Source organism: Podarcis erhardii (assembly GCF_964252035.2).
Source record: "Podarcis erhardii genome assembly, chromosome: 4".
Classification (NCBI taxonomy): domain Eukaryota; kingdom Metazoa; phylum Chordata; class Lepidosauria; order Squamata; family Lacertidae; genus Podarcis; species Podarcis erhardii.
The window spans coordinates 99,850,405-99,915,406 of NC_138508.1; the positions used below are offsets into that span (position 1 = coordinate 99,850,405).

The following is a 65,002-nucleotide window of genomic DNA, read 5'->3' on the forward strand; positions in this document are numbered from 1 at the left end:
GGAACTCAATTCTTCTCACTGCTTTTTGTCATTGCACAGGGACCATGGGACATAACCATCTTTACATTCAAGGGTTAGAGTCAAGCAACAGCAAATTTTACTGACAGATTGCAAACAATGTATTTTTTTTTTACACCCCCCCCTCCATGTCTTCAGTTTCTGGATTTCAAGTAAGAGTGTGCCCATAATAAACAATTAAATAAAACAAGTTCGGAACACACTGGTACTTTGGATAAGGACCTCTTCAGTTTAGAGCTGTGTGTAGGTAGACATGGTGCTTTGATTTGGATCCAACATAAAGCCTCCTATCAATTCATTTCCCAAAACGTCTAACTAATGCTCAAGACAGTGACAAACAACAACAAGACACACACACACACACACACACACACACACACACACAGAGGACATGTGGAATTGGGTTTCAGGAAATGGTTGAGACAATACTAAAATCTTACACAAATTAGGAGCATTAACAAAATCAGAATGAGAGCAGACGAATTAAGCAGCTGTGATGTAACTACAGGTGTAATAGTCATTAAAATTAATGGGAGTTTTGCTTTGGACTTAGACAGGGACTGTACCCAAAGCATCCTGGTAAACTAGCACATTATGTCCTTGCTTGGGAAAAAGTGCTTAGAAATAATTGAATGATTGATTTCTCATTTAATAGGCAAGTTATTTCCACTTTCCATCTCCCTGAACTCTCTTCATTTCCAAACCTGATTTGCTTGAATTGTTCTGAGTTGCCTCTCTCTTTCATAGTTTCTTTGCCGCTTCCTCCACTTATTTAAACAGCTCCTTTGGCTTTGCAACAAACCAAAGCAAATGCTTAAAGTAGATGCTGCACACGCCCTCAGAGGGAAATAACACGGGGAAGAACGACAATAACGGCAGCACAAAGGAGAGAAAAACATTTTATGAATACATGTAAGAGGTTTCCTCTTGCTAAGTAAATTTCACAATATTTAAATGTGCCTTTCAGCATCAGCAGTAGACTAATTCCATTATCATAATTTATTAACCACCTCTTTTGTTCTATGTAGTAATACATTGTGTTTCCATGCTGTGTATTTTTTTCCCTGTGACCTAATTTGCTTAAAAGGAAACTCTTATAACTCCCTTGTTGTAATGAATGAAATGTTAATGAAGAACTACAGAGAAATCCCCTTTGCATTAGTTCCTTATTCCCAGGAACATCATCATAAATTTGTTTGCCTGGTTCTGACAATAGTAGCGATGTTCAAACAGTGGCGAAGCCTCGTAACACTAAGTGGTTCTGATGGGAAAGTTAAAGATATTCAAGGCACTGTCATCAGGGATGGACTATGGGAAGTTATCATTTCGAAGAAGAACTTGATGTGCTTGGCGTCTTTCCAATTTTTTGTATCATCTGCATTGATAACAACAGCGTAGGATGCCTTTTCAGAAAATGTAAATTATAGGAGAAGCATACAGGAAGGTTGTTCTCTCCCCACCAACCCCACAGTCACCATAGCAGCAAATGGCAGTTCAATGACTAGTCCACACACCCTCCAAATATTTGTGGTACAATGTCACTGATTTGGGAGCAAGATGTACAGGGAGGAGTATGAAATTTAATGAAACTGAATGTTTCCGTGGGCTGTATAACTGGTGGAGAACTGGGGCACTTGAAGACTCCTTTGTGATATGAGTAATTGCTGACACCTGTGAACTGAGGCTGTTTGCTACACAAACATCCATCTATTAAATGATGGTGTACTGTTTAAATAATGCAGCATTCCCCAAGAAACAAATCATGCTTCAATTACAGGGCACATTCCAACTATGCTACGAATGTTTACGCAGAACTTGGAAAAAGTAAATGGACGTCAATTCCCCAAGGGTAGCTCTGTCTCTTGCAGTAAAACAAGCAAGCCTAGATGGAATTAATAACACCTAAATTCATTGCTTTCAGTGGGCTTAGTTGTGCCTCATTCATCATAGGATTGCATGGAGAGTTTTGGTGGCCTCTTAAAGGATAACAAATTTATTGTGGTCTAACCCTTTGTAGGCAAGACCCTCCCTGCTCCCCTCTCCACCTCACCCTAGATGTCTGTCTCAAAATAGTTCCTTTTGCAGTTGCACCCTCATGTCACACTTTATACCATTTTAACAAATGGGCAATTTTTATGTGAATATCAACAGTTGCTAAGCACTGGGCATACCTGTACATTTCATAGTTGTGAAGTTGTGCCTCATTCAGCTAATACAGCATCTTTTGTGATAACTTGCTTATTGTTTCCGTCTCCCACTTGTTTTCTGGCTGTTTTTGTAGTTGCTGATTTATTTCTTCATACGTTTATCAGTTAACAAGAAGATGAATGATGCACATTCTGCAGGTTGGAAATCTTAAATGAATTGTTAAAGATGATCTACTCTTTAAAAAGTGATAACTTTTCACAGGCTTTCTCCAGATATTAGTTTAACCTTGATGCATATGCTGAGCTGGAGGCGAAAGGAAGAAAGCGCCCCTATTAAATGGCTCTTATTAATCAGCTTTAAATCTAATGAATAATATTTTACAACCTCTCTGACATATGGTAAAGGCTACAGCAAGTGTGGCATAATGGTTTTACTTAATAAACACCTGATTAGCATTGTTTAACAGGTTGGGATTGCATGAAAACAGTAAAATGCCCCCTTTCTGTCTAGTTAATTCCTCATTAGCAGACTTAGATGCGGTGTGTTTGACAGACTGGGTACCAGCCTTGACACAAGGTGACCTCTTGCCTAGGCCTGTTCATCACCTTCACTATGTCATAAAACGAATCAGTATAAATGTCAATATAAATATGCCATCCCAGGTCTAAAAAAAAGAGGAAGAAGAATTAGAATGCTTCACATATCAGAAAGGTTAATCTTTTCATCATTATCCACACGGAGAAATTATATTGCAAATTGGCAAAAATCTAAGAGGACTAATATCATGAATTGTTAGGGAGGATAACTGGGATGGAACTAGAGTTGTGCCAAATTTTTATCTACAAACATTTTCAAAGTTGAAGCGTGGCTGTCATGGCTATGGAATACGCTCCCACCTGAACAGTAATTTATTTTTTGGCTGTTATTTGAATCTCTTTTGTCAACCCCCACTGTTTCTGCTTTGTAGATATTTCGCTGCCACTCTGTTAGTATTCCCACCCCCCAGGTGATCACAACCAATCAGAGATTGTGCAGGACAACATGATAGCACCATACTGCCACAAAGTCAGCCATATCTCTGTTTCTCTATACACCTGCAGGTGTGGCAGCAGATGTGCTGGACCATTGTCTTGCCTCAGCAATGGAGTGGAGAAGAACCAATAGACTGAAGCTTATTCTAGATAAGACAGAGGCACTGTTAGTGGGTTGTTCCCTAGACCAGATGGATGAGAGACTGCCTGCTCTTGAGAGGGTTACACTCCCACTAAAGGAGCAGGTTCATCTGGACCCATTGTTGTTGCTTGAGGCCAGGTGGCCATGGTGGCCATGGGTGCCTTCTGTTAGCTTTGGCTGGTGGTCGGGTTATGCCCCTGTCTGGACTGGGATAGCCTAACTTTTGTGGCCCATGATCTGGTAACCTCTAGCTTAGATTACTAAAAAGAGACTAAAAGCTAACGAACGACATATTGCAGACTGCAGAGCTCAAAGGAGACACAGTCTCTCATCGCCATCTCCTGGGTTAGATTACTGCAAAGCATCATACACGGGGCTGCCTCTGAAGAAGAATCGTGAACTTCAACTGGTGCAAAATTTGACTGCCAGGTTGCTCACCAAGGCAAGGCGAGTTGAGCATATAGCACCAATCCTGGCCTGACTGCACTGGCTACCAATTAGTTTCTGGGCCCATTTCAAAGCGCTGGTCCTGACCTACAAAACCTTACACTGCTCAGGATGCCGATACCTTCAAGACCACCTCTTCCCACTTGAACTGAGCTAGAACTTGCACTTGTCATCCTTCCTACCTGGGAAGTTCAGAGGGTGGCAAAATGGGAATGGGCCTTTTCTGTTGTGGCTCCCTGTTTGTAGAATGTTTTCTCCAGAGAGGCTCACTTGGCACCATCATTAGTTGTCCTTAGGCGCCAAGTGAAAATATTCCTCTTTACCCAGGCCTTTTAAAACTGGGGGGACTGTTATGATTTTTTTCTGTGATTGATTTATTATGTATATTATGTATATTGTGTTTTTTATGTTTACACCACCCTGGGATCTTTAGTTAAAGGCTGGATACAAATTGAATTAATAAAAAAATTAAAAATTAAAATAAAATCTTATTTTGTGAAAGTATCAGTGTTTTGCCCTCCCTCTGAATGAATTGGGGGGATGATCTCTGCCTTACCATACTATGCTTTCAAGGTCCCTTGAAGAATTCCCCACTTTTTTTTTGAGGATTCCAACATTTGGAACCAACCCTAGTCGCTTAAGAAGAGAATGACCTAAACCAGGGGTGGTGATTTTGTACTCAATCTCCCATGAGCCCCAACCAGCATGGCCAACATCAAGGATGACAGGACAGCATTGAAGGCCTGACAGGTTTCCTATCCCTGATCTAAGCGGAAGCATCTCTTTCCATTTTGCTCCATGCATTACTCCAAGCATGGAAATTTTCATTGGAGACTTTGCTTGATCCATTTGGAGTTGAAGGGTGCCATTTGCAATTTACTATTTACAAATGTACAGATGGAAAGCAGGCATGTATGCTGGCAGAACTAGTTCTAAAGCAGCATCACTTTCCAAAAGTAACAGCCGCTCCCTACAGATCTGCTTCTTACCAGCCAAATGCCAAAAAACAAACCTCTTATCTCCTCTTTCTTTGATGAGGCTTCATTTGGAATATTATGGACAGTTCTGGTCACCCTATCTCAAAACTAGCGTGCAGAAAAGGACAATCAAAGGGATCCAGGAGTTGGAGCACTTTCTATATGATGAAAGGCTGAAGAATTTGGGATTTCCCCCCCAATTTATTTTAGAAAAAGAAAAGTTAACTAAGAGAAATGCGATAGAAGTTTCTAAAGTTATGTATGGCTTTGGGAAAGTGGATACAGTCGTGCTTATTTCCTATCATGACATCAGGACTGGATATAGATTCTCAAAAGGCAAGAGAAAACATATGATTGATTTATACAAATTTGCTGGTACAAGATGTGGTGTTTGTCGCTGCTTTAGATGGCTTTCAAAGGAGATTCATGGAGGGTGCAATGAAGAAAAAGCAACAGGCAAACTAACCCCATCATAATTTGCTTGCCAAGTTCTGAATCCAACATTATAAACTCCAGTGAAAATTCTGTTGTGGTGAGATTTTGATACATCTTCTATTTTAAGCTTACGGTAATATGGTCGAAAGAGCTTTCTAACCATTCCCCCCTGCCACTTTCATCTAACTTCCTTAAAGGTAAAACAAAAGCTGGGAAACTAGGAAATGCAGCTTCTGCCACGAACTTTTAAAATAGTGTGGAAGTAGTGTTATGTGATCATGTTTCTAAGGGGTGTATGAGGTAAAAATGGTGGTTCTCATGGGCCCAGTGAGATTGGCTACTGCCTTAATGCCCTTTCAAAGGGCTTCATGGAAGCAACTTGCTGACCCCTGTAGGAATAATAATAATAATAATAATAATAATAATAATAATAATAATAATAATATTTTTATTTATACCCCACCCTTCCTGGTTTAAAAACTGGGCTGAGGGCAGTTAACAGCAAATATAAAACACTGATTAAAATGTGACTTAAAAACAGCATAAAATACAATGTAAAATGCAGCATCAATAAAATTCTAAAATTCAGGGGTCATTTTTTTGGGGGAGGGACCCCAGTCAGTAGGCATCAAATGATCACCAGGGCTAACTGGCCAAGTTGGTCCTATTAGGGCCAGCAAGGAGACCAGGGAAGAATTTAAATGTGGGGTCCCAGAAAGGGTTTCTTCATAGAAGAGGAAAGGGAAAAGGGAATAGAGGATCAGGCTAATTCAAATTGAAGGCCAGGTGGAATAGCTCTGTCTTACAGGCCCTGTGGAAGGAGATCAAAATCAAGATCAAGAATAGGATGCTGAATATTCTTATGCCGTACTTGTTGATCTCTATAGCTTGTGAGTTCATTCCTTTTTTTCTCCTTCTGAGTGATTTTTTTAAAATAAAAAAAAAAAACATATATGGTTCCTTTTTATGGGCATTTTGTATTTTAAACAAATAAAGAACATTATTTTTATTTCAAATTATTTCAATTTAGTGGACTATAGATTATACCAGGGTTTTCCAACTGCTAGGAATTGGGTTGGTTCCAACCCCTGAAGCTGTTTATCAGATGCCTGGCAAGCTTACCGGATTTCTAATTGAGGTGTGCTAAAATGTTTGCTCAAAGTTTCACTCAAAAACAGGTGTTAGATTTCTCTTTTGGATTTTGTATGTACAACCATAAGCATGTGAAAGACATATTGCTCCATTACTCTGAAGTATTTGGCAATGAGGATTCTGTTAGTGTAGAAAAGTGTATTTTCGGCCTCAGGTCCAAGGGCAGTGAGTTCAAGCATCTGCCTTCACCCCAGCGCTGGGAAAAGGTTGACTCTGCATCCAACAGTCCCATCATTCTAATTCTGCACAGAAAACAGTAGCAACATGGAAAAATTATTGGTTTGCATGTTGTGTCTCTTATAGGTGAAAGAGGTATGTTGTAGGTAGTTAGCCCAAAGGTGCCAAAATCCTAGAGTTGGCACTTCCCAAATCACTGTGCTCCCCAAAAATATAAGATTAGGTCATTTCTTTATTACAGAATGACCACTCCCCACATCAAATGGGGGTGCCTTTTGCGTGGTTGCGCGCAGCCCCCTGAATCCCAGTGTGACTCCTCGTAGTTCAGGCTGGCTTCATCCTCCCCAGGCTGGATACCTGGAGGTCTCCGCCTACCTCAGCCAATCGCCCAATCCCGCCTGGGGAGGCGTTGCCAGGGGATTGGCCAGGTAAGGGGAGGGACCGCCCTGCCCACACAACAGAAGGTGAATCTTACCTGCGAAGCGGCAGTCAGCTCCAGAGCTTCTCCCACCCTCCCCTCCCTCAGTTCAGTTTTCTTTTGCAGGTTAACCTCTTCTCCACAGGTACGCGGGCGCTGCTACGTCAGGGTTGCTGTTGAAGGGTCGGAAAGGAATTTTCCTGCATTGGCAGGTTTTGCCTTCCCCATAGCAAAATGTCACAACTTTGGCGGTTTCGGGCCTTGGGTGGAATCCTTTAGTCTATCTTCCTAAATGGGGGGGAGGGCATGAGCCATGACCCACGTCCCCTTTGTGGCGGTGATACCAGAGTTCCCCGTTTAAGGAGTCTTGAGGGGAGGCATTGGCCATACACCGAGAGATTGTCATGCTCTCCCCTCCAACGGTGGCAAAACCGGGGGCGGGCTCTCTGCTTGAACATATGTTCTCCAGAGCAAGCCCAACCCCCCCCCCCATTCTGGATAACCCTGAAGTCTCCCAGATCCCCAGCTGGGGGCTGAGAAGGATAAACACCCAATGCCTGAGCCAAGGTTTTCCATAAATGTGAAACTTAATAAAGTTGTGGCCAATTTTAATCCCATAGCATGTTGCCTTGAGTCATTATTCCGCTTGGGGGTCGCCTGGGGTTGGGGGGACTCTGCCTGTCCATGCAATGGATTTTTTGGGGGGGAGGGGGAAGCTTATTCCTTTGTATCCAATAAATTCATCCTTCTGCATGGACTTCTGCTTGCTCAGTGGCACGTCTTTTCCCTTCCCTCTCCTCTCCCTGTAACTCCCTGGTACCCCCCAAACCTGTTCTGGAGGACAGAATTTGGCGGCATACAAAGGAGAAGAGGGAGGTAAGTTCTCTTGCACAAATGGAAGTCCTTGTGCTAAAGGGATGACTTTGTTTGATACAACACTAAGGAATTATATAGATCAGTCATCTAGTCAGAGAAACGGTGACAGCTCTATTCAGTCATTATGTATTTTCAAACTTTCTCTTTTTTTTTGGCAGGCAACTGCATTCACTTGAGCAAAACTTATCAACTGAGTATGTAAAACTGTATTTATATCAAAATATACACTTTGAGGCCCAGCTGGGATTAACATGGTATTTTCCCTATTGTAAATTCAGTTGTAATTTACAACAGAATGCGTTACCACTTTCAGCACTTCATTAAAACAGAATTCAAATATTCAATGATACTTTTTCCCTCCATGCAGTTTGTGGTCATCCATCTTGAACCCAAAGCATGTAGGAAGACATAGGTAGAAGTATATTAAATCTGACAAATGACCTCCCATGTGCAAAGGAGGAAATAAAGATTCATTCTCCGTGTTTGTGAGATCATTTTGATGAAGGGAAGGCTAATTGGGGATGACATATATTCTAAATCTAATTCAAATCAGCATTTTTACATGAAGACTCATCACATTTCCAATGGTAGGCTCTACCATAAAACAGCTTAGTAAAGACATCCTAAATTTGATTCTGGGAATTTTTTTAAATGCTTCATCAGAAGTGACATTTTTAGTGGTAATGAGTTTCCAATCTTGGTATTAACACAAACTGGATACCTGTAGTGTGAGGTTTTTTCTTCTTCAAAAAAAGAGATCTGTTATATGAAGAAGCATGCCTCCTTTGCATAATTAAGTCTCCTGTTTCAAAGAAAATTGCAACTAATATGTGATTATGCTTAGGAAACATAAGGGAAAAGTGCGAACACAGGGATTTCCACAGCATAAGAGCAAATCACCTTGAAATCTTTATAATGTTACATTATAATTTCCTGGTTGATATCTAAGTATATTTAATGTCTTGGGAACAAATACCCTTATTTTTTTTCTTTAAAAGTATGTAAAACCTTTTCCTTCTTAAATGCATATCATTCCTGTCTTCATGCATATCGATGCATAAGACACGTTGCCCAAATCGTAAATAAACTTATTCGAGTATGAATTATCATGGCTTTCTGCAACTGTAGGAATACCAACCAGAGCCTGGAAAAATGATCAGTCAAATTTCATGATTTTTTTTAAACATTCATTCCCTTCACACATTTTCCACGTGAAGGTGTATTCCATATGTAGAAAGGAGGGCCACCCCCAACTTTTGCACATGAGGGTTCTGAGGATGAAGCTGGGGAAGTATAAGTTTTTTAAACAAACCAACAAACAAACAAATTGGAAATAGAACTGTTAGATCCCAAAACTAAGAACTTGTCAAGAATGTATAACTTAATGCTCCATTTCAACAGCAAGTTGGCTGAATGGCCAACTGTGCTTGCCCTTCAATGGGTTCAGCCTATAAGCATGTACTGGCTTCCACTGCAGTCTATGAGGAGATGTCCGCGGCAGGGGACGCAATATGTCTTGGTGTTCAGAGCATAGAAAGATGTATTGTAGATCCCTGCTCCCACAATGAAAGAAACTCTGCTAGGTTTCCTGTATGTAGTAAATGCTCAGTCTGTATGTAGGAAATGTTCAGCCTTTTATTCTGTCTTTAATATGTAGCCACAACTGTCTTCCATGCAGTGAGCATCTCCTTGAAATTGAAATCGAAACCACATAATTATTTTTAATGTGATGAATGCAACGTAATAAAGGTTATAACTGGGTCCTCCCATGCAGAGGGAAATTATATGGAGGAAATGGATTGCAGCAGCATGTAAGTGTTATTACAGTTCAAATGCATGCATTTTGAGCCATAAGACTTTGGAACTCCCTGTGGTGGTTACACAACGTCAAGCAGTTTAATTTGCCTCATGGTTTTCTTATCACTTGCACCTACGTTACCCTCTCCCCTTATTTTGTTTGGTCATTTCCTCATTAAATAGTGCAGTTTATACTTTAGCCTTTGTTCATTTCTCTTGAGATCTTATTTTTTTAATATATATATATATATATATATATTTCTTGATTTTTAAATAACTTAATACAGTAAAATGAAAACTGAAGCAACTATGGCGGGAGGCCACATGCTAATCTGTCAGTGTGAATTTTAAAGCTGCGTCATTATGATGCCATGCCAAGGCAGAAACACTGGAGCAGAGTCAGAGAAGAAGGTTCTCTGCAGAGAGGGGAGTGGCTTCAAGAGAGGAGTGTGGCTTGAAAAAGGAGGTGTGGCCTAGGGAGAGTCCTAAGAGCCACACAGAGACTTCAAAAAGGTGTGTCTTACCTGCAGGCCTGTGGTTGTCCTCACCACACTTTAAAGGATAAAACCAGCAGCCATGTGCATTCCCACTGAATAAATATTACAAAGACTGGGCTTAAAAAGTTAAATGGTAAGAACAGGTTGCTGGGCCTATTAAATGCACTCCTATCTAATAATTGAGGACACAATACCAACACTGACGTAAAAGGTTTGGGCCAAGAGGCCATCACAGGCCATCACAAAGTCAACAATTGCAAAGGGAGATGCATTTAACAGGCTGGAGGGACATGGCTTGTGGGAGACAGCAGACTGAGGAAAGGAGGGAGATGAGAAGGCAGGCAGGCAAGGGGAGAAAATATTGAGGAGGCTGTGCCCCAAGAAGAAAATTATGGGGGAGGCAAGGGAACCCGCCCCCTAGAGTTGGCGCCTATGCTTTGACATGTCCTCTTAACACTGCTGCAAATGACCTTCTGCTAACTAGGTCATGACATGATATACATTAGGGACAGCTGATCACTTAGGCTTGTCTCAGTATTCTGAGCATCTATCAATTGTAGATGACCCAAGGTGCTTCCTGGTCAGCCAGAGGGCAGAGAGCTGCCAGCATGTTGGCTTTAGGTATATGTCGGCCATTTTACCATGTGTGCTTACAGCTGTATGTAGGTTCTGGCTATCTGTCACTGGATTTTGTGTACTTGTCCAAAGACAGTACTAAAATAGAGAAAATGCTCTGTGGCTAAGTGATGGTGTGCTTGAGAAGGCTGGTGAGCAGCTAACTGGCAGTGCTCTCTATGAGACGTCTTGGGGGATTGGATACTTAAATCTTAATTACAAAAAACAATCATAATCAGGTATTAAAACTCTATAGGGAAATTGAAAGACTCAGAGAAGAGAGTCCCAACTGTGGAGGTTTGCTCTGTGCAAATTTAATTGACTCATATTATACAAATAAACCAGATAAATTGGAAAACCTGTATCTGTGTTCAGTATTCGTGGTAGCTTCATTTGTAGAACAGATGCTGTTTTAGTAGGTAGTGAGAATAATACTGACCCAGTGAAAAACATGATGGAATGTTGAAGAGTCCTGCAAAACAGCTCTTAAAAAAGGAGGTGATTTCAATTTCTCACTCTTTATACTGAAAGCATGCAGAAATGTGTGTCTGTGGAGCCTCCTAGACAAATCAGCACCTCAGCTACTGAAAATAAAGTACTTTGACAGTTGCAGAGGAAGGTGGGCCCAGGGCTTGTAAGATGGGGGAGATAGCATAGAGAAAAAAGAGGCTGTAGTGGTGAACCGGTCAAAAAGTGAAGCTGAGCTGTCAGAGATTAACTTTTGTGGCAGCCGTACAGGCAAAGTCAATTTGGAGGAAATCATTTCCTCATTAAATGGAGAGCAATTTTAGTCTTTTCAGCAACAATAAAATAGTTCTGTCACAGAGGATCAGTAATATAAGTAACACTGACAGTTTTGCCTTTGATAATGGCTAACCATTTCCGTTGCATCATACGTGAGTGATCGAGTGCTAAAAATAGCTTGCAGATCCCACTGGACTGAATGCGCTGATTCTCAGAGCACAGTATAACTGAAATCAGAACACGTGGAAAATTATTGCTATTTAGCACTGAGCTGAAAACACTGCCCCCTCCTTTTGTCAGGCCATTTGTCTCCCTTGAAAGTGAAGAGGGGCATTTTGGGGGGCTTTTACAAGGAAGGTGTTGAGTTCCAACCATTTTCAGATGGGGCAGAAGATAAAACTCCCCCCCCCCTCTCTCTCTCTCTCTCTTTACAGAAGAAGTTTTCTGTTGCCTCAAGCTGCTATGTAGCTCCAAGAAACAGTCCAGTCTTCAGTTTTTCAGTCTTCTGAAATGTGCTGGTATTGGACCACATCACCCACTAGATGACCTTCAGGTTGAGGTCTCATGCTACCTTGATCACCAATCTCCATTGTCATTATATGGGCAGTGACATGTTGATGCAACTATTGAGTCACATATCCAGTGTTGCCTCAAGGTCTCAGAGGACAACCTTCCCCATCCCTTCTTCTTGTTTACTGAAGGTGTGAGAAACTGAACCTGGCACTTCCTATATGCAAACAATGTTATCTATATTTTTATAATGCTCTGCCACACATTTGATGGGACACACATCATTTCAACATGGGTATGCGGGTGGTGCTGTGGTCTAAACCACAGAACCTAGGGCTTGCCGGTTGGAAGGTCGGCTGTTCGAATCCCCGCGACGGGGTGAGCTCCCGTTGCTCAGTCCCAGCTCCTGCCCACCTAGCAGTTCGAAAGCACGTCAAAGTGCAAGTAGATAAATAGGTACTGCTCCGGTGGGAAGGTAAACGGCGTTTCTGTGCGCTGCTCTGGTTCACCAGAAGTGGCTTAGTCATGCTGGCCACATGACCCGGAAGCTGTCTGCGGACAAATGCCGGCTCCCTCGGCCTATAGAGCGAGATGAGCGCGCAACCCCAGAGTCGTTTGCAACTGGACCTAACGGTCAGGGGTCCCTTTACCTTTACCTTTACATGCACTCCTGATTACAAAAAAAAGGGGAAGCCGGAGAACCTGCCTTTGATTAATTAGCTACATAGAGACACAGAAATGTGTAATGTCCTTCGTTTTTTCATTTGGGAAGTCTATATGTGAATTACTTAGTTTAAGGATTTACCTATTTGCATGGAAAATGTTGTAACTATTTCGCATTCTCCTGCTGGGTCTTATGTTAAATATTATTTCACTGCCCCCCCCCCCGCTGTTATTTCCTTTTGTTTGTATGTAATTTTTTTTTGTCACAATTTACAAATTTTAATAATGTTTTTAAAAAGAAATAAATATGCAGCGTTATGATCGCCCATGGCAAACTTAAGTATCTCTCTCACTGAACATTTAAAAAGAAATCTACATACACAGATCTGAAACTATGCCCAATACCACAGAGGCTTGGCACAGACGATGAAAAAAGGTCAAACCAATTTGCACCGGAAACATACTATACTGAGCAAACATGAAATGCTATTTTTTGGGAGTGGGGGGAGAACTAAATGTTCTCGAAGTTTAGAACATCACAGAGTCATTAAAAAGCCCACCTGCTGATGTAAATCCTAAATAAAATTAAGAATTCAATTATTCTTTAAAAAAAGAAACCTCCAAGAACATATTGCAGATATGTTCTGCAGCACACAAACAAATCACAATACCTCTGAAGAAATAGACTAAGCCAGACATATCGGTAGGAAACTACATTTTTGAAGGTTTAAGGCCCTACTGGATAGGAATTCAAAGACTCTACTGGATAGGAATTGTTTTGTTTGTCTGAAATTCAAAGGCATCCTTGTTTTGCCTTAATTGGCTTGCACCAGTTTTATATATCTGTTGAATGTTTTCTAAAGTATATTTTTAAAGTGTCTCATTTTAGGCCATGCTGCAATCACAAGAGTAAATTCACATTTTAGTCTGAAGCTGCAGACCTCTATAAATTAAGACTCAGAATTTACTGATTTCCTAAAAAGAAGCAACTAAACATAATTGATATTTCCCTCATCAAGTATTTCTGTTATTTGCTTCCCCCCTAACTTATTTGTTCAAACCTTTTGGTAACTCACTGTTGCTTTTTAAAAAACAACCCCTTTCCAATGAAAAACTCAGAAGTTGCAGGGTAAACAAGTAATTAATAGAGTAACCAGTTAACTAGGCAAGTAACTCATTTCCTTCTGCTTCCTTGCTTTTTCCTCCTTCTGTTTTTTTAAAAAATGATATTTATTAAGGGTTTGAAAGTTACAAAAAGAAAAAAAGACAAGAATCAAACACAACAAAACAATACAATACAGCACAAAAACAAAAACACTACATAAATATAACAAATCAAAAAGAAAAACAATTAAAAACACATTCAATACTTTCAATGTTATTATCTTTCTTTAACTTGTTTCAGCGACTTCCTCGCACCTCTCTTTTTTTGTATCCCACTTCAATTAGTTGTTTCAGCAAATCCTTTCCATCTTCCTCAATTCTTTGTCCTATAGTTTATCTTAACAGGTTCTAACCTTGATTTCCCTTTAATCTCTTTACAATTTATTGTACTTAATTCTTTATAGCATTTCTGCTAAAACCATGTAACTTCAACCTTTTCCTCCTTCCGAAAGGATAACTGACACACTGTTCCAAATGGGCATTTAGACATCTTAGTCTCTTGGTCCAATTAAGAGTGTGAGAATGCTGTTCCAAGTTTGAATGGCAATTCTTGTGAACTGCCCTACAACTGACCCTTCTTGTGGAACAGAGAAGGGTCCTCACCCCCCCACCCCCCCCCACACCTTCTTCTTCTTTGTCGATCACTCGTAGCTGAGTAAGACTGTCTTCCATAAACTTGGTTTTAACAATGAGTCTGTAAGTGACTGTGGAGGCCAATTCTCGATCCACAAATCTTTCCACAGTGGGGACATTGGTTTTCGGGCGGGAGTTGATCACGGTGTGGATTTGCCAAGCGTGCCTTTATCTTAGCATGCTTCTCCCTTGCATCCTGAGTTTGAGTGTCTTCAAAGCCCACGACTCCTTTGGTAAAGGCTGTTCTCCAATTGGAGTGCTCACGGGCAAGTGTTTCCCAATTGTTGGTGTTTATACTACTTTTTTTTTAGATTTGCCTTGAGACAGTCTTTAAACCTTTTTTGTTGACCACCAGCATTACGCTTTCCATTTTTAAGTTCGGAATAGAGTAGTTGCTTTGGAAGACGATAATCAGGCATCTGCACAACATGACCAGTCCAACGAAGTTGATGTTGATGAATAATTGCTTCAACACTGGTGATCTTTGCTTCTTCCAGTACAGTGGTATTAGTTTGCTTGTCTTCCCACGCGATGTGTAAAATTTTTCACAGACACTGTTGATGGAATCTTTTGAGGAGTTGGAGATAGCTTTTATAGGTGGTCCATGTTTCACAAGCATACAGTAAGGTTGGTAGTACAATGGCTTTGTAAACAAGCATTTTGGTTTCTCTGCGAATGTCCCGGTCCTCAAACACTCTGCACTTCAATCGGGAGAAAGCTGCACTTGCAGAGCTCAGGCGATGCTGTGAGGAGAATCAGAACTTACAGGGTTAAACAGTTCTGAGTGACGTCTCACATTCTGAGGCGGGAATGTTTCTCTGTGTGTGAAGCTCTTTCGCTTTTGACGGAGAAGCGGAAGGATGCCAGCCAATTCGCCAGGCTGATTTATGATGTTTTTCTACTCATTAAAGACTGTTGGAGATCTGAAAGAATTCCTGCATTCAGTCTGAATTATTACCCACACAAGGCAGCAGTTTTTCCCTGCAGCGTGAACTCTGCTAAAGCCTTAAGTAAGAGAGCCAAGGGAGCTGAAGGTGTTTTCGATCGGCACGGACGTCCACTGGTGCAGTGGAAACGTGCCGGACGCCATCTTGTCTTCACAGATGCTGGATTTTGGCATCAATGTGGAACATGTACAGTTTTTTTTTATATACATACATAACTACTTCTTGACTTCCCACCCTTCCTTTCCTGATGTTTATTTTTATTATTTATTTTTATTAGCTGTTTTAAAACACATATGTTTTTATTATCTAAGCCTCAATGTAGTTGATTCTTTCAATAATCAGCTGCTTATATTTCATATCCTGCCTGTGACTTCATGTATGGGACAAGAAAGGATATTCCAGCTAAACACCAGGAAGAACTTTCTGATAGTAAGAACTGTTCAACAGCAGAACAGACTCCATAGGAAGATGAATATAAATAAATAAATAACTTTTTATTTATACCCTGCCCTTCCCAGTTCAAAAACCAGGCTCAAGGCAGCTAACAACAAATTTAAAACACTTAATTATAAAAGCAGCATAAAATGCAGTATAAAAACATGAATAACAATAAAATTCAAAAATCAAAAATCAATTTAGGGGAAATAAACATTAGATAATCCCCAGAGCTAGCTGGCTGAGTTGGTCCTACTTGGGCCAGGGAGGAGGCCAGGGGAGAATTAGCTGTGGGGTCTCAGAGCAGGTGATCTTCATAAAAGGGGATGGAGAAGGAAGAGAAGGGAAATAAAAGATCAGGCTGAATTCAAATTAAAGGCCAGGCAGAATAGCTCTGTCTTACAGGCCCAACAGGTTAAATCCTGAAGGGCCCTAGTCTCATGGGACAGAGCATTCCACCAGGTTGGAGCCATCACTGAAACAGCCCTGGCCATGGTGGAGGATAGTCTGACTTCCTTAGGGCCTGGGACCTCTAACCTATGGTTATTCATGGACCTTAGGGTCCTCCGTGGGACATACCAGGAGAGGCGGTCCCGTAGATACGAGGGCCCTAATACGAGGGCCCTGGGGTTTGTGGGACAGTTTCAAGGGCAGCCCCCACACAGAGCGAATTACAGTAGTAGATGGTGGACGGTCATTCCTGGGAGGTTTTTAAGCAGAGCTTGGATGGGCATCTGTCATGGATGCTTTAGCTAAGAAGCCTGCATTGCAGGGTGTTGGACTAGATGACCCTCAGAGACCCTTCCAACTCTAAGTTTCTATGATAAAGTAACAAATAGGTTCACTTAATTCCTCACACTTTGCCACAGTATGTAGCAGCATCTTAGCTGGGGGGAGGTCAGGTGAGCGGCACAGCCCTCCCACAGCATCTGCTATTGCTTATTTCACACTAAGATCAATGTATTTTAAATTTTGCAAACCCTCTGATGGATTGTGGCCAGTGAAAAAAGCCCAGCGACTTTAGTGAATAGGACTTGTATCATTTAATAAAACACGCGCACACATTTCTACCAAAGCTTTTTCCTTCTCATTTTTAAATAGCTCCTCATTCTAAATAGTTTTTAAATATATAGTGCTTTAAAAAAAATTGAAGTAATTTTTCTCAATTTCAACAGGAGATAATCATACTTGTGGTTTTATAGGGGGGGGGGGAATTCTATCAATTAACATGCCAGTTTTAATAATAATAAAATAAAATGATGGACAGAATGGAAGACCTTTGACTACAGGTGAACAATTTATTATTAAAATAAATGGCAGATAAAACATCAAGCAGAAACATTGCACAGGAAAGCTGCAGAGGGTTAAAATTAAAAACGCACACTAGCTCGTGCTAATGTTTTAAATAGCGGCCTAAGATTTATTAAGCCTTTTAACATTAGTGCAAACTAGCAGCAGAAATAGTTTTAAACCATCAGGGGAAATATGACTTAATGAGTTCACCTCCTGTAGTATTCTGAGCCAAATGTAATGGTGATGTAATTGGTGGCAGATGACATATTGGATGACAGAGGAGTGAAAACTGACAAAATAGCATAACTCACCCTAAGCAGACATTTGCTAGGTATGGTCAGGTTAACAAAAGATGTAACCCAAATTGTTTCTCACCTTCATTTCATTCAGTTCATCCACATATCCCTTTAATGTCTTCTCACTGCATTCGTATGTCATGAGCGTATACGTTCCTAAAATTATTCATCAGAACCTTATCAGATCCTTCATTGCCATATTTGGCATTAGCCTAATTGCAACCACAATCTCTCGGCATAAGTGATATAGTTTTTGCTGTACTGTTAAACAGCAAACTTTTGAGAGACTGACAGTTGCATTCTTACACATAGCTACTCGTTTGGTTCAGCTGGGCTTAGGAGAGCAGGGTCTGTTTTGTAGGAATTTACAGACAACACCCAGTGGGTTGAGGAAGGAGATACCAGCCAACATTTCCTCCAAGGAAAACAGAGTGATCACACCTGCTCACCCAATCCACCAGGCACATTTGTCCTGTCTGTAGGCCTGTCAGTAAGCTGTGCATGCATATTGCATTTTACATAGGCTTCACATCTCAAAACCTGAATCAAGAGGGCTATTGGGCTTGTGTCTTGCTTCCCATAGGCATCTAGACTAGCTGGGGTTGATGTGCCTTTGGTCTAACCCAGCTGGACTCTTGCGTTCTTATGGATGCTGAATCAAACCATTATGCTTCACAGCAACTTGATTTAAGTCAACACAAATTGGACCCTCCCCCATCCCTGTGCATAGACTTTGTGTATCTATGTGCACATGTGAGCAACTGCACCCAGACTTAGTTGATGGCATAGCTATACAGTGGCACCTCAGGTTACATACGCTTCAGGTTACAGACTCCGCTAACCCAGAAATAGTACCTTGGGTTAAGAACTTTGCTTCAGGATGAGAACAAAAATCGCGCAGCAGCGGGAGGCCCCATTAGCTAAAGTGGTGCTTCAGGTAAAGAACCGTTTCAGGTTAAGAATGGACCTCTGGAGCGAATTAAGTTCTTAACCTGAGGTACCACTGTATATGATCGGTCTCCTCCATCAGCCTATGTTTATTCGAACCAGCCCACAGAAAACCTGTGGAGGAACAATAACTATGCATCCCTCCCTAACTGTTGCACAGAAGAAGAAGAAAATAAAATTAGAAGCGTTATAGAAAAGGGGTACTGCTAGGCCAAATGGATTGGTTTAAATATTTTTTGACACATGGCACAAAGTTCATATACATTGCTTCAGGCAGTAGGAAACTTAAAAGCTAGTCTGATGGTAAAGTTTCTGAGGGTGTTTTTTTATATAAAAAAACAAATATTCTTTGAATTTTATGGCTTGTCTCCCACATGAGGCGTAATAGTTTCAATGTTCTAATTAGTACTTGTGTATATTGCCATTACTTTGTCTCTTTAATCACATTATTAAGTCTGTTATGGAGATTCCTTATAGAATCACACTTTATAATAGTGGTTCTAATTTGAATATGTCCTTTTTATGTTGTCTGAATCTGAAACATCATAAACTCTTTTTATGGGCCCTTTGATAGTAGACACTTTCCTGCTTTATGCTTGATTAGAACATACAGTACTAAGTAATAAAGAAACTTCCTGAAGCTTTGGAATTTTACTGCTAGAAAATATCTCCACTTCCTCAGGCTTCGGTTTCCCCTCTGACACTATGACATTCAGTCAGGGAAAGATAACCCCCAGTTCTTCAGAGACTGTTCCGCAGGAAATTTAAAACGAGGGGAAAAAACATATTTCTTCTTCTCTCTTCTAAAGAGAGTTGGCCAGCACTGCTTGTGACCCATGAAATCCAAGGCTCTCTCCACCAGCAATGCAGGGTCCCTCAAAGACTCAATCAACCTCCTGGTTTCTTTGAGACAACAAAAAGTGGGTGGGTTTCACCCTGCTCCTGACGGGCCACCATTACATAGTTCAGTAGTGTTGGTGTGACATAAGGTAAAGGTAAAGGTACCCCTGCCCGTACGGGCCAGTCTTGACAGACTCTGGGGTTGTGCGCCCATCTCACTCAAGAGGCCGGGGGCCAGCGCTGTCCGGAGACACTTCCGGGTCACGTGGCCAGCGTGACAAAGCTGCATCTGGCGAGCCAGCGCAGCACACGGAAACGCCATTTACCTTCCCACTAGTAAGCGGTCCCTATTTATCTACTTGCACCCGGGGGTGCTTTCGAACTGCTAGGTTGGCAGGCGCTGGGACCGAGCAGCGGGAGCGCACCCCGCCGCGGGGATTCGAACCGCCGACCTTTCGATCGGCTATCCATAGCTATATCTATATCTAGAAAGGATAATTCCTGGAAGCCATGATCCAGGTTGAAGGAATGGGTTTCCAAAACCCAAAACTGACTGTGCAGGCAGTTTGAAATTGCACCAAAATCCCTATTTTTCCTTAGCTAAAATCCATTAACTTGAGCTCTGATCTCAATGTATAAACAAAAGCCCGGTTGTATAAACAAGTGCTCAGAGCCCTCTCCTTTATCAGTTGTGGCGGCAACTATGGCCTTCACTGTACCAGTAGTAGAACAGAACAGAGAGAAGACACGTCTGCATTTTATCTTACGTCCTGGACACATTTTGACGCACAGACCCAATCTGGGAAGAGCGCCAAAGTGTGTTTTCGGAAATGGTGACCTCTGGCTCCAAGATAAGAGTAGGAACAGGAATATCCTTTTATGGTCAGGAGTGCAGGAAGGAAGATCCTTTTATGGTTGAGAGTACCAGAGCAGGAACATATGTGATGTCAACCTGCGTACGTAGGCCAACGTGGTTGGGCTCCTGGGGAAGGAGGGAGAGGGTGCCTGGAGGATATATAAACTGCATGAAACCTGTCATTTCTTTGGACTTGCTGTGGACTTGATCACGCAAGTGCCTTCTGCTATCCGGAGAGCAGAATAAACTCTTTCTTTGAACCAACTCGGTGTCATTTGACTTCCTTCCTCCTGTCCCGGAGCAAGGCAGACCCAATCAGTGAACTCCAATAAGGCTACAAGGTTTGGGGCAAGTACTCTTGAAAACCTCAGCAGAGATTTAAAATCACAAAAATATACATAAATATGGGCCGTTAGACCTTCCAAATATGCCCTTCCAAAGTTTCCCACTTCCCCTACATATAAAGACCACGTGTTTGGTAAGTTAAAAATGGTTTACTTACAAACTCTCCAAATGTCTGGTTCATGTGCTTTCCCTAGTGTATCCATCACTAGGAAAGGTTGTACGGGCAATAAAACTTAGCTTAGTTACAAAGTGGTAAAAGTTCCTAGATTATTGGAATAGGAATTTAATGATGACAGCCAGCTCAAATCTCTTCATGCCTTCTCAGACTGAACACAATAAACTTGAATACCTATTTCCTCCCAAGGTGAGGGGAAGTGACACAGCTAAGCCTGGCAGGGCAGCTTACTCTATGGTATTAACCCCTTCATGTGTTAATTGGACTTAAGCATGTTGGTTGGATGATGCTGGTTATCCCACAAGTAGCAGAGCATCTATTTTGCATTCAGAATGTCCTAGATTAAATTCCTGGGCATCTCCAACTAGGGCTGGGAGAGAACCCTATCTGAAATCTTGGAGAGCTGTAGTCAGTCTGTGTAGATAATACTAATACTTCCTAGCTTCCTGGGTTGCTGCTAGTGATGCTTCTGAATTTTGGGGCAGGGCAGTTTGGAACAGCATTTGAATCATGATCCTCAGTTATATACTGAACCAAAGGCCATACCTGTCCCTCAAGTTTTCCTCTTGCTCAGATCACAGTATGCAGGGGTGGTGTCAAAGGAGACTTGCTGAGGTTCAAATCGTGACTGGAAATTACAGAAGTGAGCTGGGTCCAAATTAAGTTAGCTGCACAGCTTGCAGTGAAGTCAAGGGGATTTAAATTGTGACTAATGTGTACCATTGGTTTCAAAGGGACATTCTATACATGTCTACACCGAAGTAAGCCCTACTGAGTTCAGTGCAACACCTCCAAGTTGCAATATTTTTTTCAATATTTTATTTTCACAATATTGTTATTAAATATTGTGAAATTTTAGAACAAGATGGTGAAAAGGTTAAACTTCAGAGTTATGAGAAATTAAAGTCCAAAGTTCGAGATTGGTTGCATTACCATCAGATAAATGAGACATTTAAGCAGGACAGGAAAATAGGATTTCAGAAGGAGAGGTCAAAATTAGAAACAGAATTGTTAGAACACAATACAAAAAATTTGTCAAGAATGTATAACTTGCTGTTGAAATGGAATACACAGGATGAAATGGTGAAATCAGCTATGATTAAATGGGCACAAGACATCGGTCATGACATTATGTTCGCTGACTGGGAACAGTTATGGACCACCGGTGTTAAATTTACGGCGTGTAATGCCTTAAAAGAAAACATAATGAAAATGATCTATAGGTGGTACATGACCCCAGTCAAGCTTGCAAAAATTTATCATTTGCCCAATAACAAATGTTGGAAATGCAGTGAGACTGAAGGTACTTTTTATCACCTTTGGTGGACCTGCCCGAGGGTTAAAGCCTTTTGGGAAATGATCTATAATGAAATTAAGAAAGTCCTTAAGTGGACCTTTTTTAAGAAACCTGAGGCTTTTCTCCTGGGCATGGTTGGCCAATTGGTGCCAAAGAAGGATAGGATCTTTTTTATGTACGCTACCACAGCAGCAAGAATTCTTCTGGCAAAGTATTGGAAGATGCAAGAACTACCTACTCTGGAAGAATGGCAGACAAAGGTCATGGACTTTATGGGACTGGCGGAGATGACCGGCAGAATCCGCGACCAGGGGAAGGAGACAGTGGAAGAGGACTGGAAGAAATTCAAAATATATCTTAAAAATTGTTGTAAAATTGAGGAATGTTAAGATGTCAAGGGGTAAGAAGTAGAGAATTACAGCTGTAACTAATAAGCTTATGGAAACGTAATGAAAGGGAACTAATAGACAAACTGACTAAAGGGTTGCTAAAGAATTTCAAAATAAGGATGCAGCGAAAGGGAGGTATGGGGAAGTCGGAGGAAAGAAGGTGTATGAAAATAAGATTATGAAATTATACATGTTTAAATGTTTTGTATGTTTTTGTCTTGTGTTTTGTTTGTTTTTATTATGTGTTTGAAAAATGAATAAAAATTATTTAAAAAAAAAAAAACCAAACACCTCCAAGTTGCAGCCAGCATTCATCCTTAAAGGGCTTTGTCAGACCCCAAATGCAGCTTATGACATTGATCTATTCTCTTGGTTATTCCCTGCAGAGAATAAGTATACTCCCTGCCTTTTACAGTGGCATCATTCCTAGGCAAGCATTGCAGCCTTATCAGGGGAAACATGTAAGCTTCTGATAGGATGAGAAACGTATCCCTGTCATTTTTATAAGCCTGTTCCAAGAGTCCTGTTTTTTGTTAGTTCAATGTGCCAAAATGCAGATCAGTTCCAGCCCAGGTTTTCACAATTGCACAGTCTCCACAAGCTAGACCTGGCAAGGCAATAATGAAATATCCTTCTAGACTTACGGTAATTCCTACCTTTCCAGTTTGTGGATTGGTTTGTAACATAAATTTGAAATAAACAAGTGTCTATCTGTCTATCTATCTATCTATCTATCTATCTATCTATCTATCTATCTATCTATCTATCATCTATCTATCATCTATCTATCTATCTATCTATCTATCTATCATCTATCTATCTATCATCTATCTATCTATCTATCTATCTATCTATCTATCTATCTATCTATCTATCTATCATCTATCATCTATATCATCATCATCCATCTATCATCTATCTATCTATCATCTATCTATCTATCTATCTATCTATCATCTATCATCTATCTATCATCTATCTATTTTCAACATTTTAAATACCTTTGAACTCTGAAGCTTACTCAGTACAGTCAACACGTTGGCTTCCTTTTTGTGATGGAAATATGGTAGAAATGGATGAAAAACCCCCAATAGAAACGATATTTAAATATTTAAACAGCTCAAAGTTTCTTAGATGGTTGTATCTTTCATAATCTAAACTTGGCACAAACTATAGTATCTCCCACTTCATAGCACTGTCCAGTTTCTGTGCTGGTGGGCACAGGGATAAAATTAATAAAACTGTTCTGGAAAGCCTTCTTTGCAGAATTTCTCATCTTTTCTAAAGTTCTGTTCCAAAAGGTCTCCTGACTCTATTCTTTGCTTTTTTTAATGGTTTCTGGGGAAGAGATGCATCCAAATGACAGCATTGTTTTCGGACTTTCCTTCCTGATTTGGTTCTTGGAAACAAAACATTTCCAGGATTAGCCTTTGGTATGAAATCCAGTTTCTCTTTTATAAATGGATGAGCTTGATCTGCCAGGAAGTTCTCTGGTGCAAGCACAAATGAGGCCAGATCTTAACACGATGCTCTATTCCATTCAACACACTTTTTTTCATTCACTGCCCTGCCCTGCACCCTTTCTATACAGAACAGCCTTTTTGAAAGAAAGAAAGAAAGAAAGAAAGAAAGAAAGAAAGAAAGAAAGAAAGAAAGAGAGAGAAAAATATATGCACCTGACCAGGCTCTGCTTTTGGCTCCTGGCAGCCAGCATGGAACCCACTGCTCTGCTTATTTCCCTCTGCTGCATACCTTGTGCCTTCTCCAGTAATTAGGTATCAGCTGATTTTCCTAGTTCTGCACTATTGCTACTCTGCTCTCATTCTCTGGAGGCAAATGTGTGGGGCATTGTGCCCTGCAAAGTCCTCAGTCACCTTGGTTGAGCTCCATATGTGCATACATGCTGTATGGAGCCGTTCTTACCTGAGCTTTTACATGAGTGCTATTGTTCATGAAATTTTGCCCTTCGGTGGGAACTGGCTATACATTGTTTTTCTATATTGTACTCATGGAGGGAAGAACTATTGTCTTCTTTTTTTAAAGATTGTAGATCGTTTTGCTAGTAGTAGATTTATTATTATCAGGATATTAAATTCTGCTTCCCTCCCTGGTTGGGCCATAATGAATACTCCCCTCCCCCCATTTTTTTGCTATGTTAACCAGTCTTTGGCTGGATCTATACACATCAAAAAAGTGTTTCAGGAAAACACATTGTAAACTTTATAATGGGAAATCATGTTGGCGAAAGACAGGACTCCACAGCGTCATTTGGTGTCACAGTGTTATAACACATATTAAACATTTTTTATTTACTAATGTAGCTGAGTTCCCTGACTAAGAAGTGGGTTGGATGCATATGGAGCATGCAGTAGCAGCTCAGGATCTTCAACATGTCATTTTTTATTTATTTATTTCACACAGCTCTTGAGTAACCGGTCAACTCAATCTGTGACTGCAGGCACAAATAACAGCTCTGGATCTCTGTTCATGAATTTGATGAAGTGAGTAATTTGAATTCAGGTGTGTCATTTATGTTCACAACAACTGAAATAAGGAAACATTGTCGGATCTTCACCCAGGGTGGCAATTTGATTCTGTTATTTTAGCCACAGCTCATTTTGGTTCACACTTAAGGCCCTCCATTGTTCTTACAGCAAAAACAACAATCCCCCACCATGTTCTGGTGGGCTAACCAGAGCCCACCTGCCCCTTGCAAACTCAGCACATGGGCTTCAGAGAACATTCCAGCTGTCCCTTTCCTACATCTTTTCTGGAAGCAAAGTATGTCATTGGCATCTTTACTGGGGCAGCCATAATTTGACCTAAAGGACTTATTTATTATAGATCTTGCTTGTGTATACACTTTATTGAACGTGTAAAACACCAGATTAGTCCATAAAAGGGCTAAATTATTAGAGCAGGAACTAGCCACTGAGGTTAATGAAAATATAATTAGTGCTGCTTGAGCTACATGCTGTTGAAAGAAGGGTCATAAATCCTATTAATCTCTTTTTCACTCAAAAATTATTGACCTGACAGGCCACAACGGTGTGGTCTATGTGTCCATATAGAGTTGAAGGCTCTTTCTTTCTTTCTTTCTTTCTTTCTTTCTCTCTCTCTCTCTCTCTCTCTCTCTCTCTCTCTCTCTCTCTCCCTCCCTCCCTCCCTCCCTCCCTCCCTCCCTTCCTTTCTTTCCCTCCCTCCCTCCCTCCCTCCCTCCCTCCCTCCCTCCCTCCCTTTTGAATCACATTTTCAGTTTGTGTCAAAACCACAGGAGGATCTGTTCTTGAGACATATACTGTGTCATATAACTGTAATGCCACAGGCTGGATGTGATGCAGGTTGAAAATATATGTTTGTCTGAGAACAACCAAGAAGAGGCATCCACACTCTTCAATGGCCTCTGACCAGGCAAAAGCACCCCCCCCCCCGAAAGCAATGTGCAGGCCAGGGACCTGATGGCTGAGATGTTCCTGGAGAAGAATGTCCTGGGAGCTCCTAGGATTTAGGACAATCTCTCCCAGAGTCATCATGCCTGATAGTTCCTTATGTTGACTGAAGGAAAGTGATCTAGGCTTTCCAACCGACCAATCCCTAAATTTAAAGCTTTTGCCCATTCATTGCTGCCAGGGAATTTCCTGGGACTTAGCCACATTAGGATGCCTTAGGCATGTTGCCCCATACACTTAAGCATGCATTTGGGTATGTTACTGATCATTAAATTGCAACTTAATTTTCTTTGTGAACCAGTAGTGTTTTTTTATTGTAGTATATTAATTAGTACTCATTAATGATCTTTTAATCGAAATCAGGAAATGTGATGCTAAAATCATTCAACAGCCAATTTTCAAATCAAATTGGGCTGTTAATGGTGGGGGTGGAAGGAACTGTGGCTTGAGGAAACTTCTAAAATTTCAAAGAACTCCATCAAACGACATACCCCGTCTACAAAAATGAACTCTTACCATTGAATAGGTTTCAAATGAGTTCTAAATACTTTGTGTTATCAGAGGGCAATTTACAGAATTAAATGTAGTTAATATTCAGAGCCAAGGCAGGTTGTTTCTTTGTTTACAACAAGATTGGGATTAAGAATAAAGTAAAATGAAATGCAATTTAAAATCAGTGACACAGGCACTAAGGGATGAGATTCCAGGGAGCAGATAGTGGATCAAGGGAGAAACCTTCATTTCTGCTCTGGGGTTACTAGTTGGAAACTATGGTGGCAACTTTGTATATGCATGAAGAGAGAAACATGCTTCACGTTGCACTTCTCTCCCATTAACTCTGGTCAGTATGGCCAATGGTCAGGGATAAAGAGAGTTTGGATCAAAAAATAGGGGGGGGGGCAGGTTGGGGAATTTTACTCTGTGCCTTTCATGGCAAAGATAACTTCTGTCCTAGAAGAAAGAGACCAAGAAACTCATAGTCAGGCCATAGAACATCCAATTACTATTACTTAGCATGCCTGGCACATCAATTTCAGCATCACCTTGTCAGTGATAGCTCCTGATATTATTTGGGGTTCATAGCGCCACCCTTTCTTTAAAGTTCATTACAACTGATAGGTCTCTGCTTTCTCTTTCCCATGTGCAGGAAATTTCACTCTATTTCACTCTATTCTTCAGCATACCTGAAGGAGTGTCTCCACCCCCACCGTTCAACCCAGACACTGAGATCCAGGACTGAGGGCCTTCTGGCAGTTCACTCACTGCAGGGAACCAGGCAGAGGGCCTTCTCGGTAGTGGCACCTGCCCTGTGGAATGCCCTCATATCAGATGTCAAGGGGATAAACTATCTGACTTTTAGAAGACATCTGAAGGCAGCCCTCTTTAGGGAAGTTTTTAATGACTGATATTTTATTATAATTTTAATCTTTTGTTGGAAGCCGCCCAGAGTGGCTGGGGAAACCCAGCCAGATGGGTGGGGTATAAATAAATAAATAAATTATTATTATTATTATTATTATTATTATTATTATTATTATTATTATTATTATTACCCTAGGGTTTTCGAAGCAATCCTATGCATGTTTAGATGGAATCAAATCCCCTTACATTCACTGGGGCTTATTCCCAGGTAAGAGTGCATAGGATTGAGTAGCACTGCAATCTGCAGTGCATTCTGACAATTAGTGAAGAAGAAGAAGAAGAGTTTGGATTTGATATCCCGCTTTATCACTACCCAAAGGAGTCTCAAAGCGGCTAACATTCTCCTTTCCCTTCCTCCCCCACAACAGACACTCTGTGAGGTCAGTGAGGCTGAGAGACTTCAGAGAAGTGTGACTGGCCCAAGGTCACCCAGCAGCTGCATGTGGAGGAGCGGAGACGCAAACCCGGTTCACCAGAATACAAGTCTACCACTCTTAACCACTACACCACACTGGCTCTCTTAACAGTCAGAAAAATGGTACATGAATACTTTTCTGAAGGAGGGATAGCGTTCAGAGATAGATTTTTCTCCAATTTCAGCTTGGTAGAAATTGGCCACGTACCTGCTCTCCAGTATTTTACTCTATAGGAATAACTGTTTTGTGCTCCTGGCTGAATTTCCCACTGCACCTGGCACACACAAGCCTTAGAGAAACCAATACTGCATTTATGTGTGGGTGATGCGGAGCTACAGTCCAGAGCTGTTGCAAGGTCATTAGGCTATTCGTCAATCTGCCTAATGAGCTACTCAGCTTTCCAGTATTCAGGTATACAGTTGCTGACAAAGGTCTCTTGCATCATGGTTAGTCACAATTGCTATTCTCACCTGACTTGAAGTGTTCCAGCCATCTGTACTCTTTTATCAGTTTAGTGCCTTCCTCAATTTACAGTTTCCCTGTACTATTAATGTTTTCACGGCCTAGTAAAGCTATCATGACAATGGTTGAATGTACTGTTTCACTGCATGATGATGATGATGATGATAGAAGAAGTTGATATGGTTTCTTGGCATCATTTAATATTCTTGCACCGAGTTAGTAGCTTCGTTGTGCATTGCGCAAACAAAGTTCAAGCAAAACAGCAGGTATGCATCCCTTCTTTGGGCCTTTGGCATTCCCAACTGTGCAGCAGGCTTGGCACACACAGTTCTGTGTGCATGAAGGTCTCCCTGCTACAGATGTTTGTGCTGTACACATGGAAGCCAGGTGCTGGAACTGGTCCATGCAGCTCGGCTCCCTGCTCATTCTCTGACTGAGCATGTGGGCAGAATTTGCAAAGAGAGCTTAGTCCATAGGCAGATGTCTAGATTTTATGCCGCTGTCAGAACCACTTCACCCAGTTGTGGATTTATTTATTTTCCAGAAAACCAGGCAGCCATCTGAGCTCCACAGCACTGGAGACGATACTTTGAGGCAACTGTGTCAAAGCCTCTTTCCTGTTTCACAGAGAGGCAAAGGCTGTTTCCATGCCTCCTGGAAAACCCACCAGAGAGTTCATAAGACACCTGCCCTGTGAGGCAAGCTAAGCTGAGAGCTGGTAGTTCAGAGACCAAAACTGTGAAACTGCACATATTTTGAATATTTGCTGCTTGTTACTTATTAGGGTTGGCAATTTTTTTTTGGTCTCCTTATTTGGAAGTTTTGCTGTAAATATCAGAACTGTAGCTTCTTCCCTGTGAATGACATTGCATAAGGACATAAGAAGAGCTCTGCTTGACCAGGCTAAGGGCCCATCTAGTCCAGCAACCTGTTCTCACAGCAGCCACCCAGATGTCTGTGAGAAGCCAGTAAACAGGACCTGAGCGCACCAGCACTCTGCCCCCCTGTGCTTTCCAGGAACTGGTATTCAGAGACATACCATTGCGTGTCGAGGTCCCCAAGCCACCCCCCAAATAATTCACAACGCACACTTAATTTTTGTTTAAGGTTTTTGGCATAGTTTTGGCCACAACTTTATTTAAATACAAAACCGTGAGTGGTTGTTTAGGCATTGGTTAAGACTATCTGTCCCCCCGCCTGGGGACAGAACTGACTTCCGGGCACCACCGAAAGACAGTGCAGGGGAAAGCAAGTCAGAGAGAAATGGAGCTGAGTCACAGACCCTCAATTCTCATCCGCATGCTCCCCGAAGGCTTGCCGGCCCTAGTCCCATTCCAGGGATTGGACAAAAAGATGGCAAGCCCCAGGATTCCTTTAACGGAATTCCCTTTCCGCAGCAACCATGGAGGGGCAGGCCCAGCCTATCCTAACCCCTCCTCCACCAATTTATAACCAATGCCTAACCGCAACCTTACAAGTTGTGACGATTTGCTACGCAGTAGGCAAAAACCAAATGGCCCAGCCAATCAGCCAGATGGACAAAATTCCTACCAGGCCCCCGCTCCAAAGCAGACGACCCCATGACAGGCATAGCAAGGTCAATGCAACAACCCCTTGCTCAAGGGCGGGTGGGCGGGTGATCCGTTGCACACAGCAAAGAGAAAGCTCCAGGCTGCATGCAGAGTATTTAAACATTTTACCCCTCCCACCAAAATTGCAACATAACTTTTGCCCCAGCAACCCAGTGAACCAATCACTGCCCCAGGCCATCTTTAGAGACCCTGCCTGGTAACAGAGGGGTGGCTCAGCAGACCCCACCACAACACGTGCTCTCCATGAAGGAGAACACGCTTTGGCAGATTTAGGTCAGGATGACTGGCTCCTCTGCACTGGGCCCAGGAAATGTAAAAAAATCACCTCAGAAATCTGTAAAGGAACATGTTAAATAGCTGTCCCCCAAAGCCACCTCCACTCTGGGCAGGCTGCTGAGTTTTCCCTAAGGCAACTGGGCTCCAAGAGCTGCAACCATGTCAGCCTTCAGACCCAAATTACACCCCCACTGACCTCTGCCTTCGATTCAGGAACGGATCCGCAGCACCTCCGTCATCCTCCACCATCACCCCATGCTGCTCTGCAGATGCCGGCCTGGTCCTGGCGGCACCAGTGGATGCTTCAACTGCTCTGACTCCTCCTTCTCCACACCAACCACTGGGCCCCACACCTGCAGGTGTGCAGCACCACTTGGCTCTATCCAAAGGAGGGAACTGAAGAAAGACCAGCTGCCCTTCTTTAACTGAGCATTGCTAGTTACTTTAGGGACTTGGGGCACAGGCACGTGACACAGTTTTGCATATGCTAATCTATATGCCTAGATAAAGGTAAAGGTAAAGGGACCCCTGACCATTAGGTCCAGTTGTGACCGACTCTGGGGTTGCGGCACTCATCTTGCTTTATTGGCCGAGGGAGCCGGCGTACAGCTTCCGGGTCATGTGTCCAGCATGACTAAGCCACTTCTGGTGAACCAGAGCAGCACACGGAAACACCGTTTACCTTCCCGCTGGAGCAGTACCTATTTATCTAACTTGCACTTTGACGTGCTTTCAAACTGCTAGGTTGGCAGAAGCTGGGACCGAGCAACGGGAGCTCACCCTGGTGCGGGGATTCGAACCACTGACCTTCTGATCGGCAAGTCCTAGGCTCTGTGGTTTAACCCACAGCGCCACCCACGTCCCATATGCCTAGATACTTCTGGTCATATTATAGTGGTGGCTAGATGTCACCAGCCTTGCATTTTGTAGTGTGTCCAGCCACCTGTCAGAGACTGGCTGGATGACGAGGAGTGGTGGGAAGTGCCAGCCGGGGAACCCCCAAGGGAGATCCCAGAGGAGGAAGGCTGAGAAATCTGGGATTGGTAGTGGGACACAGAGGAGAGGTCAGAGAGGGAAGATTGGGAGGAGGTGGTAGATACTGAAGGGACAAGAGGATTTAGTGAACAGGAGGAACCTGTGGCAGGGAGCAGTTCAGACTCCAAGGCTGAAGCAGAGGACGGAGGTCAAGAGATTCTGAAGCATCCCGGGAATCGTCTTCTCCTGCTGCAACAATTTTCCCTAGCCCCCGATCTCCAAGAAAGTGCAAGATAACAAGGAGGGAGGAACAGAGGTCAGAGATGGGCAGAAATAGTTTGAGACTGCTTGGGAAACATCTGGGAGAGGAGGGAAGGGAAGCAGGGACCTTCAGTCCTGGCAACTGCTCTGTGGGGGCAAGACCTGCTGGGAAGTGTTGCTGAGTCGTTTGCCGTTTCCTTGAATAAAGAGGTAACTTCACTGACAACTGACTCTGCCTCTTCATTCTGAGCTGCATCTGACTCCAGCCCTGAAAGCACCTTATTAGCAAAAGTGATTTACAGTGGTACCTCGGGTTACATACGCTTCAGGTTACAGACGCTTCAGGTTACAGACGCTTCAGGTTACACACTCCGCTAACCCAGAAATAGTGCTTCAGGTTAAGAACTTTGCTTCAGGATAAGAACAGAAATCGTGTTTCGGCGGCATGTTGGCAGCAGGAGGCCCCATTAGCTAAAGTGGTGCTTGAGGTTAAGAACAGTTTCAGGATATGTACGGACCCCCGGAACAAATTAAGTACTTAACCTGAGGTACCACTGTAGAAACAAACAAACAAAAACTTTTCAAACTTTTTGAAAAGGTAGAAGATCCAAGGCTTGGTACAAAAGACCAGTGGCCTCCTGGACCACCCCCGAAAGCATCCCTGCATCTTCATAGAAATTAGCCAGATCATGTTTTTTGCAGCCAGTAAGAGCGTCTGGGTCACTCAGAGGCCTGTTCTTTCTGACTAGTATCTGCCCTTACTTTCTTTGGAGCCAGGTCTACTTGTTTATACCCACAGAAGAGAAAGAAATCCACACATCAATTTTCTTTCTTCCACTAGGCTCTGGATCTAAGGGTGTTGTCCTTCATGTTTCAGCATGTTCTTAGAGAGAGGTGTAACACTCTAAGTAGTTCAAGTCCCTACAAATAATTTTTTTAGCATATTTTCAACAAAAACACAGCATAGGGGTCTGTCATAACTTACTCTTTCAAGCATCCACAGCAGTCTGTTTTCAATACAGGGGCAAAGGGCAACATAACCTTGAGGCATGCTTATTCAGAAATCAATCTCATTTTCTAGTAGCACAGTCATTTAAATTTGTGCATGCCATTCAGCTACAGTGTGAGAACAGAAAAAAGGGAGAAAGATATTCTGCTTACAAATAGGTAATCTCAAGTGAGATGGGGTGGGGTGGGGGACACCATTTGATTTGGGGGCAAAAGGCTCATATGAGCTCTCTATATGATGAATGTCAAGCTTTCAATGGCCAACAAAACTTGTATAATTTCAACAACTCCACTTCTGTCTGGCAGAAGTGATCCTTCCTAGGGTGTTGTTTTTCCTTCCTATTCTAGCAGAAGACAGGGATGACTAGCTTGCAGCCAGGGTATTCTGAATCAAGGAATGGATCCATCATAAACATTATATTGAAGGAGGAGGAGGAGGAGGAGGAGGAAGCCTTCAGAACTAGCTTAGCAGATGCACACCAACAGCTGGGAGTATGCACTGATGGCCAAGCAGAAGACAACCTGCAACATTAATTTGAGTTGTGAAAATAAAGCCGATTTCACTTTCCTCCAGAGACAGGCATGACTGATAAAAATTATATATCTTTAGAATCTCTGTTCCCTGTAGTCAACGCCACCTGTGACATGGGAACCACAAGGATATGATTGGTGGATGCTGTTCCTGCAGATTATTCTAATGGTTCAAATCAAATGTATTTGAATTCGTAACTTTTTATTGCACATCTTGGAATGCATTTTTCAACCACATGTTGGAACATTTGTGCTCCAAAAAAAGGGAGAAAGAAATGAAATTCCATCTTTATGTTTGAAATTTATGGGAACACAATTAAAATGAGAGGGGTCCAAAGGTATCAAGATAATTACATTTTTCTAATCTTACTAAACAAGATAAATTACCTGCAGGCCCTCTTATAAAAGATGAAATCTTCATAATAAGTGAATTAATCAAGCAGCAGCTTGCTACTGCACATGCATTTATAACGGGAATGATTCAAAGAGTTATTTTATGGGGAAATTAATGGAAGCCGGCTTTTCATTCTTCTGCACCAATTGAAAACCTCAGCAGCCAGCTGCCCACTTGTCAAGAAAACAGAAAGAAGCTGGGAACAAAGATAAATAAAAACACCTTTTCCCTGGCACTTTTGAAGAGAAAAAACAGCTCTCATTTACAGCAGCCATCTGTTTGTTATTTAATATGGGTGAATTACATGCTGTAATGAGTTTGTTTCTGCATCACTCAGTGCAATGGAACACAAGTTCACTCTCATAATGTGCCGCAGTTTTTAAAAGCTAATCATTTAATTGGACACAATAGTCAATGACAAATGGAGATGTAAAAACTCAGCCAGCTGTAGAGTGAATATGTAATCATTGTGAAATCATATTATTTTACACGCATGAAAAGTCCTTAATAGTAGCTGATGTTGGCCTGCACAACGGGAACTAGGAAGGCTACAGTGGCATGATGGAAAACAGCAGTTTGGAAATGGGGGGCGGGGGGAGCCAGCCTTTAATATAATTGGGCCATATTGGGACCCAGACTTGAGCTTCCATTAGGCGAAGGCGACTTAAATAATATCTAAATCGTTTTCATCGCCTCCCTCAATTTCTGTTTACATTTGTTTTTAACGTTCATGGTTCAGTAGGTGCGATCCACTGTTTGCTGAGCTTGAAATCATCTGCTCTGTTTTTATACGATGTACTGGGCAATTTCCACTGAGCTGCTGATTTTGAACAGAACATTGTGCCCAGATGAGAGGCCAGGCATTCCCAAAGCAATATATCAGTCAGGTATCTTAGGCCTAAAGAGCTTGAGAACCTGCATCACACAGTATGCACGACTTTTTAGGAGGTTAGATTTTGAAATTTGTGCTGCATCAAACTTAAGCATTTTATGGAAGGCCTAAAGATGATGGGAGACTTTCCCCCCTCGTCCTGTCCAGTGAAACTCACTTACTGAGTCTCCACTTTGTATCATCAACATCCAACCACATGGAGCAACTACAGGGAAACTCAGAGTGTGATGAGCTCAGAACACATGTCAATTGTTCTCAGGCTTTATTGGGGGGGACAGTGTGGGGTTTCAGCTGGCCATTCCATTTTGTAGGATGTTCTATCCTCCCCTTCAAGTGAAATCTAGCATTCTGTGACAAATGAGAATGCTCAGTCCTCATCAGGCTGTTTTGGGGTCCTCCCTTAAGATTCTTTGTGCCCCCTCCCCAAATCCTGTCCTAAACTCTTTAAAACCCTCCCAACAGTAGCAGGTGGAGTGGTGGGAGAGACTTTCACCTAAGTAATTACCATTTGCCATTCTCCCCTTCTTGGGTAAGGCTCTTGAGTGGCTGGTTGCAGACCAGTTCCAGGGTCCCTTGGAGGAAAATGATTTTCTAGATGAACTTCAATCAGGGTTTGGACCCAGTTTTGGCACAGAAACTGCTTTGGTCACTCTGTATGATGACCTCTGTCAGGAGAAAGACAGGGGAAATATTTCCTTCTTAATTCTCCTTGAGCTCTTAGTGGGTTTCAATACCATAAACCATGGTAGCCTTCTAGAGCAGCTGTCCAAATTAGGGGTGACACCACTTTGCAGTGGTTCAAGTCCTGCTTGGATGGTCGTTTCTAGAGGGTGATTCCTGAGGCGTACTTTTTGGCCTTGTGGAGCCTTCCATGTAGGGTTCCTCAGGGTTCAGTTTTATCCCCTATGCTGTTTAACTTCTGCATGAAACCGCTGAGTGGGATCATCTGGAGTTTTGGAGTGTGCTGTCAACAATATGCTGACCACACAGCCCTCTGCCTCTCCTTTACATCTGCAGGTGAGGCAGTGGATGTGCTGGACCATTTTCTTGCCTCGGTAGTGGACTGGATGAGAGCCAATAAACTGAAGCTCAATTCAGATAAGACTGTTAGTGGGTGGATCCCTAGACCGGTGGCCCATCAGACCTTTGTCTGGACAGGGATAGCCGAAATTTTGTCATCTGTGGCCTAATTTTTTTGTCTTCTAACCTCTGGTAACCTCCCAGGTTCAATCCCTTATATCTCCAAGTGAAGCTGGGAATGTCCATTGCCTGAAATCCTGAGAGCTGATGCCAGGTAGTGTAGAAAAAAGTAGGCTAAATGGACCAATGGCAGCTTCCTATGTTTCTAAGAGAGCCTCTCCTCCTTCCGGAGGGGAGGGGTTGTGACCGGGAGACGATTCCCGCATCACGCGGGGGGCGTTTGGCCCGCTGCCCTCTCACCATTGCTGGCGTACCACGCCCCCCCCCCCCAGTTGAGCACCCAACCGAGTGGTATTTGGCGGTTAGGCATTGGAATGTGTTGTTGGTGTATGGAAGGGCAAGGTGTGGCCATTGCCTACCCTTCATTTTTGGGTATTCCATTAAAGGAATCCGGCGGTCGTGGATCCTGTCCGATGCCCTGCGTGGCGGGGGGCCATGGCACGACCCCCCGGTGACATCAGGGGAGAGCTTATAGTTGTATTTGCATCAATAGGCTCCCCCTACTTTTGGTTAACCCCTCATTCAGACTCACCCCTCTCTGAGTGGGTGGAGTAAAATTGTCAGTGGTCCAATGCCTAAGCCAATACCTTCTCACATGCTGTAATCAATAAAGTTGTGGCCTTTTATTTTGCCCATTAACCTAATATACTGTGTCCTTGTGTCTTCATTCCCCAAGCGGGGATCCTCAGGTCCTCAAATCACAAATCACAATCACAGCTTCCATTTCAGTTTCATGCATTGCATCATTCCAAAGAATACATCTTTTGACTGGCCATTACAGGTATATGCACTTCCCAACTGGCATTACCCTTTTGAACACATTCTGCAACATTTTTGGGAGACTATGGTTTAGATTTAGGGTTTCTTAAACTCAAGTGAAGCCTGTTACGAATTGTATGGCTCATAATTTTTTAATGAAGTCTGACTACTACATCAGAGGAAGAAGAAGAAAACCAACCTGTGTTGATTAAACGTTTCAGAGGCAGCAAACAGAGTGGAATGATTTGGTATTACCTAGAATTAAAATACATCCAGGAGTTTTCCTGTAAAGCGACATACCAAAAGCAATATATATTAGAAAAAAGGCATTTGAGAGAGGATTTATATGTGCAGAGAGAACAACTTGAACGTGCCAGACCGCCACCCAGGAAAGAAGATAAAGAAAAAATATGCTGTAAATTAAGAAAACATTCCAAACATACTTCACAAGTACAATCTGGTGGAAACAAATTGTGCTGTGTGTTTCCAGCAGTTGATTAACTGCGAAGTAAGCAAAGTAAATCATATGATGTTCACCTCTAGAAAAGCGAGAAATTAACAAGAGGACAGAAAAACAAACAGGGAGGTTGAAAATACACATAAAGCACAAAATTAGTAAAATATAATGTAATAAATGTAGTTAAAAGACAACATGAACTGAGCAATATGAAAGTCACACAATCATGTATGCTCATGGAGATCAATAAAATATTTGGGTGTTTCATAAACAAATATGTTTTCCCCATCAATTCATTCTTGATGTGTGGGGCTCATGAGAAAGAGAATTAGCCCACTGCAAATGAGCTTGGATAGGTAATATCACAATGGTAAAATTTATCAATTGTGATTTTATTAGTTGTATTTCCCCCCCGCCTTTTCTCCAAGGAGATCTGGGAGGGTTGTGAGGGTCACTCTCATTATTTTATCCTAACAACCACCCTGTGAGTAGGTTATGCTGAGAGAGAGAGATTGGCACCCAGTGAGCTTCATGGATAAGTGGAGATTTGAATTTGAGTCTCCAAATCCTACAGGTTTGTTCACACATTATGCTGACCACAGGTACAAGCTGTCTCTGTGCATGTGCAGAGGGTGTACTTGTTTGCATGTACCATTTATTTCTATCGGGTACACAGACTGTACATGCAAACATAACATGTATGTTATTTGTGCACCCAGGTACACATTTTTTATTATTCTGTTGCTTTCCTCACAAAAGTGATTCAAAGAAGCTTGCAAAAACACCAAAACACTAAAACCAAGTATAACAAACAACCAAACACGCCCCCCCCCTAAAAACAGCGGTATACAGATTAAAGTCCACACCACTAAAGGCAGCCACAGATTGAATAGAGAAACACAAAAATGTTGTGTTAAATGTTAAAAATACAAAATTGGTAAAACGCAATGTAATAAACACTTGTTGAACACTGGGTTAGATTGCCCTGGTCCTGATTCATACATAGACATAACATTGCACAATTTGTAATGTATAATGCTCTTTATTATTTAAAAAAATCGCTAAGTAAAACATTGATATACATTATCAATAATCCATTCCCTCCCCTTGTGCCTTTCCCCTTTCTGTTGAATATATGCTATTAAAGTGACAGAACAATCACAACCACAACTGCTTGTGCAACAAATATCCCTGCTTTGAATTCTTGTTTTATCTCTAATGGGAGCAAGTATATAAAGGCTAAGCATTGAGCATTGTTGAATCAGAAATGTTGGACTGTGTTACATGAAGAGGCGGGGCCTGCCATTATGAGCTACCACAGTGTGAGTGCGCTGAGGCCCCAGAGTCGTCGTCGTCGTCTTCTTCTTCTTCTTCTTCTTCTTCTTCTTCTTCTTCTTCTTCTTTTTAATGATATTTATTGAGATTTTCAAAATATTACAAAATAAAATTGAGACAAAGAAAAATGCAAAAATAAAAACAATTAACAAGTTAAAAAGGAAAAAAGACAAACCCCTCCCACCATATAGGTACAGATTCAAACAAAAGAAAAAAAATCAACAATACAGCACAGACAAAAACATTTACAGCAAAAAGAAAAAACAAATTCATTATTTCCAACTCCTCAACTCTCATCATCTTTTTTCTTAGACCTCCTCCTCCTCCCTTTCTTTGTATCCTAGTTGTTAATTATCCCAGCAAATCCTTTCCATATTTATAAAATTCTGTCATTACAGTACCCTAAACTATTTTAGTCTTATCTTTCTATAATAAGATAAATCTTAAAACTTAAAACTTAAATCTTGTCCAAACCATACCATTCTTTCATAATTCTTTAAAGATTTTTACTAAAGCCAAATAATTGCATTCCAACATTTTTCTAATGCTCATCAATTTTATAAAACAGTTCTAATGGTAGGAAAAGGAAATACAAACAAGTCGAATCTTCATCCAACGTCCCTTCCTCCTGGTTCCGGGTTTTGTCAGTCCTTATTATCACGTCGAACTAGCTCATTAACCTGGCACCCTTGTATCCGAGGCCCTCAAGTCTCTTCCTTGACCCTTCTGCAGCTCTTCTTCGTATTTGTAGCTATGTTTTCCCTTCAGACCCTGAAGGGAAGAGCAGTGGGCATCATTGGGAAGCACTAGAAGTCTCTTGACAGGCCAGGCCTGCATAAATACAGTGGTGCCCCACAAGATGAATGCCTCGCAAGACGGAAAATTCGCTAGACGAAAGGGTTTTCCATTTTGGAGGCGCTTCGCAAAACGAATTTCCTATGGGCTTGCTTCGCAAGATGAAAATGTCTTGCGAGTTCCTGTGGGTTTTTTTTCCTTCCCCCCCTTTTTCTAAGCTGCTAAGCCGCTTATCCGATAAGCCGATAAGCTGCTAAAAGCCGCTAAACTGCTAATAGCGCTAATCCGCTAAGCCGTCAATGGGCTTGCTTCGCAAGACGAAAAAACCGCTAGACGAAGAGACTCGCGGAATGGATTCTTTTCGTTTTGCGAGGCACCACTGTACTAGGTACTTTGGCTTCTGCCTTTGCATGGTCAACAAATGCAAAGAAGTCCCCTGAAGGGACTCTTGAGATAGAGAACAGGTGCTCTGGGTTGGCATTTAGGTAGAGCTGCCCACAGCCTCTGCTTAAATTCGATATACTGGTCAACTTTGCTCCACTAAACATTTCTGTCCCATGAGATGGAAATGGGCAAAACAGTAAATTATGGCAGCTTCTCCCTGGAACAAATACAGAATTGGGAAACTTAGTTTGGGTTCTGTGCTGAGTAATCATAAGAGGCCATCTTAAAAAAATATATCATTTATTTATTTATTTATTGCAAACGTGGGTTAAAACAAAGCTGTTTCATAAAATGTGTTTTGTGTTCAGGAACTAATTCCAATGAATACAATGTCTATATATCATATACACATTGGGTACACAGTGAGCAGGGCCCAGATTCATTTCTGTACAGTGGTACCTCAGGTTACAAACACTTCGGGTTACAGACTCCGCTAACTCGGAAGTAGTACCTCGGGTTAAGAACTTTAACTCAGGATTAGAACAGAAATCGCACGGCAGCCCCTTGGGGGCAGCGGGAGGCCCCATTAGCTAAAGTGGTACTATACCTCAGGTTAAGAACGGTTTCAGGTTAAGAACGGACCTCCAGAATGAATTAAGTCTGCAACCAGAGGTACCACTGTAATTTGAAGGGCAAAGCCACAATAGATATACACTGTTGCTCCCATGGTCAGTGCCAATGCTGCTCGTAGGCAGCGCAACATGTGGCTGGATGAGGGAGGAGGCAATGTACACTGATGTCAGTCATTCAGATTTATGCAGCCATCATGGCAGGAGCAGGCATCCACATGGACCCCTTCGTCCTCTTCAGATTTCCAGCAGTTGCACAGCCCATCCTTGGCCTGGTGATGTTGGGTTGATGTAAACTTAACTCAAAATTGGATTTAAGATTTCTCTGGCTTATAAATAAAAAGAAGAGTTGTATTTTATTGTGCACAAGGAGATGGGACAGATGATTCCCTTCAAGATTAATATACACCAGTTAAACACAGTCATATTTAAAACCAGACATTTCTACATCTGCTGGAAGTATTGCCCATTATTTCAAACTTAAACCCATCATATTCACGAGAACAAAGAAAACAAAATTCAGCTTTTCTCTCTCCTATAGATAAAGTGGCACCAGCACCCAGGCTAGTACAAAATCTGATTTGCTCTCATTTGGTAAGTTATATGATTGATGTGGAAGAGTGTGAACTGAATTTCAGCCATTTCATATGTCCCTAGCTATAATGAAGTAATGATATAGACTCCAGTAACTTACAGGCTTTCTCGTATATTTGAACATCCCATAACTTACTGGCTCCAGAGGCTACCATGAGTTATATCACAGTTCTGTCCTATAGTCTCCAGAACTTGTAACTCACTATCAGCTACAAGCAATTTCATTTATTTAATGTTTTTGTAGTCTTTTGTAGTCCATCTCCCACCTTTTTTTTTTTACTTTCTCTTTCCCTCCTCTCTCTGTCAAACACACACACACACACAGGCTTCTGAAAAGTGTGATTAACAGAAATATGTTTAATAGGTTGCAGAAATGGATGTCAGTTGACAAAACCCTAACCTGCAAATGATTCAGTAGCATGGGTTCAAATTAAATAGTAACTTGAATTGTTCTAAAGCCCTTCTCATGGTTCTTTATTTGGACTTGGAACAGAGAGCCCTTCAAATGGAATATTCTTTCAAACAGGCCTTGAAACAGAAGACTGTTCTCTATAAAGTAGGACATGATACATGAGCACCCTAATGTCAAAACATTTGCAGAACCAGATTACCTTGCGCATTTAGTCTTGTTTGGGGGAAAAAATATCCAAACTACAAGCCTAAAACAGGTCGCTAGCCATTTTAACTTGTGTTATTCCATATTACAATGTTTTAAAAAAGAATTCCATGTTGTGAACTCTAGTTTATAGCAGGATGTAGTAATGAATCTTTTTTCTAGGAGAGAAATTGTATGAAATTTTGCTAGGTGAGCAAATTTGCATTCCCCCCACTTAATAAAAGCTTGCCAAATCTGTGAACCGTGATGGAAGATATCAATTAAAGTCCATGCACAAATTAAGATGGGGAGGGGGGAAATCAGAGCACCAAGAAATAAATTAAGGAATCCTGTAACATAAAAGCAGCTAGGAAGCCCTGGAGTATTGTGGGAGTAATAAGCACAAGAAAAGATGACCATCACACAGGAGGAAGAGTGGGTGAACTAATGTGTAACAGACAAGCTGGCTCTAAAGGAGAAAAGCTTGAAATGCTGATTTCAGGGTCAGTACAAACTCCTCCTGAACTGGGTGGAAGTGGGGCTCCTGTACCTTTTGTGCCCTTGCATTTGTGAATTGAAGACTGTTTCTTCTTGAAGGTGTTCCGTAAAGAGAAAGGAATGGGTCAGGCAATTGACCTCACACCTCAGGTACTGTTATCCCAGTGGCGTGCAATAGGTAATATATATTTTCCCAGAGCGAAGATGACAACTTATTTTCAGGGTCTACACTATTCTCTGGACAGTGATCCATGAGACAGAAATTCAGTTTTTGCCGATTCCAATATGAACTGATCTGATTTGTATCTCCTGGATGAATGTGGAAGCTGTAATGCTGTTGTTCCCTGGCTTTCATAATTCTCAAATAACCCAGTGCTGCTATGTTCTCTGTGTCTTTCTCTTTCTCTCTCCCACCCCCACCCCCACCCCCACCCCCCTTATGTTGAAATGGAATGGAATGCATGCAAAAGGTGACATGGCTTGGAAATCAATCTTTCCACCCACCTGTATAATAAAGTTTGCACCACCCTGCAGCAAGAGCTTCACATCTACAGAACACACACACACACAGAGCGCATAGTTGGCATGACATTTGAAATCCCACAAAGGTTTAATAAAAATATGTGAATGATTCCTATTGCATGCAACTTGAAAATAAAGTGGTGCCTCGCAAGACGAAAAGAATCCGTTCCACGAGTCTCTTCGTCTAGCGGTTTTTTTGTCTTGCAAAGCAAGCCCATTGACGGCTTAGCGGATTAGCGCTATTAGCGCTATTAGCGGCTTAGCGGCTTAGAAAAGGGGGGGGGAAACCCCTGCAGGAACTCGCAAGACATTTTCGTCTTGCGAAGCAAGCCCATAGGAAATTCGTTTTGCGAAGCACCTCCAAAACGAAGCACCTCCAAAACTCTTTCATCTAGCGAGTTTTCCGTCTTGCGAGGCATTCGTCTTGCAGGGCACCACTGTATTTTTTCCCCTTGGATGCAAACATTTTACCATACCCTTGATTAAAATTTGGAAGGCTTGCCAGATATGCAATACCTTTAGGCTAAATCTAGCTCCCAGACTTCCAGTTGATCGTTCCCACCCTATAGGATTTTCCAGATCAGCCTGGACAGCCAGTTAGTCTGCTACCTTAGGCAACTGTTTTCTATGTACTGCCTCTATGCTTGGGGAAGCCCTGGTTGGCCTTGAAACATTATTTTAAAAAATGCAGTGATGGAAGCAATTATTCAAAATGATTTGCAAAGCCTTTGTTTTTGCCATGTAGGAACGGTGCTTTTGAAATTTTTGGATTTTCTAAATAATTAGAAAGGTTTTTTTTTTTTTTTTTTTTTTGCTTTTTTAAAAGTGCATCCTGATTCAAAGCACATTTAATCGATGGAATTCAAGTAGAAAATTCCAAGATTGGGCATGCAAGATCACCCACATTTAGTAAACTCACATTGTTATTTGAATTCAGTACAGCACTACCTATGGTTCATTGGAACCATTCAAGCACTTTTAAATATGATTCATTTGAATGTTTAACTTTAGTAGCTCAAAGAGTGATGATCATTCTCACTGAAGTCCACAGCTCCTCAGATATTCAAATCAGAATTTTTACTTGTTATGCAAATCTGAAAACTTTTTGTACCACATGGTTCATGCCCATTAAATAGTGCTTTCTGTAAGAAAACACAGAAATAGAGATGTACAACCAAGGTGCACATTTTTAGTGCTTTGAATTACCACCAGAACATAAAAATAGTGTGTATTGCTTTACTCTAATCAGACTCATTTTTATGTGACTGTTGAAAGCCCTTTTACATTCCTTTCTAAGTCTGGAAGTCTGTGTATAAAACTGGTTGGGGGGGGGGGAGCAAAGTGAAGACACCTGCTGGCTTATAACACAAATACTAAAATATCTTAGAGCCTGCTGAAAGGCGAATTGGAACAATATGTCATTACTGAAGGCTCACTTGCAAGTTCTAATGTATTATAATGAAAACAGTATGACAAACCTAATGAGACAGTGAAGATTTCGGTAATTGTTCCTACAATGTATGGTAACTTTTCCAGCCATTATTGGCAAACATAAAACCTAATGAGATTTTATTAATTTAAATGCAGTACATCTGCAAAACATTTCCTTAGCTGCATTCTCCTCTGATAATCGTCCTTTCCACAAAAGCATGATCCTTTTAAGTTAATTGTTCTCTGTTGTATATTTTGTCTAAACAAAATGTACAGAAGACCTGCTACAAATACACATTAAGCACAATGTTTACTTTTGGGATAGATATTCCTCCCAATTTGATCTTCCCTTCTTCTTTCCAGAAACATTTCACAGATCAGTCATTATGAATAGTATGGCCTTGCTGTATGTATATGTAGTGGATGGGGGGAAATCTGTTTCTAGAAGGGGTCTGCAAATCATTTTATTTCCAGTCCACATCACCTCACATGTTCACTCACAAGCCCACTTCATTTCCACATTAATCTTCAATTTTTAAAGAAATCAATGCATTAATAGGTGCATTTAATACTTTTAAAAATGTCTACGCAGAACTAAGTCCTGATGAATTAAACGTGCCTTACCTATCCCTGGTAAATTGAGTTATGATTGCAGCTTAAATATATTTTCCCTTAAAATACTCCTTCCTAAGTACAATTCTGGAATTCATTTGGCTTGTGCTTAATTGATATGGAGGACCTTATCTTGTGTGTGTTTTGTGATTGTAACTGACATGTTCCATTATATCGAAGTCACTTGAGCTTCCCTCAAAATTCCTTGGATGATGATGCCCTATGCCATGAAACTTGCTCCCGAAGGAGATGTCCTCCAAGCATTCACTAGTTTTATCAAAATCTTTTGGGTTTTGGCCTCAAAAAGCCTCAGGAACTTCAGCTGAGGAGAAAAACCCATATCTCACGTGAGTTTCAAATTTAAACATCTCAGTAATGAGCCACTACCCAAATTATGCCTAGCATAAAATATCAGCAGGACCTATAACATTTTTGAGGAACAAGAGATCCTTCAGGGTATTATATCCCTGGGTAAGCATATGCATTGATTCTGAAGAATGACAAAAATATTTAAATACAGAATCAATTTGACCACCAATAACATAATCATGCTGGCACGTCAGCTTTTAACATCAGTACTGACATATTGGCCTCCCATGTCAGCTGCGTCAGCAGCACAGACAAAGCCTCTTGTTCATCACACCACGTTGGTTGATGTGTTGGTAAATCTCATCCTTATAATTTATTGAGTGAGAAGAGTTACAGCCTGCCGTTCAATCAAATGATCCTCAAGGCAGCTTTGGACCAAGTCAGAATTTTTGGCCAGCTGGCTGTTTGGCTTAGACAGGACAGCCTTATTGTCTGCTCCAAACTGCATGGAATGGGACGATGGCTTGTTAAACAGGTCAATTGGTATGACTGGTCCCTTTGGCAGGTAGGTCCATGGATGGAAACAGGCCAGCTTGGTGACCTCCTTAAGCACCTTGCAGGTGATGGGTGGCTCCTGAGACCTGCAGCTCAGGGTTTTAGGACCAGGGCAGGCACAGGCTGCCTTTGAGACCACTCCTCTCAAAGAGGTGCAGGAAGACCTCTATACTCGCCTTCAGTGTGAGGATGGTTTCGGAGGCATGATGAATTGCCTCTCCTTATCCCAACAGTGGCTGCTTGCCCTTACAGCTGCAAGCATTTGCCTGAAATTTGGTTATTTAGTTCCAGCACAAATAACTTTCCTTTTCACCTCTGCACCCAGGGCAACTTATAATTTCCCAGTACTGCAAATCTTAAGGATGGCCCGTGAAACAGTTTCTTTAGTTGCCATACTCATTGGGTGCAAATGTAAATACTACACATGTGGTTTCCTGGGTGAAATAGACCCGGGACGGAGCCTTGGTCCAGCTGCAGAATTGGGCTTGTCCGCACACAGCACCTGTTTGCATTAATATTTCCTCTTGTCAGCAGGGCTGGCCATGTCAGTGCAACTTGCTTCAGGAGGCAACATGGTGTGTGTTTGTGTGCGTGGTGGCAGTGGAACATGATTGCAGTAACTGGTGCTTGAATGGCACGGGAAGGCTTATTAAAGTGTTGGCCATAGCAGGGGTGAGGGGGTAATCATTTGGGCTCTGCATCAGGCAGCAAAATGTCCTGAGGGGGCAGAGCTTTTTTGACTGGGGTGACAATTTCTGGGGTAACCAATGTAGTGCACTCCAGGCAGGCCTGTGCAGAAGTGAGGGGCAGTCGGGTACACTTGCCCTGGGCATCAGAGGGTTAAGTTGGATGGAGGCCCCTGCTAGGAACTTGTTGCTTTTTCGTTTGAGTTTATAACTTTATTCTAACAAGACTCCCACTCCCATCAGTCCCAGGCCACATGGCAAATGGCCTGGAGTGATGGGAGTGGTAGTCTGGCAAAATCTGAAAGGCGCTATGTTGGCTCCCCTATTATCATAATTGGGCCGTATTTCTCAAATATTTCTGAAAACAGGTAGAATTCCTGAAATATTTCAAAGTGTGTTAAGTGCCCAATCTCCTTAAACATTCACTAAACAAAATCCATTTCTGGGAAACTCAATCTTACTATAATCACTGTCAAATTTATGATAGGACACTCATACACTCTTGCTAACATTTATCTGAAAACCCACTCATCCAACTAACTTTTATTTGTACCTAATTTTCTTTCTCGGTATCTTTCATTTCTGGTCAGCATGTCATGAAGGGTTGACAGGAAAAGCTTTGACTTTGTGAGCCTAGATGAAAGAACATTTCTAAATGAACTCACCCAGAAGATGGTCGTTTCATAGTGCTAAAAGCAATGGAGCTGTCATGAAGTTCAAAAATTATATTGGCTACCCTCACAATAACTAGAATGAGAGCCTAACCACTTACCCCTCAAATTGTGCAGGACACATGGAATTTACTGTGCTTTACCAATGACTGTAGCAAACAATCTGGCCAAAATTTAAGTTCTCTTAGTCTCTTACTCTAACCTAGAGGCAGATTTAAGGGAGTCTGGGCAGGTTGCCTGCACTGGGCGTCCAGCTGAAAGAGTACTGCAGGAGGTGCCACAATAATTTCAAACAATGGAAAGCAAGAGGCAGGGGGTGCCAAATTTTGGTATTGCACAGGGTGTTGCAAAAATTTTAAAGTCACGCTGATACCGAATTGCAGCCGCTTTACCCTGAATGCTCCTCTGTGCATCACAATCGTCTGTGCCTCTGCTGTGGCCTCATCTACTGGCAGCTGTTGATATGCTTGGGCCAAGTCCAGCTTGCCAAAAATTTTCGACCCAGCCAGCGTGGCAAAAACATGGCTGACCACTGGCACTGGGTATGTATGGGCCGTAAGGGCCTTGTTTATGGTACATTTGTAGTCTGCGCAGATGCGGACCGAACCATTAGGCTTGACGGGTGTGACAATTGGGGTTTCCCAGGGGGCATTAGGCACCGGCTCCAGCACTCCTTGCTCCACGAGCCGGTCCAATTCCTCGTCTATACGGGGTTTCAGGGCGAACGGGACCAGGCGGGCCTTGAGCCTGACCGGTCGTACTGCGGGGTCAAGCTGTAGAGCAATGGGGGGGGGCGTATACTGTCCCAATTTCCCATCGAAAACCCCCGGAAATTCCTTGCATATGGCGTCCACGTCCACTTGTAAGCTAGTGTGGTTCACCCCGGTGACGGCTAGCCCCAGTGGTCCAAACCATGCCAATCCCAGTAAGCTAATGTAGGGGCCCTTGACCACCAGCAATTCCAGTTGCCGCGTCCGCCCTCGGTATTGCACCCTGAAGGTCCCCACCCCCATTGTGGGGACCTTACGTTTCTGGAAGTCCCGGAGGGTGAATGGGGCCGGCCTGAGTTTGGGACCCCCAGTAGGACACAGTTTCCTTAAGGTCCTTGCCGAGATTATGGATAGAGTTGAACCCGTGTCAAGCTCCATGCGGCATGGGGCCCCCTCTATCTGTACGTCAACATAAATTTTCTCTACGTTGGGGTGGGGCAACTGGTATACCTGGAAGTCCGTGAGCTCAGTCGAGTTGCCTTGGTGCGTTGGGCCCCGGGAACTGGGGCTCTTGGATTGGTCATCTGATGCCTGGCGTCGGGTGGGCCGAGCCCGACACACCCGTGCGATGTGTCCCGATTTTCTGCACTGCCTGCACTCTGCGTTGCAGAAACGGCAGGTCCTCCTCTCGTGACTTTCTCCGCAGCTTGCGCAGTTCCCTCCTTCTCGTCGAGGCAGCTGTGGTATGTGGGCTGCTTGAGTGCGCTGCTGTACTCGGTGCACCTCCTCCCTGTTGGATCCTGAGTCGTCGGTGAGGTCTTCATGGTGGACCCTCGGTTGGGACGGCTGGCTCGGCCGTGCCTCTTGCGTCGACCTCTCGGCAGCTTCCGTTGCCAGGGCCTCCTCCAGAGCGACCTGGAACATTAGGTCCTTCTTAGCGTAGAGGCATCGTTGCAGCTTCTCATTCCTCAGGCCACCGACGAGGCGGTCACGAAGCAAGTTCTCCAGCTCTGAGAAGTTGCAGAACCGGGCGGCTTGGCAGAGAGAGGTCACAAACCCAGTTATGGTTTCCCCAGGGGCTTGCCGCTTTGCGTAGAAGGCATTTCGACGAGCCACCACTGAGGGCTGTGGCGAAAAGTGCCCCTTCAGCTGTTCCATTATTGTTTTGTATGAAACAGTAGCGACGTCTTCAGGCGCAAGGAGAGCCCGGGCGATTTCAAACGTCTCCTCTCCACAGACGCTGAAGAATATTGCCCTCTTCTTGGCGTCTTCTTCATCGGTGACCCCTCTGGCTTCTAGGAGGAAGGTGAAACGGGAGGCATACGCTTCCCAGTCTCCAGATGCTGGGTTGAATGGCGAAAAGCTGCTGTTGGTTGCCATTCTGAGTTCCTTGTGTCCCAGAGCTGAAGCCTGGATACACGGTGCGAGGCAGCGGTGCGGCAGGTGGCGGTGCTGCGGTGCTGTGTGTGGCATTCAGCTCAGCGGGATCCCATCCTCGTCGCCAGTGAAATATATTCAGAGTCGCAAAGTGATTTCATGCTCTTTATTCAGCTCATAGTGGTGAGGAGGAATGAATGAAAGTCCCCTCAAGGTATCTGTTTTATATACATTATTTACACAATGGGCTGCACATGATTGGCTAATTCTGGAATTCTACCGTAAGCCAATCAGGTTGTGGATTCACTTCTATCTGGAGCATGATTGGGTAGTTCCTGCCAACCAATCATACTGCTGCATTGTTCTAGGACCAATCAGACTGCTGCATTCTGAATCCGATTGTTCTATGACCAATCAGACTGCTGCCTTTTGGATCCTATTGTTCTAGGGCCAATCAGACTGCTGCAGTTTGGATCCTATTCAACCCAGTACATAACAGCCACTAACCATAATGCAGTTATCCCACCCACAGAGATGCAATTCTCAGAGTTATCTTTGTCAAGGGATTGATTGTGGAAACACTCTTGAAATTGTAGCTCAGGAAGGTGAATAAGAGTTGCCTAATAACTTTCAGCACCCCTAGGAAACAACAGGACCAGTGATTCTTTGCCATGGGAAACCATGGCTATTTAAAATGGTATGATACTGCTTTAAATGGATAATGTAGATGGGGGAAGAGTTAGCTGATGTCCCTGTTCAGCAAACTGGTGGACTTTTTTGTAAAGCACTTTGAGTTTTGTTTATTTATTTTTAACAATCAAGCAGTGTTTACATTTTATGAAATAAAAAATTAAATTAAATTAAATTAAATTAAAATATGTGGTGGGCAGCACTGTTAATTATGGGATGCAAATTGGCCTGTATGCAGGACACACATTCCTACACTAGATGTATTACCCTTCAGTATCCCATGGTGACGTATTACAAACTGATTTTAAAAGTCCCCTAAGTTTCAAAAATGGTTTGTCATGTGGTATAGGAGGTGGTTTTTGAGATGAGGGTCACAGTTTAAGAAATCACAGTTGCCAGCTCCTTTGCTGAGCTGAACTACCGTATTGATGAATCGGAAATAATGGATATTTATCTCATAAATACCATTGCTGATCCACATAGTTAATCCTTACTGGTAAATGTATGTGTTTCACTGCATATCCCTGTAGACAAATTCTACAATGATAGCTAAACACTGTAACATGGGCATGTCTTTTGATAGAATAATATTTGGTAATACTTATTTCCATGACCTTTAATAGAAAGTTATATAGTTTGATGCTGAATAGATTTAACCCACCTAAATCAAGAGCAGATGGTTGCTTGCCTCAACCAAGACTTCAAAAGGGAAGAAAAATTCTTTCCCCGTTTACTGTGAGACCTCTCATTCCTAATCCACATGCTGTTTTTATAGTAGTAGAATAATGTGTAATAAATTCATAGATTAAACAGCACTCTATCCAAGTATAATCAATCAAAAATGACAGCTGATTGATTTCTTTTGTAAATGAGAATATACTTATTGTTTAATTGATTTCAGCATTCTCCAAAAGGTGATTTGAAAGTCATAATTCAAATGCAGCTTAGCTGTAGTTTTAGTAAGATTTTTACATAAATAAAAAATGTTACTTTTGACAATGCTGATCGTTTCTTCCTTTCTCTTTTTTTAAACTCTGTGACAAGGACATTTATAAGACTCATTTTGTCTAGAAAGGATACTACAATTTGCACGTTCATCAAGAGGTTTATGTTTTAAAACTCCAGGAACATTTCCCCACTTAGATACATCCTGTTAAAGCATAACTTTGAATGAACATCTGAGTGTAAGTATATCGTTAGGAAAAGGAATCTCCCTTGGGTCTTGTGACTGTAGAATTTAGGTACCATAAAAAGCAAGAAACAGATGGCAAAGCAACACAAAAGCATTTTAAAATAAACATTAATACAAGTTGGGATACACATCTTATTAGGAATGCAGTTTTAATCATATTAACTGTTGTTGACATTGCTACTTCAACTGCTTCATGGGGCTTGATGGAGAAAAATCCCTAATTGATGTGGAATATGATGCATGTACAATATTAACATATATTATTTACTTTAAAAGAGTCCTTTTTTTAAAAAAAGATAGTACTACATTGCGTTCAGAAAACAAACTCAATAAATATTTCCAATTACTCCCATATCTTCCATCTGTTTGTTGCAAATGCTTTGCCATTTTCTTATTCAAAAATATTCTAGCATATAACAAGGTAGTCTTTAATTCTTTTTCAGGGTAGAATGCTACCATTGAAGTCAATGAATAACCATCTTAACTGACAATCTAAGCATGCCACAACAAATATCCTGATCTGAGAGACACTGGACTCAGACCTTTACACCTGGAGCTCTGGTATGCTCTCCACTGCATGTCTTTGCAAAATGGTTTCCCTCATTTATTTCAGTGACATAAAGACTGCATCACTTGTCAGCAACAGACTCTAAAATCAGCCCTCATTTTCTGTCAGATTTTTATGACTGTTGGCATTGTAAAATTCTTTTCTTTACAACAATCACTTTGCATTGACTTATGGCACACTGGTTTCGTTAGCCATTTTGAATAAAGCAGTGGAAAGGCTAGATTTTTTTTTTTTAAAGAAAGAACTTATAAGCATTGAAACTAATGAGCACATGAGTTACTCCATCATCCGTGTGGTGGAGGAACACTTTACATGCATGTGAAAGACTCGATGTGTGGATATTGAAGTCCAGGGGGATTCAGTTGATTTGTTTTCAACATTACCCTCAGCTTCATGTGGTAAGGAAGTAAGGCCTCATTTCCTTTCCTCCATCAAAGCTTCTAGTGGGGTTGCAGTTTTGTAGATATCACCTGGGAAGCTTCAGCAACCCTCTCTGTGCTAAGCGAAGAGAGTTAGGCCATGACAGACTAACAACACAAAAATGGCTCTTGGGCATCTCAAGTAACATATAAAGGCCCCTTCATTCTGCAGAACATAGATCAGCAGTGAGACCCATTGAGCTGAGAGGGGCTTACTTCTGCATGCACATGCAGCCCCTATTCATCTATATCTATCTAAATATAAAATAATTGAGATAGTTAACACTTAAATCATAAACTTTGTCACAACTCATATCAAGTTGGTATTGGTCAACTCATCATATTAATACTTTTGTCACTAATGGCTTTCCATATATTCAGGAAAAAAATGTGTTCTAGGATATATAGATTAGATTAGATGACACTCATGGTGCTTCACAATGAATTACGGGGGAGGCTGAGATTTGAATTTAGTATATCAGAATGGGAAGATAGTGTATGTTTGCAATCTATTTCTCCAAGCTGCAACAAGATTAAGATTACAATTTTTATGAAATATTGATGCCATTGCTGAGACACTTTTGGACAATTCAGAGTTAAAAATGAGCATGTTATTTGCATTAAAAAACATCTGTATACATCTCGAAGTGACAGGTGTGCTTATGCACTGCAGAAATGTGCCTCTGAGTGACAGGAGCCTTGAAACGTTGTTTATGTGTTTAGCTCCCAGTATCAAGGACATGATTTAGTAGGAAGCTCTCATGTTAACACCATTAATAGCATCTTCACCAACATTTATAATCCCATCCTAAAGAGGATCATTTCCTTCTTTTTTTGAAGTGAGAGCAAGGTTCTCTTAGCCTTAGCACATGACTTTCTGCTCATGCTATTGAAAGTTAAAAGGTATCTGGTTAAAACAGTCATTCCCAAGTTAAAGAAACAGATTAATTGATGAGAAGTTCTGCATTGAAAACATGAAGGAGTATACTTTTTCTTTGTTTCTTTCCTATGGTAGTTGTTGTCATTGTCGCAAAATCCTGCTTGCATTTTTCTATTATTAAAATGAATGTCAACACACAGAAAGGTATGTTCACGCTGTCACATCGCATCTGAACTTTGTTTTGCAGGGAGAAGCCTTCGGTGATTTGATCACCTGTCAGAAGTGTCTCTGTGAAATGTCTTGTAGAGCCTTCAGTTCTTTTTCCGTTACCATCTGTGAAGCAAAAGAACAAAGCCCCCCTTGCCAACAAAGTATGCCGGAATAGAAGAATTCAACAGACATTCAGGTGGGGGCTTTGCTGTCCATGTGGAAATATTCTGCTATCAATGCTGCCCCCCCCCATACAGCCATTATCATTACTTGTAAAACTGTGATTATACAGTTTATACAGATTATACAGCTTTCCAATGTTTTCCCATATTTATCCTCCCCCGCTTCCTTTTCATAGATGGATAACAGTCTGGATCTCTCTACAACAACAGCCTGCCTGTTGTTGTAGAGAGATATTTTAAACCAAACCATATGATGACATCTTCTAGCCTGCCTTTCTGCACATGCATGGTCAATATAGGCATAACAATGTTCTGAAGTGTTATGTTACTTAGGTATCTGCTTGCCAGGCCCCAGGAGGTCCTCTCAGATGCAGAGGGTAGTGCCAGTACCAGCTGAGACTCAAACTGGAGGCTTCCTGATGCCCATGGTGGCAACTCACCTGAAGACAGAGAATGGAGGGGAAAGGAGCAGTATGGTTTCACTCCCCCTCTGCCTCCAATCTACATTATGAATGATTTCGGGTCAGCACAGGGCTTTGCCTTTGAAACAGATGATTGTCTTGCTTCTGTGCTAAGGACTAAGGAATAGTCACATACCAGAAGCAACCACTGCCTGGCAGCTGGTGTGATCTTCTTCTACCTCCCTGACTTCAGCTTGCCTCTCTCCATTTGCCCCCATCATGCAGTTCCCCAGCCCTGAAATCCTCATGTATGTGTTGAGTGTATCTGTAGGGTAAGCTACGTTTGATTGTGTGTGTGATTATGCTATGTGTTTCGGGGGTTTTGTATTGTAAAACACCCTGTGATCCTCGGATGAAGAGCATTATAGAAATTTAACAACAACAGCAGCATGAATAGTGATATGTGTGCATAGATTCCCCCCCCCCCCATCTTTCTGTGTCCATGTGCGGATGGGGCTAGTTGGAGTGTGTGATGTTCGGGCAGGGGCAGGAGGTGTGGCTTTACCTCCCATTCAATCTGTAGATTCCCTTTAACCTGTGTCAGGCACATGGAGGACTAACAGGTGCATAAAAAGACAGAATAGCATTTTCTGGGTGATATAATACTGCTGTTTGCACAACGATGAGGGCACTTTGCTGTGATATGTGCTTCTCTGAGCAACAAATGAGTAACAGCTGCTCCCCTTTTTTGCCTAAAAGTTCTACAGCCAAATGAGCCCCACATTTGGATATTTAAAGGTAGAGCTTGATTTGACAAAATGGCAGCCCTCTGCTGAGTTCCCTTCTCCTTTTCCCATAATGTGAAGCAATGGAAACATGTGGTGTGATATCATCCCATTGTCCATTTCCCTGCCTACACCCTGTGGAAATGAATAAGGAAGAGCATCACCAATGTGGTGATGCCACATCATGCATTTCCATTCTAACACATCATGGTGGACAAGAGGGGAAACTTGACATAGTTTGCTCTTTTGCAGGGTGGTTGACCTGTATTTGTTAAACAGAAACTTGCACCCAACTTGGTGCATTCTTATCTTTAGGTTATAGTAAAATACAGTAGTGGGTTGCTTAAAAGAAATGTGTTCATTGAAAGAGCTCGTGCCAAATGCCTTGACTGTGCATCTACAGCCACCTTCCGGATTTTTTAATGTGAAATCAACATTCAAATAGGATTCTCTTTATTTAAATTAGACTTATTAGAAATTTAAAGCAGATGAAGACACTTTCAATAAAATGAATAAATAATTAAGGCAAATCTGTATACTTGTCAGAAGTTCCATATTAAGAATTAGGAGAAGAGAGACAGCTTCCTGACAGTTCTGTCCCATTTTTTTTTTTAAAATCAAGAAAGGTAAATTTAAAGAGAGAGAGCGAAAGAAATAGTGTGTGTATGAGAGAAGCTTGATGTTCTTTTCAAGTTTGCTTGATCAAACCCCAAACCCCAAAATGGTGCCAGATAACTTCGCTGATAATAATCATAGCCTTTAATCACAGATAAAAAAAGAGAGTGAAGCGATGCAACTTTATTTATTTATTTATTTGCTTACTTATTTATTTATTTTATCAGGCAGGAGGGAAGGAAAGAGCGAGAGCGAGAGGGAGAGTCAAGACTTTATGCTTCAAGCAGTTTTAAGCATTGATCTGGTTTGTGAAATACAATAACAGATTGCATGTTAGAAACTGGTCGGTAGGCATTGCATGGTCAGCAAACTTAGACAATAATCCTTTGAGTGTTGGAGCACTGCAGCCGTTAATAACAGAGCTTGTTAGCTAAAAGCTGGCAAAGCCTCAAGTATTTAAGAGGATTACTGCTATAAACCATATTAATTTTTTCCCCCAAAATTTTCCCCCCTCTTTAACATTCAGAGCCATTGTCATACTTTGTGACGAGCTCCATTTTTTTATTTCAATATTTTTTAAAATTAGTTTCTGTGTTGGCATTGGATCCGATATTGTATGGGGCATTTTTGTTGTTGTTTTTAAAGAAATTGGGTACCTGGTTCTCCTTGAATGGCAATGGAAATCAAAGATCTAACTCACTTACAACTCAGAGCCAGTAACTGAAGCTGATCTAGAAGTGCTCACCTTTCTTGAAATTTGTTTTCTCTGTTTTGAGGATTTGTTTGGGGGTGCACCAAACTGCTTGCCCATAAACCATAGTTACAACATATTGGAGAACATGAAGCATACTGGGACATTGTTGAGCCACATTGCCAAAAATTAATATGTGGTCTGGCTTATCATTACGTCTAAATATTGGCTTGTGGTTTCTTTCACCAAAACAAGCCATGAGAACAAACCTTGGATACTACTTGGGGGTTGTTTGGGGAGAACAATCCATGAGCCCAGATTCAGATGCTCAGGAAAAGGGCTCTAAGTCAGTGACAGCTCATGCTTTGAATGCAAAGTCTCCCAGTTTCAATCTTAGGTATCCCTTGGTAGGACTAGGAAAGATTCCATTCTGAAACCCTAGAAAGTGACTACCAGTCCGTCTCAGTGTAGACCAGAGCTTGGCAGCCTTTAGGCTTGTGCAATCTACCTTTCTTTCATTACAGCCACAAGGTCCACCAAGCAGTTGTCGTTGTTGTTTAGTCGTTTAGTCGTGTCCAACTCTTCGTGACCCCATGGACCAGAGCACTCCAGGCACTCCTGTCTTCCACTGCTTCCTGCAGTTTGGTTAAACTCATGCTGGTAGCTTTGAGAACACTATCCAACCATCTCGTCCTGTCATCCCCTTTTCCTTGTGCCCTCCATCTTTCCCAACATCAGGGTCTTTTCCAGGGAGTCTTCTCTTCTCATGAGGTGGCCAAATATTGGAGCCTCATCTGTCCTTCCAGTGAGTACTCGGGGCTGATTTCCTTCAGAATGGATAGGTTTGATCTTCTTGCAGTCCATGGGACTCTCAAGAGTCTCCTCCAGCACCATAATTCAAAAGCATCAATTCTTCGGCGATCAGCCTTCTTTATGGTCCAGCTCTCACTTCCATACACCACTACTGGGAAAATCATAGCTTTTACTATACGGACCTTTGTTGGCAAGATGATGTCTCTACTTTTTAAGATGCTGTCTAGGTTTCTCAAGCAGAGAGATGTGCAAAATAATGGCTCTGATGAGAGGACACATAGAAGAATTGAGGAAAGTTCGTTTTTGAGTACATGCTCCGCTCAGCTTTGGACAAAAATCCACTCCTCGTTTTCCACCAAGCTTTTTTTGCTTCAACAGCCTGATTTAGAGAGGTAGGTGGGAACCTTTTCATTGTAGCCACTATTAGACCGTGGGGAGTCAGAAACCCCAGACTCCCTACTTCAGATCACCCAGAGTTCTACTGGCCGATCCAAATCTACCTTCTCTTTGCTCCTGATGTGGACAAAGCTGATGGATCAATGGCCTTACAAAGCACCTTCCTATGCTACAGCGGTCAACAGGTTGCCACCTTTGCCTGGGAAAAATAAGGGACCGGTTGAGCAAAGTACGGGAGAAGTAGGGGGAAATCTTTTAGATATTCTCTGCCACTGGATTTGCTTGAAAATAAAACTCCAAGGTGGTTGTCACCAATGGAAGCAAAGGCTCAGGAAAAGCTCAATATGGAGGCCAAATGGCCGAAATATTGGGAAATTTTGGAACAAGAAGGAGACAGATTAAAACTGCAGAGTTATGAAAAACTAAAAAACAAAGTGCGAGATTGGCTTCATTATTATCAAATAATGGAGGCTTACAATTTGGACAAGAAAATTGGTTTTCAGGTGGAAAAATCAAAACTGGAAATAGAACTGTTAGAACCCAAAACTAAGAATTTGTCAAGAATGTATAACTTGCTGTTGAAATGGAATACTCAGGATGAAACGGTTAAATCTGCAATGATTAAATGGGCACAAGATGTTGGACATAATATCATGATGGCTGACTGGGAACAGTTATGGACCACAGGTATAAGTTTACGGCATGCAATGCCTTAAGAGAGAATATAATGAAAATGATTTACAGGTGGTACATGACACCAGTCAAGCTTGCAAAAATCTATCATTTGCCCGATAATAAATGTTGGAAATGTAAAGAGACTGAAGGTACATTCTTTCACCTTTGGTGGACATGCCCAAGGATTAAGACTTTCTGGGAGATGATCTATAATGAAATGAAAAAGGTATTTAAATATACCTTTCAGAAAAAGGTATTTAAATATACCTTTCAGAAATATACCTTCTCCTGGGCATGGTCGGCCAATTGGTGCCAAAGAAGGACAGAACTTTCTTTATGTATGCAACAACAGCAGCAAGAATACTCATCGCGAAGTATTGGAAGACACAAGATTTACCCACCCGGGAAGAATGGCAGATGAAAGTGATGGACTATATGGAACTGGCAGAAATGACTGGCAGAATCCGAGACCAAGGTGAAGAGTCGGTGGAAGAAGATTGGAAAAAATTTAAAGTTTATTTACAGAAACATTGCAAAATTAAGGAATGATAGAAGGTTGTTGGGATGAAGTAATGTGGTTTTAGCAGAAATGATATAAAAATTAGGTTAAAATTGATTTATTAATTGGTGAAAGACGAGAATTACAGTATATTAAGATAAATTATTAGGATAAAAACAAAGCTGGAAAGGATTTGCTGAAACATCTAATTGAACTAGAATACAAAAAAGGGAGGTGTGAGGAGGTCAAGGAAATAAGTAAAGGAAAGAAAGTTATGTAAAGGTCTGATCTGTTTTTTTTTTAATTGTTTGTTTGTATTTCCTTTTTTTATTGTTCCTTTTTGTAATCTTCAAAATTTGAATAAATTTTATTTTTTTAAAAAAATAGATATTCTCTGCCACTGGCAGGATAATGATAACTTCAAAAATGTATCAAATGGGTAGGGGACTCTTTGCCCCCCAAAATGAGACGATCCCGTATTTTAAGGGACGGGTGGCAACCTTACACCAGTGTCCTGTGAAACCCTTAGAGGTTCGTTCCATGGCAGATGCTCTGGGGTTCCTTGACTGTGGAAAGGCTTCTCTGCTGGTAGAATGTTCTAAAACTGCTGCTATATTAATTGGTCTCCAGGGCATCCATGATATGAAACTATCGTATGTGAAACTCCTGCAGCCAACAATTAGAAGTGATTTTTAAAAGACTTGCTATGCTTTGTGTGAGTGGTTTTTTAAAAAAGTCACTTGTTTTAAGAAATATATATATATATATAGCGCAATCTTGGTAATAATTTAAAGGATACCGCCTTTGTTCAATTACTTCACAGGCAAGGAACTTAATTGCTGCAGGGGGCTATGGGATTCATTCAAAAACGAAGCCCACCTTATTGTGTCATTTATGCAGCTGCTACATGTTACATTGGGGACACGGGTGGCGCTGTGGGTTAAACCACAGAGCCTAGGACCTGCCGATCAGAAGGTCAGTGGTTCGAATCCCCGCGACAGGGTGAGCTCCCGTTGCTCGGTCCCTGCTCCTGCCAACCTAGCAGTTCGAAAGCACGTCAAAGTGCAAGTAGATAAATAGGTACGGCTCCAGCAGGAAGGTAAACGGCGTTTCCGTGCGCTGCTCTGGTTCACTAGAAGTGGCTTAGTCATGCAGGCCACATGACCCGGAAGCTGTACACCGGCTCCCTCGGCCAATAAAGCGAGATGAGCGCCGCAACCCCAGAGTCGGTCATGACTGGACCTAATGGTCAGGGGTCCCTTTACCTTTACCTTTACATGTTACATTGCATGATTGGCAGTTAAAGTTTTTGCCATCTGCACTTTAATATTTAAATGTTCTCCTTCTAACCTTTACCTAAATGTAGAATGCTAGCAGGTCATGGAGAAAGCCCTTTTCCTGACTCCCTATGTTTCTATGTCCAGGGATATTTTTCTTTTCTTTTCATGGGAATGAGGAATAGCTTTATCACTTGAGTCTGCTGATTAGTATAAATCACCAGAAGTTCTTCATATTCACTATAGACAACTTAAATAAAGATATAAAGGCAGGCACAGTTTCTTCTTTCTTTTTGATAGCAAGTGAAACTTGCCTCTTAACTGTGCCTTCAGAGATTAGGTTATAGGGTTGGCTTTTGAATAGATATCTACAGGACTGTGCTTTAACAACGCAGTTATCCTACACTTGTCTACCCAGAAATAAGTTCTATTAAGTTCAATGGGCTTACTCCCAGGTAAGTGGGTAGAGGATTTCACTGTAAGTGAGCAATTCTTGCTATTTGGGGGATTGTGGGTTTATGAGAGTGCTTTGTTTTAATTATCTTGCTGTTGCTAATATTTTGTTAAGATTTCTGGTTATTTTGGGGGGGTTTATTTTTTTAGATGGTGGTTTTCATGGTGATTTGTTTTGAATGTAAATCAATCTTAAATTCAATTTTCAACATTTCTATGTCTGTTAGTGTGTGTGTGTGTGTGTGTGTTTAAAAATCCTCATGAAAATTCAGCAGCATTTTAGTTTTTTACACAATTTGGAATGCAATTTTTCCCAATTGACACAATTGCACAAAGCAATTTCCCCAATATAATACACTTTGCAGGCTGTCTTCACCAATCTATCCATTTTTATGCACACTTAATGCTTTACTTTTTAAATGCAAAGGGAGTCGACTCTTTTCACCATCCTAACCATGGTGCACCCATGATTTGGGTACACTCTGCATGAGCAAAATAGTTTTACCTTCTTCAGGATGAGAAATTATATTTCTCCAAATTAGCATAATCATAAAGATATTAAAACCCAGCTCTTGTTAATGCCTACAATACCTCAGGGGGGAAAAAGAGACAATAAAAGATGAAGCTTCATATTATGAATATGATTGTGTTGTCAGCCATTTCATGCTTTCCATGGCTCTATTGGCTCTGCTCTTGAATTCAGACAATGCCATTGGCAGCCAGGGTAATTTTCAGCTCACTCTTCATGACAAATGGAAGCAGAGAACAGCAGTGAGACACCTTTGTGTAAGTGCTAAAATTGATTGTGAAAGACTCGCCTCCCTTCTCGCCAAACAAGGAAAGGGGTGTTTATGTAAAGCTGCAACTCGAAATGAATCTTCATTAACAGAATTGAGATAGAAAGTGACATAAAGGGATTCCCTTCCCCCTCTTTCACCTGCAGAAATGAACTTGGGAGTGTATTGATGGATATAGCTGAATAAGCAAGTAAAAAGCATCTGGTTTTTCTGATCGACATCTATTTTGAGATACTATTGATAACTAAATTGAAAGCAATAGTGAATACATCAGGAATAAGGAAGGAAGGAAGAAGTCAGGGCTGAGTAGGGTGGATTGATAATACTTTTCACTTTTATACTGAGGTCAAAACGGATTTATCCACCAGCTTGAATAAGATAGATGAGGGCAGCTCAATTTAATCTAGAATGTTAATTGTTCAATGCATTTGCAAAGGCGGAAACTGTAGGCTTGTACAGACAGTCAAACAGGGTAGAAATTAATGTTTGTGGGGGCGGGGTGGAGAAAATAGGATTGAGTATGATGATTCCACCCAAACCTTCACACATTGATCAGGACTTGAGCTCAATAAATGATGTGCATCTGTCACCTTGAGGGCAGGCCCTTTAAATATAGAAAGGAGTAACATGGAACCTGGCACTCAAAAGAAGTCTGTCATTACTACCCCGTCTGTGCTTTTGCCCCTCAAATGACAGCAGTCTTGCTCAGCGTCCTTGTTGGTTTTGCAAGGTGTGTTGATTCGTTTACTTCAAAAAGCAGCAAACCCATCTCTCTTGCTCATTCTGCTGACTTGGGGCCCAGACATTTGCCCTAAAGTCCCGAGAGCACCACTGGGTAGCAGGCCCTCTAAGTCTTCACTGCTGAGTAAAGTGCTGTGTTGCAGAGCAGTGACAGTCTGAATCACAGCAATGGCCAGTTCAGTTAGGGACAGGGTGTGTGTGTGTGTATGTGTGTTAGAAAGGTACATAAGGGCTTTTTCCCTCTTTCACCTGTGGAAAAGAACTGGGAGTGTACTGATTGATATAGCTAGACAAACAAGTGAAATGCATCTGGATTTACTGATCAACATCTGTTTTGAGATACTATTGATACTTAATTAAAAGCAATAGTGAGTGTGTGTGTGTGAGTGTGTGTGTGTGTGTGAGAGAGAGAGAGAGAGAGAAAGAGAGAGAGAGAGCGCGAGCGAGCAGGGGCTGCATATGAATGACAGCAAGAGAGAGGGTGTTTGGGGTTAATGGCTGTGTGTGAATTAGAGTCTGGCAGAGAGGATCTAGTGAGTAGCTAAGTGGGAAGGGGAGAGCTGAGATTGTCGGGAAAGAGGACACTGCTCTGTGTGAATTAGAAAATGAGAGAGTTGGATGTGCACATGCGGGGCTGGCTGAAGCCATTTTGCTGCTTGAAGTGAAGGACTTGGTGGTATCACCAACCAGATTTGATGCAAAAGTTGTCCGAATTCCCCATTGAATCATATTTCCACACTGATGAGGACAGGACATCACCTAGGATCAGCCAAGTTAGCACACACAGTTCTGTCCTCCAACATTGTTCTATTGCTCCCTGCCCTCCATCCACATCTGCTGCCTAAGGGACCTGTCTTATTTTCTTAATGGTAGGGCAAAATAGTAGGACTGTTAATACTTGGCCTATACATGCATTGAATCAAGATGTAGAAGAGAGTTGATGGGTTCTGGATGGCCCACAGCCAGCGTCTATGTATCTGACAGCCCTGCTCCCTCACTCTGGTATGTTGGGTGTAACGTAAGGTAGGATCCCACATGTGTACAACTGTGTGTACAGGCTCTACTCACAATTAGGAACCATACGTATGTGCATGTTGTAGATCTCTAGAGCCCATTTTTATTTTCCTTTTATTTTCCTCCCAGACCACCAAAATTGACACAGATCTCAGGGGTGCTGGCCACAACCATACTTCACACCATAGGCTGATGTACTGAGGAGTTTCAGCTACATCTTCCTGGTAGCAGACTGATGCTCATACGTCAGTTTCCTGTACAAGCGCAATTGTCATCCAGCAGAGATAGCAATGCTGCTATTATGGCCACTCATACAACAGAGGCTAGACAAAGACATCCACTTCCCCCCACTATAACAATCTGGGAGAATGAGATATAACAATCTCATTCAGTTCTGTTTGACCTCTGATTCTTCTTGAATGGATATCCAAATGGATGGATATCCAAATCAAAAGCCAAAGTGAGGAGGTTTGTTACTGCATGTAAGCAATATCTTAATTCATAAGAATCACGTTCCGAATCAAAAAAAATTACTGTTACTGAATATGTGGGTCCTTCCCCACATATTCCCACTTATTGGCATGGGTATTGATTGCCATGTTCACAGGTATTGGTTTTGGCACCACGGTTGGAACATTTTCAATGAAACACAGAATACATGGAAATGCTGGACCTGAAATGCCTAAATAATTTTTGTACAGGATGTGTGCATCACAATTAATCACAAAAGTGCAGACATGGCTTATTTTGCACCATTGCCCGTTCAGAAACACAGACTTTTCACTTTGTTGTACACTGGCTTAATTGCAAATTGTCCCCCCATTAAACAAGCACACATGCACACATACAAAACCACTGACCTGAGCAGCATAAAGTTGCCCTTGGGCCTGAAACATAATGATTGTACAGTTTTGGCTTTAATGCATAAGAACTTGTGCCATGCATCACTCCTGTTTTTCCATGGCTCCAGCAATGCTCTTGGTTGTTTTTCAAGATTTTTCTGCAACAGCAAACATTATTTTTGCTTCAAGAGCACAGCAGATATTTATGGCTTCCCTACTACTGTGATTTCTGCCTTCTTCTTTCTTCCACCTTCTACTATCTGAGACATTAAACATTTCTTTATAATTAGTGAGCCTTGTCAGGCTGGTGCAAAGTAGCGGAGCAGTTGGCAGGCAGCCTAAGAGCAGAAGCAAGAATAGCTGGTTCTTGGAAGCAGAGATAGAAGCAGAAGTTGAACCAAGAGACAAATCCCTTACAGTTGGCTCATTCTCATCTTGGCAAACCTGAAATGTACACAGAGAAAATAATAAAGAAAGTAAGGACAGGAAGTGTGTGGGAGAATACGGATAATAAACACATAAATTATGCAAACTCCAGATAGCTGTCAGTGTATATTAATGACCAAAAGGCGTATTCCCCCACTTGATCTTCAAAATGTGATTAAACATCTGAGGCAACGTTTTCTTGAATGAAGCCGAATTACAGGGGACTGCAACACCCCTACCATAACCTGATGCCTTCTAGCTCTTACAAATAAACATAAGTTACACACACACACAACCTGTGCAGGCGGGCAGGCAGCGCAGGATAGCCCCACTTGGCTCCAGTGGAGGGATTGCTCTGGTGGGATCAGTGCCTAGGGCTGGGTGGGCTCTGTTCACCCTCCGTGCTGTGGCACCCTGGCACATGCATTCCCCAGTGTGCATGCAGCCCCCCGGTGCTCACCTGCCCACCGGGCACCAGCAACCCACGGTATGCCACTAATTGATTTTAATTGTTTTACTGGTGATTTGTTAATTATTTTATATGATGATGCTGTATTTGTGATGTTCTGTTCTGTTATTGTTATGTATTGTTTGCAAGCTGCTTTGAAATTCATTTGAATGAAAAGCGACACAAAAAAATACAATCAATCAGTCTGACCACAATCTGTGCCATCACCCAAAGGGAAAATGCAGAGCAGTAGGAGGAGAATGCTCCAATCTCCCCACTCAGGGCCGTCTTACCCATAGGCGCTAGGGGTGTGGGGCACCTGGGCGCCGGGCTCTCAGAGGCACCAGGCTGAGAGTCCTGGGCCCGAGAGTTGAGTCTGGGGAAGAGCCCGCCCGTTGGTCGGATCACCGTGGTGGGCTCTTCTGCTGTGGCCGGCTCTGTGCTGCGAGTCCGGGGGCAACCGAGTCAGTGAGACACTGAGGTAGCCGGCTGGCTCTGCCCTCCTGCACGCCTGGGACTGGCCAACCTGGGGGGGGGGGGAATCTTTGCATCCTGGCGCTGCATATGCTTAAGATAGCCCTGTCCCCACCCCTTGTCATTGCTTACATGGAGAAAGGGACAGAAGCCATCTGTGACAAGAAGAGAAGGAGTAGAATCAGGACCAGGAGGTTCCAGCCATTAGCAGTGAGTCTCTTGAACTGGGGTGAGCCTTGCCAGAAGCCCAGTATTGCTAAGCTCTGATGCTTGGCCCTGTCTGTGTGAACGGCCCTCTTCCTGTTTTCTACGTAACAGAAATGGAGGGAGATACAGTCCATGTAGCAGTCACTTCTGCATTTGCAGGGTTTTGATAATTGCCTTTCTCAACCGTTTGCACTTTGTCTGAATTTATTCCGGATTTGTTTTCTGTTATTCCTTTTAAAATAATGACCATGGAAAAAGAAATCTGAAGGGCTGCTTTGGGTAATATTTGGCAGCTGCTGCCTTTGAAGGCCTTTTTATGGCTCGACTAGGACAAACAAAAGTAGTTAGCAGCCAGTATTTTCTTACAATAAATTTCAGCATAAATCCAAGCTGTTAACAGCTACAAATGTATCTCCATAGGCAAAAAATGCACAGGCTATTCTTCCTATTGCCACTTTCAAAACCACACTCACAGACCGCTAACCGCCTCTGTAAATCAGATTTCCCTGTGTGTGTCAGCTGCTCTTGGAATCTGCAGCCAACAGGTAGATTTATTTTTAAAAAACAAAGAACAGCAGAATGTAATAAGCCTTTTCTTTAAAGCCAGGTTTCCTTGTCTGAAATGGAACTGATGTTATTCCATTTTTAACTCTCTAATTGCATCTACATACTGTAATTAGAAATCTATGGCTATGATCCATAGGCCTATTTATTCTAAGCACTCTGCTCCTGCACGATTTATCCTCTTTGAAGAAACTTGGATTAAATAGACAAATCCAAACTTCACAGTGCAACATTTTCATAAATAGCACCAGTTTCCCCATTTAACAACAGAAGCAGATACATGAAATCTTCATTTGCTTTCCTGCTTTCTAAGTATTTAATTCTGAGCAAATATTCAGTATTCCCCCAATGAACCACAGCTTCCGATTTATAGGCTTTGCAACTCCTTCAGTTAGCCATGTGTCTCCCCCTCCCCCCAAAAAGCATGTTCTGGTTCTCCTTAGCCATGTTCTGATGACAAAACATCAATTTCTCCATCCTCCTCCATGTCAGTGGAGAAACGGATGCCCTGATGAGGTCAGAACAGTGATAAGTTGCAGCAAAAACATTACTGAAGAGGGATGGAGGAGGCATTAGACCAGTGTTTCCCAACCTTGTGCCTCCAGCTGTTTTTGGACTACATTTCCCATCATCCCTTGCCACTGGTCTTGCTAGTCAGGGATGATGGGAGTTGTAGTTCAA

At 42.0% G+C, this 65,002-nt stretch overlaps 1 long non-coding RNA gene across 2 annotated transcripts; it reads left to right on the plus strand.

Annotated features, from left to right (window-relative positions):
• Window positions 1-24,723: 24,723 nt before the first annotated feature.
• LOC309339942 lies at window positions 24,724-52,262 on the plus strand. Of its 2 annotated transcripts, none has more exons than XR_014155683.1 (3): window positions 24,724-24,766; window positions 50,388-50,505; window positions 52,059-52,262. It is a non-coding gene; the product is annotated as an uncharacterized lncRNA (long non-coding RNA). The 2 variants fall into 2 exon arrangements; XR_014155684.1 differs by lacking the exon at window positions 24,724-24,766 and adding an exon at window positions 40,041-40,096.
• The last annotated feature ends 12,740 nt before the right edge of the window (window positions 52,263-65,002 follow it).